The sequence below is a fragment of the Nannobrachium achirus genome (assembly GCF_963921795.1).
Source record: "Nannobrachium achirus genome assembly, chromosome: 24".
NCBI lineage: Eukaryota > Metazoa > Chordata > Actinopteri > Myctophiformes > Myctophidae > Nannobrachium > Nannobrachium achirus.
In genome coordinates this window covers 3,530,359-3,602,447 of record NC_137831.1, presented here as the reverse complement: position 1 = coordinate 3,602,447, position 72,089 = coordinate 3,530,359, and the positions used below count along the sequence as shown (strand labels likewise).

General features: G+C 41.1%; 1 protein-coding gene across 1 annotated transcript; it reads right to left on the bottom strand.

Moving 5' to 3' along the window:
- Window positions 1–30,301: 30,301 nt before the first annotated feature.
- On the bottom strand, window positions 30,302–58,135 carry LOC308309378 (protein NLRC3-like; the record flags this gene model as incomplete). The annotated part of the gene is made up of 7 exons (XM_080754926.1): window positions 30,302–30,381; window positions 30,667–30,828; window positions 45,172–45,224; window positions 45,918–46,091; window positions 46,995–47,168; window positions 48,516–50,271; window positions 58,057–58,135. The coding sequence occupies 7 exons, from the start codon at window positions 58,133–58,135 to the stop codon at window positions 30,302–30,304; spliced, it is 2,478 nt and encodes an 825-aa protein (XP_080611052.1).
- Window positions 58,136–72,089: the final 13,954 nt, after the last annotated feature.

The window sequence follows — 72,089 nt, the reverse complement described above, 5'->3', positions numbered from 1 at the left end:
CCCTCTAAATTCTAACAGTTTTCTGAAAAACTGTTAGGAAACAATCTTTGTATGTCAGTGGTTCTAAAGTCAAGGACCCCCAGAATCATATGTATTTGACCACGGACCCCCATCTGAAAATATTTTGTTTGAAGGAACCCCCTTGAAGCAAAGATTTTAATTAAATATGTTCGCTTCAAAAATATATACAGATTTGCACCCTAACCCTAACCCTTTGGCTCCAGCTCCTCACCTAAATCTATTGGCAGATGAGCGGTGGTCTTTTCAAATAATGGCTCTAATAGAACTGTTCTTACTGACGATGTAGTCATAGTTATTCAAGACAGGCTCTAATACACATGCATAGCATAGCCCACATGATAAAACCTACGCACAGTGAAAGTATACGTCATTTCATAACGTTTTCATAACAGATTCATACCCATTCATTCTGTAGCTTAAACAAAACTATTTATTTTCACACACAATGAAACATTAGTAAAGTCCAATAAAAGTCAATTCATCATCAGACATTCATTTTCATCACATGGTCCTGCTGCTCCATGGTGATTACAGCTAAACGTCTCTCTCTAATCATCCTCTAGTCTCCCTAAGGGTGATGCATACTCCACTTTTAGACACACATTTACCTGTCTTTAAAAATGTCCTCTCCAGACCATGAATGCAGTTTTCACTATGGTGAAAGAAATGCAAATGTCCCTCTTCCCATGCCATACCTGAAGGCAGCATTCGGGAGAATTGCTTTGTCCTAAACTGATATTTAAATAATTGCCATCCCTATGTAGAAATCCATGCCATATGCCACACTGCCAGTTTGACTTGATTATGCTTAGTTTAGAGTGGTATAAAGTACCAAAAATAGCCAACTTCCAAGCTCACAACGTGTCGCAGCACCACACGTTGTGAGCTTGGAAATTTCAGCTCCTGCCTCTCTAACATTCTCTGCACGTCCCTGCATGTTCCAAAACCGTAGACTTTACCACTTCATCACTGTGCTACTTTTGAAAATGCTTTGCAAATAAATAAGCCAACAACTGTGCATATGAATCTGTAGGGGAATTGTTGGTAAGTACAGAAAAATACAAAACCATGTTGTTGTTGTTATAGATGGCTTTAGTCGTGCTCACTGCTCTGCTTTCTTTTGAAACAAAAGAAGCTGTTTTCCCTCAGGCTGTTTTCTTTCTTTCTCTTACCTTTACTTCTATTTATTTTAGTCTTTCCCTGTTCTTGTGTGAAGACAGAAGTGCTACAGCACCAGCTGTCACTCTACTCTATCATCAGCTGCATCAGAGGCAACTCGTTTAAGCATTGAGATGTCAGCTGGCTTCCTGCAACAGAGCCTGTGAAAAGCCTGGTTTCCATTTGCTGTTCAGTGTTCATATCCTGTCTAGAGCCCGCCTACTGCATCTGCTAGTTTCCACACACACATACATGCACTCACACCGACCGTTTCCCTTTCCACTCTAGACCAGAAGTGCAAACTGCAAAGTGAATCTAACTCATCCCAAGAGCAGGGCAGGATAAACCATTTTGGCCTTTTGTAAGGGGTGAGAGGAGCCACAAAGAGCCTCCATTATATTATATATTTATTTTTGATACAAAGTTCAGTCTCTTCATCGATTTTATTCATCTAATCTTAATTCAGTTATGACAATTTGAAGGAGAAAGATCCAACAAGAAACATTTCAATGCAAGCTTTTTGAGGCCCACCCTCATTGGGCCCTGGTAACTCAGTCCACACCTCTGGTCTTCCCCTCTCCTCTCCATTCCTTGGTCTGACACAACATTCTGCTCTTGCTGTTTTTATTTCTCCCAGAACTCTCTCTAAATGTTCACAGGGTCATCAATTGGGGTTCCAGGACACAGCAGTTGTCATCCCCTAGGGTTAACATTTAACCTTAAAATTCATATTTTTATGAATGTTTGTTGTTGTTGTTGTTGTTGTATTATTATTATATCAGATTTTAGATTGACACTTTACAGTATAGAAACTTGGTTTCTTTCTGCAACCATACATTCGTTAATCATTTTAAAACTGTTCTCCCTGTATTGAACATGTCATACAGGTGTAAAAAATATATCGTTTTCTATCATCTGTTTTCTCTATTTTTACAGTCAGGCTGAAGTGGTCAGAGTTTTGCCAGCCTCTGTTTTTATGAAACAACACGTCTTCCTGTTGAGATGTTTCATAACCCTGTGTTGCTACAGACGTCTCTGTACTTCCTGTTCATCCTCTCTGTTCTGCTTTTTATTTTTAATCCTCCTCATCTTCTCCATTCTCTGCTTCTACTCTCCCTGCTGTCTTCCAACTTTCAATTCATAATGGTTACAGTCATTTAGTCTTGTCCATCTGTCCTCCATGGCCTGTTTGACCGTCTATACTGTGACCTGGACCCCCATTCCCCTGAAACCTGTTGATAATGATTACAGTCCTGGTTCAAACTAACTGGTACAGTGTTATGTTAGCATCCTTTAAAACCTGTTGATAATCATTATATTCCTGGTTCAAACTAACTAGTGCAGTGTTATGTTAGCAGCCTTTAAACCTGTTGATAATCATTATAGTCCTGGTTCAAACTAACTAGTGCAGTGTTATGTTAGCATCCTTTAAAACCTGGTGATAATCATTACAGTCCTGGTTCAAACTAACTAGTGCAGTGTTATGTTAGCATCCTTTAAAACCTGTTGATAATCATTATAGTCCTGGTTCAAACTAACTAGTGCAGTGTTATGTTAGCAGCCTTTAAAACCTGGTGATAATCATTATAGTCCTGGTTCAAACTAACTAGTGCAGTGTTATGTTAGCATCCTTTAAAACCTGTTGATAATCATTATAGTCCTGGTTCAAACTAACTAGTGCAGTGTTATGTTAGCATCCTTTAAAACCTGGTGATAATCATTACAGTCCTGGTTCAAACTAACTAGTGCAGTGTTATGTTAGCATCCTTTAAAACCTGTTGATAATCATTATAGTCCTGGTTCAAACTAACTAGTGCAGTGTTATGTTAGCAGCCTTTAAAACCTGGTGATAATCATTATAGTCCTGGTTCAAACTAACTAGTGCAGTGTTATGTTAGCATCCTTTAAAACCTGTTGATAATCATTATAGTCCTGGTTCAAACTAACTAGTGCAGTGTTATGTTAGCAGCCTTTAAAACCTGGTGATAATCATTACAGTCCTGGTTCAAACTAACTAGTGCAGTGTTATGTTAGCATCCTTTAAAACCTGTTGATAATCATTATAGTCCTGGTTCAAACTAACTAGTGCAGTGTTATGTTAGCATCCTTTAAAACCTGGTGATAATCATTACAGTCCTGGTTCAAACTAACTAGTGCAGTGTTATGTTAGCATCCTTTAAAACCTGTTGATAATCATTACAGTCCTGGTTCAAACTAACTAGTGCAGTGTTATGTTAGCATCCTTTAAAACCTGTTGATAATCATTATAGTCCTGGTTCAAACTAACTAGTGCAGTGTTATGTTAGCATCCTTTAAAACCTGTTGATAATCATTATAGTCCTGGTTCAAACTAACTAGTGCAGTGTTATGTTAGCATCCTTTAAAACCTGGTGATAATCATTATAGTCCTGGTTCAAACTAACTAGTGCAGTGTTATGTTAGCATCCTTTAAAACCTGTTGATAATCATTATAGTCCTGGTTCAAACTAACTAGTGCAGTGTTATGTTAGTAGCCTTTAAAACCTGTTGATAATCATTATAGTCCTGGTTCAAACTAACTAGTGCAGTGTTATGTTAGTAGCCTTTAAAACCTGGTGCTAATCATTATAGTCCTGGTTCAAACTAACTAGTGCAGTGTTATGTTAGCATCCTTTAAAACCTGGTGATAATCATTACAGTCCTGGTTCAAACTAACTAGTGCAGTGTTATGTTAGCATCCTTTAAAACCTGTTGATAATCATTATAGTCCTGGTTCAAACTAACTAGTGCAGTGTTATGTTAGCATCCTTTAAAACCTGGTGCTAATCATTGTAGTCCTGGTTCAAACTAACTAGTGCAGTGTTATGTTAGCATCCTTTAAAACCTGTTGATAATCATTACAGTCCTGGTTCAAACTAACTAGTGCAGTGTTATGTTAGCATCCTTTAAAACCTGTTGATAATCATTATATTCCTGGTTCAAACTAACTAGTGCAGTGTTATGTTAGCATCCTTTAAAACCTGTTGATAATCATTACAGTCCTGGTTCTAACTAACTAGTGCAGTGTTATGTTAGCATCCTTTAAAACCTGTTGATAATCATTATAGTCCTGGTTCAAACTAACTAGTGCAGTGTTATGTTAGCATCCTTTAAAACCTGGTGCTAATCATTGTAGTCCTGGTTCAAACTAACTAGTGCAGTGTTATGTTAGCATCCTTTAAAACCTGTTGATAATCATTATAGTCCTGGTTCAAACTAACTAGTGCAGTGTTATGTTAGCAGCCTTTAAAACCTGTTGATAATCATTATAGTCCTGGTTCAAACTAACTAGTGCAGTGTTATGTTAGCATCCTTTAAAACCTGTTGATAATCATTACAGTCCTGGTTCAAACTAACTAGTGCAGTGTTATGTTAGCATCCTTTAAAACCTGTTGATAATCATTATAGTCCTGGTTCAAACTAACTAGTGCAGTGTTATGTTAGCAGCCTTTAAAACCTGTTGATAATCATTATAGTCCTGGTTCAAACTAACTAGTGCAGTGTTATGTTAGCATCCTTTAAAACCTGTTGATAATCATTATAGTCCTGGTTCAAACTAACTAGTGCAGTGTTATGTTAGCATCCTTTAAAACCTGTTGATAATCATTATAGTCCTGGTTCAAACTAACTAGTGCAGTGTTATGTTAGCATCCTTTAAAACCTGTTGATAATCATTACAGTCCTGGTTCAAACTAACTAGTGCAGTGTTATGTTAGCATCCTTTAAAACCTGTTGATAATCATTATAGTCCTGGTTCAAACTAACTAGTGCAGTGTTATGTTAGCATCCTTTAAAACCTGGTGCTAATCATTGTAGTCCTGGTTCAAACTAACTAGTGCAGTGTTATGTTAGCATCCTTTAAAACCTGTTGATAATCATTACAGTCCTGGTTCAAACTAACTAGTGCAGTGTTATGTTAGCATCCTTTAAAACCTGTTGATAATCATTATATTCCTGGTTCAAACTAACTAGTGCAGTGTTATGTTAGCATCCTTTAAAACCTGTTGATAATCATTACAGTCCTGGTTCTAACTAACTAGTGCAGTGTTATGTTAGCATCCTTTAAAACCTGTTGATAATCATTATAGTCCTGGTTCAAACTAACTAGTGCAGTGTTATGTTAGCATCCTTTAAAACCTGGTGCTAATCATTGTAGTCCTGGTTCAAACTAACTAGTGCAGTGTTATGTTAGCATCCTTTAAAACCTGTTGATAATCATTATAGTCCTGGTTCAAACTAACTAGTGCAGTGTTATGTTAGCAGCCTTTAAAACCTGTTGATAATCATTATAGTCCTGGTTCAAACTAACTAGTGCAGTGTTATGTTAGCATCCTTTAAAACCTGTTGATAATCATTACAGTCCTGGTTCAAACTAACTAGTGCAGTGTTATGTTAGCATCCTTTAAAACCTGTTGATAATCATTATAGTCCTGGTTCAAACTAACTAGTGCAGTGTTATGTTAGCAGCCTTTAAAACCTGTTGATAATCATTATAGTCCTGGTTCAAACTAACTAGTGCAGTGTTATGTTAGCATCCTTTAAAACCTGTTGATAATCATTATAGTCCTGGTTCAAACTAACTAGTGCAGTGTTATGTTAGCATCCTTTAAAACCTGTTGATAATCATTATAGTCCTGGTTCAAACTAACTAGTGCAGTGTTATGTTAGCATCCTTTAAAACCTGTTGATAATCATTACAGTCCTGGTTCAAACTAACTAGTGCAGTGTTATGTTAGCATCCTTTAAAACCTGTTGATAATCATTATAGTCCTGGTTCAAACTAACTAGTGCAGTGTTATGTTAGCATCCTTTAAAACTGTTGATAATCATTATAGTCCTGGTTCAAACTAACTAGTGTAGTCTTAAACATCATTGTCTCTTCTGAAAATAAATATAAATAAAGTCAAATCATGCTATTAGAAGGAAAGAGGAAGTGTGATCATGTGAGCTGCGTGCTGCACTGAGCTCTAGAGGTGGGGGCGGGGCTGCTACATGTGGGCAAGAGTGCATGTGGGTGCGTGCGTGCATGCGTGTGTGTTTTAACTTTAGAAATGCAGATATACTGTATACACTCATACTGTATGTTGGTTTGGTCCGTTGAGTAAGAAAACAATCTTGCACATTAAAATAATCATCTGGGGACCCCTAGTTTCTTTGGAAACCATTGCTCTACAGTTTAAACAGTGTTCATCTCATGTAATCCTGGGCGTTTGTGTTGCCTGTATACTGTAGGTGTTGAATGATTACATGGACCACAATGGAAAGCAGACCTTTTTTATGATTCATCCATTTCACATGTTGTATTGTACTGCTGTACTTTTCAACTGTCAATAAAATATTCAATCAATCAATGTAAAAAATAAAATAAAAAATAGTTGAAACAACACAAATGAACCACATAGTCACATCTGACAGAATCTTTTCCCAGGAGTTGCTAAATCAGTAAGACTCCCTAATCGGGAGATAAGCGACCGTCATGTCGCATACACAAACTTTAGAAGGCAATGGTAGCCATTCAGGAGGGAATATGGGAAATGGGACACATCCTTGTTGTTGACATGACTTTAGAGATACTGTGTACTGCTTTGCGTGATTTTAAGGCACAATCTATAGAGCAGTGTCCAAAAATGTGTTTTGCAAATATCGGCCTGATGGTGGCGCTAGATGGGACATATGCATGTTGATGGCATGAGTGTAGAGATACTGTGTACCGCTTTGCGTGATTTTAGGGCAAAATCTGTAGGAGTAGTGTCCAAAAATGTATCTTGCAAGAATCGGCCTCATGGTGGCGCTAGAAGAGGGTCATGTGAGACATGAGGGGTGGAGGTTGTGGTTTGGCAGGCAAGGAGTGTGTGTTGGTGTGTGCAAAGTTTGGCATGGATTGCGGCAACGGTGGCGGGAGACGGACAGACTGACTGACTGACAGCCGGTGGAGGTTTTGATAGTAACTGCGACCTTACGGTCGTAATAAATTGTTGCTCTAATAATGCAGTGTTCATTTCATCCACAAAAACTTGTATCACTGACGAAAACAGCATATAAATAAAACCTATCCATCTATCCGTTTGTCCGTCTGTCTATATGTCTGTGATAGACAGGTGTGCACGTGTGCATGCGTGTGTCTGTGCATGCACCTTTTCAAGATGGGCCTACAGCTTCAGATGTTGTGTTATGTACATAATAACCTTGAATAGATCTTCTCACTTTATCTCCCCAATAAGGACTAATTAATCCTTTATCCTTAAAGTAATTTGTTTTTCAGTCAGGCTGAAGTGGTCAGAGTTTGTCCAGCCTCTATATTTTTATGAAAGGGTGCCTCTTCCTGTTGAGATGTTTCTGAACTCTGTGTTGCTACAGACGTCTCTGTACTTCCTGTTCTTCCTCTCTGTTCTGCTTTTTATTTTTAATCCTCCTCATCTTCTCCATTCTCTGCTTCTACTCTCCCTGCTCTGTCTTCCAGCTTTCACATCATAATGGTTACAGTCATTTAGTCCTGTCCATCTGCCCTCCATGGCCTGTTTGACCTTCTATGTGACTTGGACCCCGTTCCCCTGAAACCTGTTGATAATCATTACAGTCCTGGTTCACACTAACTAGTGCAGTGTTATGTTAGCATCCTTTAAAACCTGTTGATAATCATTATAGTCCTGGTTCAAACTAACTAGTGCAGTGTTATGTTAGCATCCTTTAAAACCTGTTGATAATCATTATAGTCCTGGTTCAAACTAACTAGTGCAGTGTTATGTTAGCAGCCTTTAAAACCTGTAATCATTATAGTCCTGGTTCAAACTAACTAGTGCAGTGTTAAACATCATTGTCTCTTCTGAAAAAAATACAAAATAAAAGTCAAATCATGCTATTAGAAGGAAAGAAGAAGTGTGATCATTTGAGCTGCGTGCTGCACTGAGCACTAAGCGGGGGCGGGGTGCTACATGTGGGCAAGAGTTATCGCACACTCGCACGCACGCACGCACACACACACACGCGCGCGCGCACATGCGCACACAAGGACGTACGTTACACACACGCACATTAGTTTAGGCATTTATCCAGAGTGACTTACAACATAAAACAACAGGCAGACACAGTGAATAGGTATATTAATTTACTAAAAACAAACTAATGTAAAGCATGTATGCATACAGTAAGTGAATGGTGTAGTGTGTTGTAAGTATTAACCAATATGTTGAAAGGAATGCATGTGGATGAGGTGATGAATGTGATCAACTGTTTTTATTGTATTTGTGATACTTGCTTTGGCAATGTAAACGTATGTTTTCTCATGTCAATAAAGCTCCTTTGAATTGAATTGAAAAGAAGTTTTTAAAGAAGTGAAAAGGGACCTGGAGGCCAGGGCTCTAAAGCAGGGTTTCTCAAAGTGGGTGCCGTGGCACCCTAGGGTGCCCAGGGGTCACAGATTCTCTACAGTTTTCCTTGTGACAAACTGTATCTTTGGGGGAATGATTTACATATTTACCTAATATTATTGTGACAAAAGGTGTTAAAAATTAACAATGTAATTAGGGTTGCCAACTCCCAGAGTTTCAAATAAGGGACACCTCCTGCAAAAGGAGTTTTGGGTGGGTCAAAACCCCTGAAACGCATAGAAAACTGCACTTTGGCACAGTTATACCGAACACACAATACAAACACAACATGGCTTACATACACCTGCATCTACTACATCACAACTAGCATGGTTGTAACTTACATACACCTGCATCTACTAACTCACAACTAGCATGGTTGTAACTTACATACACCTGCATCTACTACATCACAACTAGCATGGTTGTAACTTACATACACCTGCATCTACTAAATCACAACTAGCATGGTTGTAACAAGTTCTATTCTATTCAGAGCATAATCACAATGACATGAAATGCAATGCTTCAGTTATACACCAGATGTATTGTGTTCATGTTTTTCACATTTTGCAAACCACTGCCAATGTAAAACTGCAAAAGTAGCCTAACTAAGATAATGCTTTGGACAATTGTATGAAATAATGTAGACTAGTAGGCTAGCCTGTAAATGATTTGAACCTCATAAATGTACCCTTCATCATATTGTTTATGCCATTATGACATCCACAGGTTTTAGCAATTGTTGAAATGAGGCCTTAAATGTGATTTTAAATGTGAGTTCAAAGTATGGGGTAGGTGGGCAATAGGGACATCTGGGCAGCTATGTACAACAGTAGGCCTACATTATTATCAGACTAAAATGTATCCTTCAACTTCTTGTTTTTGCCCCAAAATGACATAAAAGTTTATATCAATTTGTAGAAATATTAGACCTTAATTATTGAATGTTTAAGCATGGTGTAATATTGTATACTTTACTTTACCCTAATGTGTATGTATGTATGTATGTATGTATGTATGTATGTATGTATGTATTGTGGTGACTGAACCCAAACCAGACACAAGAGAGCGTGATCAGTGTTGCCAACTCCGGGCATTTATTAAACAATTCTTAGTTTACAACAGCAGAATTATGCAACGTGGCATGAATGTGCAACAGAAATATGAATAACTCAAATTGTCATCAACAGTTCAACATAGGTTCTTCCCCGGGGGGGGGGGGGGGCTGCCGTCTCTTCTCTTCTTGGGGGGGCCAGTGGCAGGCAATAGTCAGTTAGGGGCTTTCTTCCCACAGGGGATAGGGGGCATTGTTCAGATAAGGTACTTCTTTCCCTTCGGTAATAGGTGAGTGTCCCTCTCCACAAGGGGCAGGTGAAGTGTCTATTTCCCACATGTTATAGGTGAGTCTTCCGGTCTACCGGTGACAGGTAAAGTGTCTTTTTCCCACAGGCAATAGGTGAGCATTTATCTCTACAGTTAACAGATAGGGTGGGGGGGGGGGGGGGGGGGGGGAGGTGCCGCGCTCTCAAATAAATCCAACCGATTCTCTATCTTCTAATCAAAATAAACACGGGGATTAATGGACCTAGGGCCAGAGAATGGTTGGATACCAGTATGTTTTTAAGGGAATGAGTACTACTCAACAAAATGGGACGGGGTGGCTCCCTGGGGGTCCGGTTGGTAAGGCTGCCTCCTCCTTTTCCAGGTCCATTCTCCGCAGGTCGCCTGAGTACTCACTCGCCAGTGGTTCGGTACGCACTCCTCAGTGGTAGGTACACACTCCTAAGTGAAGGTCCGCTCCCGGTCCAGCCTAGAAGTGATGAGTAGAAGGGATATTACTATAATGCGCTTTACACAGAAATTGTTTATCACCATTTTCCAAAGCCACCTGGTTCTGATATTCCCACTCTCATGGTTACCCAGCACGTTTTCTTTTCATATTTGCATACAGTAACAACCATTTAAAACATCAACATGCTTATTTTATGTTATTTGTTCACATACCATGTTTTTTAACCAGTCTGGGACTCTGGGGTTGCTTAATTTGGCAGACAAGACACGGTAGCAGACTACTGCACGTGCAGGGGGGGGGGGGGGGGGGGGGGGGGCGGCTGGCCTTCTGGCATACGGGGCATTTGCCCGGTGGGCCGGTAGGCTAGGGGGCCGGGGGGGGGGGGGGGGGCTGGTGGCCCAAAAAATACATCTATAAAAAATATCGGTCAAAATTAGCCAAAGTTCTGACACATTTTGGCACTAATCATGTTCATACTCCGCTTGGTGGTGAGAACTGTAAGCTAACTTATACAATATATGGATTGTGTAGTTGTGTAGTTATCATTTATGTTGCCTGTAAAAGTTGTGGCATTAAAAGCTTGTGTATTTATATGTGCCGACCCGACGAGTCGGTAGAGTATCTGCTTGCGCGCTGGTTGTGGGGGCTGGTCTGGCCAAGATGCCAGGGCTGAATATTAGTCCCAGTCCGTCCCTGTGCATGTGAGAGACAGTGCTTGCAGGACAGGTCCGTAGCAACTTGTGATTAGAACCTATAGTCTGTGGGTTTGTGGGGCGTAGACTGTGTCTTAGCAACAAATGAAAGCGCTCACTGATTGGTCGTGTCATGAGTTAGTGAGCCAATAGCTGCCCACAAACAGCCAGACTTGCGCAGCACCGCACACAGCAACGATGGGATGCAGATGGGACAGCAGCACTAAGAGCAGAGTTGAAGCTGACGGGCAAAATCTCCGTAATTTCTCTATTAAATCGCCCCGTCTTTCATATTTACCCCCCGACCTTAAAATACAGGATAAAGCGCGTCCTGTAGTCAATACGGGACACATCTTTTAGTTTCCAAAAGCGGGACGATCCCGTATTTTACAGGACGGTTGGCAACCCTAAATAATTCAGGAGTGCCGTGGATGAAAAGGTTTACAGGGGTGAACTGAGCCAAACATGAGAACCACTGCTCTAAAGGGAGTGAGTGGAAAACCAATTAGAAACACAAAGGAGAATTAAGGACAAAGAACCACTGCTCTAAAGGGGGTGAGTGGAAAACCAATTAGAAACACAAAGGAGAATTAAGGACAAAGAACCACTGCTCTAAAGGGGGTGAGTGGAAAACCAATTAGAAACACAATGGAGAAGGACAAAGAACCACTGCTCTAAAGGGAGTGAGTGGAAAACCAATTAGAAACACAAAGGAGAAGGACAAAGAACCACTGCTCTAAAGGGGGTGAGTGGAAAACCAATTAGAAACACAATGGAGAAGGACAAAGAACCACTGCTCTAAAGGGGGTGAGTGGAAAACCAATTAGAAACACAAAGGAGAAGGACAAAACAAACACACAAACATCCATAAGATAAGTGAAAGGTGAACTACAGTACAACCATGAAATAATCTTCCATACAGGAGACCCCACAAACATCACTGTTGAAACAAACCTCCCTGTCTCACTTTCTGTTAGCGTGCACAGTGTGCACACTGCACTTCCTGTTCTCTAGAAGTAAGAGGAAGCAGCTTGTCTGCGGTGGCCAGGTTTGAGGCCTCCTTGGGCGAAGGATGGCGTCACGTTCACAGGAGTGATGGAGGAGATTAAAAAAAGGAAAAGTGAGACAGCTAGCTCAACTAGAGAAGAATGTTCTATGATTGGAATGAGAGGTGCGTTTGTTTAGTCATCCTCATGCAGTAAGTGTGTGTGTGCGTGCGTGCATGCATGCGTGCGTTCGTGCGTACGCATGCTGTCTGTGTAATGAAAAGCAACTTCTGTCCTGCGAGCCATCGTTCCCTTGTTAACGATGTCTTCCTCTCTCCACATGTCTCCTCCTCAGAGTACGAAGAGAGCGGCCTGTTGGAAACAGACGAGGTAGGAGCACTGTGGAGCGTGTGTGTGTTCATTTTAGGGTGGAGGGAACAGTGGGTGGGTGTGTGTGTGTGTGTGTGAACAAACACTATAGTAATGACACAATATAGAGCTATTTAACACTGTTACTGAACAAACACTCTATAGCAATGATTACTGTCACAATATAGAGCTATTTAACACTGTTACTGAACAAACACTCTATAGCAATGATTACTATCACAATATAGAGCTATTTAACACTGTTACTGAACAAACACTCTATAGAAATGATTACTGTCACAATATAGAGCTATTTAACATTGTTACTGAACAAACACTCTATAGCAATGATTACTGTCACAATATAGAGCTATTTAACACTGTTACTGAACACACACTCTATAGCAATGATTACTGTCACAATATAGAGCTATTTAACACTGTTACTGAACAAACACTCTATAGCAATGATTACTGTCACAATATAGAGCTATTTAACACTGTTACTGAACACACACTCTATAGCAATGATTACTGTCACAACATAGAGCTATTTAACACTGTTACTGAACAAACACTCTATAGCAATGATTACTGTCACAATATAGAGCTATTTAACACTGTTACTGAACAAACACTCTATAGCAATGATTACTGTCACAATATAGAGCTATTTAACACTGTTACTGAACAAACACTCTATAGCAATGATTACTGTCACAATATAGAGCTATTTAACACTGTTACTGAACAAACACTCTATAGCAATGATTACTGTCACAATATAGAGCTATTTAACACTGTTACTGAACAAACACTCTATAGCAATGATTACTGTCACAATATAGGGCTATTTAACACTGTTACTGAACAAACACTCTATAGCAATGATTACTGTCACAATATAGAGCTATTTAACACTGTTACTGAACAAACACTCTATAGCAATGATTACTGTCACAATATAGAGCTATTTAACACTGTTACTGAACAAACACTCTATAGCAATGATTACTGTCAGTGCCAGGGCCGGACTTACCATTGGGCCAGGGTGGGCACGAGCCCGGGGGCCTCAGGGGAGGGGGGCCTCATTTATTTATTATTATTATTTTTTTTGGATCCCCAAAAATGTAGTAGGCATGATCGCAATCGCAAAATTCCATGTTTAACCCCCATACCAACCCCATCTTTCAAACATGGCAGCCATGTTTGTTTACATTTCAAGAAAACATAATGGCTGCTAGCTCATGAATGCCTGAACGGATTTCCATTCGGACTTTTTTGTTTGAAAGCTGTGAACAGTGTACACACACGTGGTGCATGATCTAGGAATGGGCGTGCATGATCCGTGCACTATGAATTACATGAAAGTCTATGGAGAGGGAGGCGTTGGGGAACTTGGAAGCCATTTTGAAAAGACCCTGAATGAGTAAATTTAATGATGTCATTTTAAAGTATTGCAATCCAAATAAAGTGATATTTGTGTTTAGTTACAGTACATTTAGTTTTATTATTGAGAGCTTCTGCTCTGCTGGCCGCACTGCATGTAGCTGCTCTGAAAGCTTAGTGCAGTCTAAAGCCCGCCCACTCTATGTATCCGGTACTTTCCACACACATAGGCTACACACTTGCACGCAAACTCCAATTCTGTATCCGCTTCAGACCCTTCCAATGAGCCAATGAGGATACACAGTCAGATTATGCACGGGCCGGTCCGGAGGTGAGGTCACGGTGTGATCAGGTGGACCGGAGGTGGAATTCTTGCGCGCACATGAGGGCCTCTTTATTTCCCCTTGCCCAGGGGCCTCATGTCATATAAATCCGGGCCTGACTGTCACAATATAGAGCTGTTTACTGAACAGACACTAGTCTATAGTAATGATTACTGTCATAATGTAGTGTTATTTAGCACTTATTTTAACCAAATAAAATGACTTGTCCTTCCTTTAAGGCCACCTTGGACACCAGTAAAATGATAGACGCCACCAAAGCCAAAGCGGAGGCGGGCAGTGAAGACGCCATCCTGCAGACCAGAACATACGACCTGTACATCACTTACGACAAATACTACCAGACCCCTCGACTCTGGCTCTTTGGCTATGATGAGGTACTACACGCACGCACGCACGCACTCACACTCACACTCATGCACACCCACACACACATTCTGCAAAAATAGTGCTATATAAGCTTGTAGGTGCAGAGATTTGATCTATAGAGGGGCATGCGCATGCATAAAGTGAATGGAGACTCAAGTACGTGGCAAAGTGAGTTTAACATAGTTTAATGTTGTTTAATGCAATCAGACAGGACTTTTCTGTTTGGATGTTTGGGCTGTCAAGGCCAGAAAGTAGTTCTTTTTGCATTTTGCCACTCAGTAGGCGTTCCCGCATAACTTCCTGAGTTATGAAGGATCAACTAGGATTAAGTGTTTCTAAGTTACTTTGAGGCAACAATGGCTACATTTCTTGGGGACATTGATCCAACTATTCAATTCAATTAGATTCCAGTTCAACGTTTTATAGTGCAGTGGAATCATTTTATATGAAGAGCAGAGAGACAGATACCCCACGTTATCACCCCACCCTGGACAACATCTGTGTGTCATTGTTGTGACCGTGGCATGGGGGGGGGAAAGAAAAAGAAGAACGAGGGAAAACTGTCTTCCTTGACTGTCGGGGAGAAAGATCAACTTGAGAGAAAAGGTTTTTATAATGTCATGTTTACAGTAACCTGCTGGAGATATTCTCCTATGCTGCCTACAGTATGAGACCATTTAGATCAGGGGTCTTCAACAGGGGGTCCTCAGAGTTACTACAGGGGGTCCTCAGAGTTACTACAGGGGGTCCTCAGAGTTACTACAGGGGGTCCTCAGAGTTACTACAGGGGGTCCTCCAAATATTTGTGTGATAGAAGCTTTTTTTTCTCCTCCTTTTCTATATGAACCACTTGAACCCTATCGTCCATATTCTGAGAACTGTAGCCAAAAAATAGCAGATCTACAAGCTCACAACGCCTCGCAGCGCAAGGCGCTGTGAGCTTGTAGATCAGCTATTTTAGAGGTTTAGTGTAGAGGGGGAAAAGAGCAGACTAAGTACAGAGTGAAAGGTCAAGTTTATTAAGTATTGACGGTTCAAGTGGTTAAATATCTGAAAACACAAATGTATATGAATCCAAAATACACTGATGATTGTGCTGTTAAACAATGAAACTATATGGAATCTATGAAAAGGTTGTGGGGGTCCCTGCTTCATCTCTCTTTGAACTAAGGGGTTCTTGGCCTGAAAACATTGAAGACCCCTGGTTTAGATATTGTCTAGTTTGTGTTTACTGTACTTACCTAGGCAGGTCCTTACTCTGTATCTTCATCTAGACTCAAATTAGAATCCCTCTGAATTTATTCCCAGCTTCCACCTTTCTCATCAACCAGCAGCAAACGGCTGAATAGCCGACTGCCAGCTGTGAAATGAGCTTCATGTCAACATGTGTGTAATCTGTGTGTAAAACAATGTCATAGGAGTGTTGCGTGGGAGCCCCCTTCTGTCTCCTTTGTGCAACTGCAGTCTTTCTGGTTTGATTGATTGAAGAGTTCATTTTGCAATAGAAAAAAGTACAGTTTCATGACAGCACAAATCACTGGTACAAGGTCAACTAAAAGGAGATCCTAGTAAGCCTAACGGCTTATTTGCACAGGAACCACGTCATCTCATAACATTGAAAGACAGATGGATAGAACACAGTACTTTACATAGGATAACATCAATTACAAAAGCAGAATTGTGTGGTTACTAACCATGCAACCTCTCCCCTGCCAGGACAGACAACCTCTGAGTGTAGATCAGATGTATGAGGACATCAGCCAGGACCACGTGAAGAAGACCGTCACCATAGAGAACCACCCCCACCTGCCCCCACCCGCCATGTGCTCCGTTCACCCCTGCAGGTCAGACCCCCCCCCCCCCCCCACCCCACCCCACCCTGCAGGTCAGAACCTCCCTAGTCTCGCGTGGCCAGACTGTTGCCTCCGCGATTTGGGCAAATGCTCCCGGCATACAGTCTGGCAAACGGAAGAAGAAACGATGAGTGCGAGATAAAGCGAATGTGACGCAACCGCTCCCTTGGTGCAGTAACAATAACATGTCCTACTGGAAGCGTTATGTCTCCTTTCAACATTTCTGGGGGTGTTATTTCGTACACCCCCACAAAATCACTTTTCTGAATAAGAAAAGAAATCAGTGCTGCTCAAATTCAGGAGTTTGACAGACACTAACGGTTTCCCGACTGCCACCGGGCAAGTAAATAAAAATGTTGGGCAGGTGGAGTTTGCTTTCAGGTTGCCCCACGGGAAAGTGGAAAGTGCATTTGAGTGGGGGGTCTTAATTTTGCTATAAACACAACCAATTTCATGGAGGCCACAAAGGCCATGGCTGCTGTTGCCCTTCTGTTTGGCCCTTGTGCCACTCAAACCAATGGCATGACCTGAGGCCACAGTAGCCTTAATGCCCCAGCTGACTGTACCACTTTCTCCTTTGCCTCTTTCTTGTCAATATGTATACAGTAGACACCAGTGTGTTTTATTGAGATTCTGAAATCAGATTGTAAATACCATCATTTATCCATTTCACTGCAGATTAGGTTATCATCCCTAACCCTTAAATTCAACACATTATTTCAATGGACCAAAATCTTGTTTTATTTGATGGCCTTCCTGCAACGCAAGATTTCGGTGGAATTTAAAATAAGTCATATTGTATAGCTATTGAGATATTTGCTGTGAATTCTGGCGATATGCAATATGGACACATACCTGGGTGGGTGACGTGACGTAACGTTTTCGCTGTCCTCGGTGTCAAACATGTATAAATAAAAAGTATATTTGTCAAAAACCTTCTGAATATTGTGCAGGACATTAAGCTTTATGTGAACTTACTCAAGATTAAAGCATTTCATTCCTCATTTCTTCAGAATGTTCAACCAAACATGGCAAAACTCATATGGTGTGACTGTCCTGACCTTGTTTCTCAAAGTGGGAACTTGAATAAAACTAAGAAAAAGAATTGCTAAAAATCATTTGAAAATGAATTTAGGCTAAAAAAATGTTTATTTGTGAGCCTATATCTTTTCAAAGTCAAAGCATAATGTTTTCAGTCATTTCTGATCAAAAACATTTTGTCCCCCAAACCAAAATCATTTGGTGTGACACTAGTTTGGACAAATTAAACAGGCAATTATTTGGACACCTATTGGCTAGAGAGGTCCTTCTTCTGTAAGGCTATTCAGCACTCCCAGCACAACTGCAAGACAGGTGTCTGAGGTGAGTTATGATTTTAACATTTTCATGAAATGCCATCTTGTTGAAACTTTGACAAACTCACCACTTTGGATGTCTGTTGGTGTGACACCTTTTCATTAAAAAAAGCTTAAGTTATTTGAAGTTTTGGTCATATTTCCATGTAGATCTAGGTTGCTTTGTTATAGCTAGCATGCTGTTAGCATGCTAATGTGTACATAGTAGCCTCAAGGTAAACCTAAATGCAGAAAAACGTAATATGGTGTGACACTTAATCATAATGGTGTGACATCTGCTTGTCACGCCATATGACTTGATTGTCACACCATATGATTTATACTGTATTTAACTACAGATATAACAATAAATAACAAAGTTCCATGTTTCTTTTGTACATTTAAACATTTGTTTTAAACATTTCTACATAAAATGTAATTTAGCTTCATTCAGTGATACTTCAAATTCATCAGACAGAGCAGAAACCCCTTCACAGAAACCTTAACATATTGTTTCAATCTAAACAATATTTTCTCTTTGTCTTAAACTATACATTCCATTTTCTTTTGTCAGCTGGAAAATGACAAGTGCTGAGAGAACGAGAAAGTACAGGGAGAAACTAAACAATGACCCAGCAAGGAGAGAGGAGCCAAAGGGGCGAGACTGCATTTTCTACGAAGAGCAGGAGGTTGTCTGTGGCATAGCAGAACCGCAACAAGGCAGCCGGTTTGCTACCCTCACCAAATACGACTGGCTGATGTACAATACAGTCTAAATGTATAATCTAATCTGATCTAATACTTTTGTACTTTCACTCACTGGACTGGACAGTGGACAGTGTTAAGGTAGGACCCGAGACAAAACTAGCGAAAATAGCTGATCTACAAGCTCTCAACACGTTGTGCTGCGAGAGCTTGTAGATCAGCTATTTTTGGAGTTGCGCAACCCAGCACTCTTTAGCTAGTGGAGATGTGGTGTAATGTCATGATTCCTAATTACATTTGTTCAACACAAAATGCTGTGTTCAAGTTCAGGAGACTTCGGAAAAAAGCAATTTACCTGAATGCTGAGTTCTGTTTCCACTAATTGGTGTTAATAAAATGTTGCCTTGGCTCCAAGTGTGGCTATGCGCCTTATTGTCTCTTTAGGATCCTTCTGCCGTGGGCCGGCAGAAGACTTAGGTGTGCGTAGCATTCCTGTGCACATCCTCATCATCCATCTACTACTACAATTCTTTCTTATCCCATGTTAAAGCCCTACAATAATATCCTGTTCAGAAATATTAAGGCCATGTTATCCTGGGTAATTGTTTAATCAATCAGTAAAGTTCAGTACTCACTAATAGGTAGGTTAAAACACAGTTTGCTTTGACACATGAAGATATGATCATACGGTGTGACACTAAATCATTTGGTGTGACATTCCAAATAGTGAAAAATCATACCTTTATTAATGATTAAACCAAAAAAATGTTTATGGATTACATAGAGAATATTATCAGGAAGAGTCACAAATATTTGTGTAATTTTAGAGAAAGTTTTGACAGAATACATTTAAAATATGTTGTAAGATCATGAACATGGGCCTCACACAGAGTGTCGATTATGAAAAAAATATACAGATATAATTAATTTTCAAAAAACTATAGTGGATCACTGGTTAGTTATGATAAAGGACTTTGATAAAGTGAGTAACTTAAGAAAGATGTACTCCATTTTCATTTTATAAACAATTATTTTCATGTCACACCATATGACGATTTTAGGCACAAGTACAACAAACTGCTGAATAAAGTCTGATTCCAATAAAATATCTAAAAACAAAATGTATTTCCATAAGGTTGAGAGTGAGTAGAACAAAAGTAAATAACTTTTATGCCTGCATTTTAAAGTTTTTTTAAAAACACATTTTTTGGGGCGTCACGTCACTGACCCACCTAAACATTTATAAGTAAAGTAAAACAATATATATATATATATATATATATATATATATATATATATATACATACACACGTGTGTATATATATATATACGTATATATATACACACGTATATATATATATATACGTATATATATATACATATATACATACACACACATACCCTTCTCTTTCAGACACGCTGAGGTGATGAAGAAGATCATTGAGACGGTGGCAGAAGGAGGAGGAGAGCTGGGAGTTCATATGTATCCTTTATTACTTTATGTACAGTATTACATTCATATGTATCCTTTAATACTTTATTACTTTATGTACAGTATTACATTCATATGTATCCTTTATTACTTTATTACTTTATGTACAGTATTACATTCATATGTATCCTTCAATACTTTATCAATACTTTATAGTATTACAGTTTATATGTATCCTTCAATACTTTATCAATACTTTATGAACAGTATTACAAAGAAGGCACAGATTTATACTTAAAGGAGGACTTCACCACTTTTCAACCTATCTTCATACAATTGGTCCTCACTAAAAAATAGCTTTTCTTTTTTCTCAGAGGAGGGCTGTGGGCAGGTCAGAAACCCATCGTCTTGTGGCATCATCGATTGGGAATCCAAGCTAATAGAAACTGCAGGCTTTCTATTCCTGAAAAGTTGCAATGTTAAAGTGTAAGCCATTGTTCTCGTGATAATAAAAATCTAAATATTTTTTTCCTCTACTTCGTAGGACTATAAAATGTCTAGTGTGGAACACAAGAGTAGCAAGAGTAGCGATGTGTTTTGAGCTTGGCTAGTTTTGCTACTATAGTATTGGTGTGCCGTGTGTACCCATAATGCATCATGTTCTCCCTTAACCAGAAGCCTCGATCAGGTATCTTTTGATTTTCCTGAAATTCGTCCAGGCCGTCATTCCTACAATAGAATACGACTACACCAGGCACTTCACCATGTAGCCCACACACACACACACACACACACACACACACACACACACACACACACACACACACACACACACACACACACACACACACACACACACACACACACCCTGTGGTCTGGAAGCTGCAGTGAGCAGCAGACCAGAGAGATGCCTTTCAGGAACGTTGGTGTTAAACTCTGACTTCTTGGGACGGGGAAAGGACAGGACTGACCTCACCTCACCAGTCTTTACCGGGAGAAAGCCTGGTGTTCGTTTACAACGGTCCGTTTGATCCGGTCTGGGCGGAACCACAAGCAGAAGAAGCGGCGTCGCTTTGTTTTGGTTCCCTCCGTTTGTTTCCCCAATCCCTATTAAAATGCTCCAGTAGCCTGTAAGGCCTTTTCACTGCAGAATTACAGTAAAGTACTGGCAACACGTTATCTTTTAATTGCTGTCTTTTTGGCAGTCTCTTCCTGTATTTGGAATTACAGTATATTACTGAAAATAGATGTACAGTTAAATACTGCATTCCTGCTCAAAGTTTTTCCAGTAACTTACTGTATTCCTGTTAAAGGTTTTTCAGTAACTTACAGTATTCCTTCTCAAAGTTTCTCAGTAACTTACTGTATATTATAGTATTTAAACTAAATCTATACTGTCTAATACTAATACAGTATAATACTGTTTGGATTTTGCTATACATTTACAGCAAGGGCTAACAGTGTAGTGTAGTCTTGCCAGTCACTACGAGTTGGACTAAAATATGCATATACCAAACTAATTTTCCAAAGGCAAAACTACGCCGCATCAAGGGGTTTATTAGGTAGGCCCTAAAAGTATGTCCTTGAGCGCAGCGGAATTATTTTGGGTTAAAACTGCTTCCGGTTTGATAGTTCCGGCCGTCTAGAGTGGTTTCCGCTCCCGACCGGATCAAACAGGCTGGGACAGGACAGGACCATCGGACCACCCAGAGGAAGGAGACGTTCAAGTGCACACAAGCTACCCTGTCTTCACTCAGCCATCGCCATCGCTCTCTGTGTTGACTTGTTTAACCCATTTAGGGCCTAGAATTATTGAATGCTTTAACCAGTGAAAAATAGCAGATATACAAGCTCACAGCGCGGCTGTGAGCTTGTAGATCTGCTATTTTTGAAAAATCGTGAAAATTAGAATTTTGTCCCGATTCTATAAGTGTCTTTTGGATCCTTCTAAGGTTTTGTTGAAAAACCTATGGTTCTATGTCAGAAATCTGTCCAGCCATCGTCAAAGAAAAGGTCCTTTTCACTCAACTGGAGCTCAGTTAAGGTTCGTACACACAGAGGGCGAATTGGCGAATAGCGAATTAGCGTATAATTCGCCTTTTTTTAAAAACCTTATAAAGTCAATGGAAGCATCCACACCAAACGCGAATTTCGAAAAAGCGAAAAGGCGTCTGTTTTTTATTCGCCCTTGTGTCGAATTTAGCGAACGTTCAAAGGCGAATTCCTCTCTCTCTCTGTATCAAAGTAAGCTCACTCTACCCTATTTCAAGAGAGAGAGAGAGAGAGAGAATGGTGGAGGGACCTTCACATTACATTGAGGCCGAGGGGAACGGTGTTTTTCTCCTTTTCCGTGTCTCTCTCTGTGTGGCAGCGTGGCTGCTTGTTACAAGCAGCTTGTAAAAACTACTCGAATGTATTACTGATGAAAGCATATGGTATGTTTAGGCTAATTTATAACTGCAAAAAGACTAATGTTTTAAAATAAATCGCTGGGTATTAAATACAAAAGGATCCGAAGTGTAGTGGAGTACAAGGAAAGTAGGCTACTGGAAATTGGACTCATCTACAAGTACAGGCTACTCAAGTAAATGTACTTTTAGTTACTTTCCACCAGCTGCTGCGGGGACCTGCCAGTATGCAGCAGGGACACGGGCGGAGGAGGAACGGTGAACGCTCTGCTCCCCTGGCTTCCCCTCTCTCTCTCTGGCCAAATGCACTCACTGCATGCAGACTGAGATGCGATATAATATGAAGAGCGCACTGTCTCGCAAATAGGGAGCGCGTGTACTGTTTGTTTCTCCGTTCTACTCTCTCCTCTCTTCTCCTTTGTCCTGCATGCGCCAGAGGCAGATAATCACCCCCTCGTTTAGGCGAATTAAGCGAATATTAAACGCATATTCGCGTCGCTTTTTGGTGTGTATGGAAAAAGGCGAATCGCGAATTCTTCGCCTTTTTCGTTCGCTTATTCACGTCGCTTTCGCTAATTCGCCCGTGTGGACAGAGCTTTAGTCTGTTCTTGAGAGACTATATATACTATATCAGTGGTTCTCAAACCTTTTCATGTGAAGGACCCCCAAAATAACATGTATTTGGCCACGGACCCCCATTCAACATATTTAGTTCCAGGGACCACCCAGAAGCAAAATTTGAGTTACAAACGTTCGATTTGAAAATACATATATTCAAAGATTTGCACACATTTTTACGACTTTTTCAAAAATAGCAGATCTACAAGCTCGCAGCGCGGCACTCGGTGCAGCACTGTGAGCTTGTATATCTGCTGTTTTTCACTGGTTAAAGCATTCAATAATTCTAGGCCTAATGTTTTTAGGAAGAATTGCGCTGTCTTCACTCAACTTCACACAAACCTCGTACGCAGCTCTAGAACAGTGCTTCTCAAAGATGACAGTAGAGTGACAAGTTAAGGTCTTTTGATACCTAATACTAAAAGACAATGAAATGGGAACATTACATTGTGAAAATGGCTGATCTACAAGCTCACAACGGCTTGCAACGCAAGGTTTTGTGAGCTTGAACCACTGCACTAGAGCCCCTATTCTGATTTGAACATTAACTAAACTATACTATACTATAAAAACTGGCCAAACGTTGGTCAACTTGTCAAATAATAAAAGAAAGATGCAACAATTGTGAACATGTTGAGAACCGCTGCACTAAGAGCCCCTATTCTGATTTGAACATTAACTAAACTATTACTATACTATAAAAAACTGGCCACACATTGGTCAACTTGTCAAATAATAAAAGAAAGATGCAACAATTGTGAACATGTTGAGAACCGCTGCACTAAGAGCCCCGATTCTGATTTGAACGTCTGGTGAGAACATCTGATCTACAAGCTCACGTTGTGATGTCCTCTAAATCAGTAGTTCTCACACGTTCAAGACTCTTTCAAAGATGTTCAATAAAAGCAGACGTGTACTTTATAGTTTATTTTAACAGCCAACATATCTAAAATGACTAAAGATTCTTTCCTGCTTTTGATGGATTAAGTGATTAAAGCCTACTTCATGCTTGTACGTACAGTATGATGAAAATGATTATCTCTGCTTGGCAGAAAAGCACGGGGGGAGGAGTTACAGTATTACACCAAATTCTGGGCCCCCCATGAATGATGTTCTTCATAGGGGGAGGGGGTTTAACCCATTTAGACTGGGAACGCATTATTACGCGTTATTGTGTGCTTTAACTATTGAAAAATAGCAGTTATATACAAGCTCACAGCTTGTAGATCTGCTATTTTTGAAATATCGTGAAAAGGTCTTTCTGAATATTTCAAATCCTTGTTTCTATGTCCGTGGTGCTCAAACTTTTTTTCATGTTAAGGACCCCCAAAATGATATGTATTTGGCCACAGACCCCCATCTCAAAATATTTACTTCCAGGGACCCCCCAGAAGCAAAATTTGAGTTACAAACGTTCGCTTAAAAAAATACATATATTCAAAGATTTGCACACATTTTCACGACTTTTCAAAAATAGCAGCTCTACAAGCTTGAAGCGCGGCACTCGGTGTAGCGCTGTGAGCTTGTATATTTGCCATTTTTCAATAGTTAAGTATGCAATAATTAAGGCCCCTCCATCTTGGGCCCTAGTAACTCCCACTTTCCCCCCCGCTTCCACGGCTAGTCTTACCAAACCACCACACAGATCAGCTCCAGATGTCTTGTTCCACACCACCAGGAGACCAAGCTACTCCTCACTCTGTTTCACTGCTGGGAAACCCAATCACTACAGGTCCCCTCGTGAGCCCCCCACGTGAGCACCTCGTCTTCTAATGATGACGCTCTGATGATGACGTCGCTTGAAAAAACGGGTTGCGGCGCGGATTGGATATTTGTTAGACCCACCCCCACCCCCCGCGCTCATTGGATCAGCCGAAGATTTTGGCTGATCACTGCCGATTCATGTACTCAGCTCCAGACCAGAGAAACAGTCCACTCTGAGAGTGGGCGGGGTCTATGGTCTGGAAGCAGGCTAGGATAGATTCTATAAGATGTTTAAGTTCTTCCTAACCGTCTTTGGGCTTTGTTTCTCTTCCTGAGTGTTGGCTTTAGAAGTTGTTTCTTTCCTGCTCCACTTCAGCAGACAACTTCTGAAGAGAGTGTGTGTGTGTGTGTGTGTGTGTGTGTGTGTGTGTGTGTGTGTGTGTGTGTGTGTGTGTGTGTGTGTGTGTGTGTGTGTGTGTGTGTGTGTGTGTGTGTGTGTGTGTGTGTGTGAAGTTGTTGTATGCTTTTAGTGCATGCAGGGTTTTGTTGTAAAAAGTTAAGGATTGCAGCTTTAGTCACATCTATATAACGCCACTTTGTCTTAATGCTGCTGTCCTCTGTGTGTGTGTGTGTGTGTGTGTGTGTGTGGTTGTTAAGGCCTGGTGGTTTTGGGGGTGTTTGCGTTCACTTTGAACTGTACCTTCTTTCTGTTGTTTTTTTATTTTTTTCAGTGTTTTTTGCTTTTTGCTTTGTCATGTGTGATGTGGTGTTTAGTCTTCCCTGCTGCAGTGTCTCTAGTGGTGAAATCCATGTTCTCTGCTCAGTGTTGTCCCAACTGATCGTATCGCAAAGGGTTCACAAACTTTACAGGCTGCCCCCCCCCCCTCCCCTCCCCTCCCAAATAATCATATTAGTTTGTTTTCCTTCTTTCTTTCCTTTTTTTTAATAACTACCGTGTTCTCGACTGCAGCATGTCACGTACTGCAGTGGTGCTCAAACCTTTTTTAAAGGACAACTTTGTTTTTTTTTACAACAAGGATTCATATTTTAGATAGTCGTTAGAGGAAAGAAAAGACTATGTTTTAAATGATTTCTTACTTCTTTGGGAGCATGCATGCAAGTGGCTAAATATGTATTTTTTGACACAATAAGCCCATTCCCAAGATGCACCGCAATCCTTCATGGGCAGATGTGACTTATGGGGGCTGGTAAATAGTAACAAAGAAATCACCAGTGTCTAAATAGACATATTTTTAGCCACTTGTACGCATGCCCCCACGCACTGAAATCAAAATACTAAAATCCCTAAAACGATAGAAAGCAGTAAATGAAAACATGTTAACAATCATCTTTTCTTTTCTCTAAAATATGAACCCTTGTTGCAAAAAATCTAAGTTGTCCTTTAACTCCATAACTCTTGAGAGCATTCAAATGGAACCAAATGGACCCGTAAGTGGTCCGTTTGGTTCCATTTGAATACTTTGAGTTACAGACCTGTGTGCTCTGTGTAAGGGTCGGAAAACCCTTCAAGGAACTTTGGGTTCCCTAGACCCCACTCTGAGAGGCACTCTGACTTGTTGTACTTACTGTACCCTACTGTACCTGACGTAATAATATCCTTATTATACAGTACAGTAGGATACTTACTGTACCCTACTGTACCTGACTTAATGATATCCTTATTATACAGTACATCCTACTGTACCTGACTTAATAATATCCTTATTTTACAGTACAGTAGGATACTTACTGTACCCTACTGTACCTGACTTAATAATATCCTTATTGTACAGTACAGTAGGATATAGGGATGGCCAACGGTTAACCGTTACCGGTAAACCGATAAGAAATTGGTTACCGGTAAGCACTAACGGTCAATTTTGACCGATAAAAAAGAAAAGAAAAAGGAAATCAACCCATGCGTCACACCAAAAGCCCCGTACACCAATATCTACGCAACATCAAGTCATCAACCATGCAACTATATATATATATACGCTGTGGTCACACATTTCTGGGACACCAATATCTATGTAACATCCATGCATTCACGCAACTGGGAGTGTGCGACGCTGCTTGATTTTGGAGTCGGTACACGCTGACTTGTTCAACAAATGCTCCGTCGTCGATTGGATTTTACAAAACAGACCCCCGTCAGCGTCACATTGAATCCCGTTAAGAAGAGCTTAAAACACAACTTTCTAATGTTACATGTTGACGACGTGAGGAACGCTAAAGTCGTCTTGGTTACAGAGAGTAGCCTAGGATATGCGAAAATAACACAGCTCAGAGTCGCAAATTCAATGATCGCTGCATCAGCACACACAAAACACGGTCGAGAGAGAAGAAAATGAATGAAATGGACATCACGTTTAGCCGATTCAACCATTCCAAATGTCATACGATTGAAAGTTATTGCTCTACATGCGAGCATCTCGTTGCTGCTGTTTTTAGGCGAGAGCCAGGGAGTGCACAGCATTTTAGGGAGGCATGGGCTGAAGGGCCTTTTGGTGGACAATTCTGTTGATAAAAGTTAAGGGCTCCAGCCCCCTTTGCTGTATGTGCGCACGTGCCTGGCGAAATCGCATCACATTACAGATTGATCATTTCAATCCCACGGTTTCTTTGCAAAAACACATTTCTTTTAGAAAACATTTGTATTCTTGTTTCTCCTAGTTTTATTGTTTGTAATGTGTAAATATGGCACTTTATTATGGGGAAAACGGGTGTATTTTCCTTTTTTTTAAATCGCAAAAATAGCGCATTTTTGAACACATTTCCTTAACGGTTAACGGTTAATTAACTGATAAGGCCTTTCGGTTATCGGTTAAGAAAAAATCTCCATTTGGCCATCCCTAGTAGGATACTTACTGTATCCTACTGTACCTGACTTAATAATATCATTATTATACAGTAATACTATACAGTACTTAAGTAATACTTACTAACTCAATAATCCACTCAACAAGACTGCTGTCTGCTGTTAGATTCCATGACTCCTTGTGTGTGTCTACTGCTCAGTGGCTAACACTATTTAACAGCTCCTTGTGTGTGTCTACTGCTCAGTGGCTAACACTATTTAACAGCTCCTTGTGTGTGTCTACTGCTCAGTGGCTAACACTATTTAACAGTGGAAAGTAAAGAACATTTTATCAAATAAACAACGTCTCCAGCTGTTGCAAACAGACTTGTGGAATTCTTTCTGTTTTGTCTTTGGCAATAAACAAGGTTTGGACATGTTGGTCATGATTCATTGTTATTTTTTTGTGCGGCTTCCTCCCGGGCGCCAGCGTGACGGCAGCATTTCAATCACTTGACTTTTCATTACAACAATAAAACGTTGCAGTGATTCAATCCATTCATCTCAAGTCAACTCATTCAATTCAACAATAAAAGTTAAATTATAATGCAGCGTTTCAATGATTCAAGTGCTTTAAATAGCAAATGTAAACCAATCCATTTAACTGCAACATATTTCAACAACATTGCTTCAACAGTGTCTAAAGTTGCATTCAAATAAACATTTACCTGCCATGCAGCTTTCAAACAAATGGCTCTTCCTGCTCTCACTGTGGCCTTATGGGAAGTTAGTGGGCGTCAACTCCCCAATCAAAAGCCGTGGCTAAATAGCGAAGTGCGCACAGTACTGTCGACACACTGTCATTCACTATGTGGTATTCACCTGGACCGCTAGGCCAACAGGCACCCCAGTCCAAAAAAGCTTTAGCTGGAGAACCTGAAGAGAAATTTGACCTGCGACCCAAACGAGTGAAAATAGCCGATCTACAAGCTCATAACACTTGTATGTAGATCTGCCATTTTCACCACATGATTAAAGGTGAAAACAGAAACATTGTGCATAATAGGTACTTTTACTGTTGGTACTTTAAGTACATTTGATGCCAATACCATTGTACTTTTACCCAAGTAAATGTCTAATTCTGGACTTTTACTTGTAACAGAGTAATCCTACTTTTATGTAAGAAAAACTTTTGAGTACTTTTACCACCACTGTTTGATGATGCCAATGCTTTTGTACTTTTACTTATAACATGTAACAGTATTTCTACATGGTGGCCTTGCTTTACTGTAACATGTAGTAACATGCAGATCTTTATGTATCCAAGAAAACATAGCTTTTTGTGTCTAAAAATGTCCTCAACATTATTAAACTATAGAAGCCAAAGTAGTTGAAAACTAATAATTATATTCACCCTGATTCATCAATCCTGATTGTGTGTGTGTGTGTGTGTGTGTGTGTGTGTGTGTGTGTGTGTGTGTGTGTGTGTGTGTGTGTGTGTGTGTGTGTGTGTGTGTGTGTGTGTGTGTGTTGTGTGTGTGTGTGTGTGTGTGTGTGTGTGTGTGTGTGTGTGTACATACATGTGTAAGAACATATAAAACAACACACACTCAGTGTAGTTCCATGTAAAAGATTTTAATGATCAACGTTTTGGACAAGTTGTCTTCATCAGGGTGTTGATGTACAAATATTTACACTGTTTTTAACCTCATGAACCCTGGTCTCTGTTTAGGAAAGTTATCACACTGTTACTGTACATTCAGAAATAGTGGAAATAGCAGATCTACAAGCTCACAACATGAGCAGTGGTTCTCAATCTTTGTAATTTCAAGGAACCCCAATACAATTTGTACACTCTCAGAGTTACAGACCTGTAAGGATCCATTTGGTTCCATTTGGACACTCTCAGAGTTACAGACCTGTAAGGGTCCATTTGGTTCCATTTGTACACTCTCAGAGTTACAGAGCTGTAAGGGTCCATTTGTACACTCTCAGAGTTACAGAGCTGTAAGGGTCCATTTGGTTCCATTTGTACACTCTCAGAGTTACAGAGCTGTAAGGGTCCATTTGTACACTCTCAGAGTTACAGAGCTGTAAGGGTCCATTTGGTTCCATTTGTACACTCTCAGAGTTACAGACCTGTAAGGGTCCATTTGGGTCCATTTGTACACTCTCAGAGTTACAGACCTGTAAGGGTCCATTTGGTTCCATTTGGACTCTCAGAGTTACAGACATTTAAAGGTCCATTTAGAACCTCCTCAAGGGATCCTGAGGGTCCCTGGACCACACTTTGAGAACCACTGGTGTAGAACATTCGTCCATATATGGGCGTGTGTTTACAAACATTCAAAACTATTCAGAAATAGTGAAAATATCAGAGCTACAAGCTCACCAGGCGTAGAGCATTGGTCCATATGGCAGTGTGTTTAAAAACAAATTAAACTAATTTTAAAGACATTTAAAAATAACAGATCTACAAGCTCACAACGTGTCACAACGTGTCACATCGCGTCGCGTTGTGAGCTTATAGATCTGCTATTTTCAAAAGCCCAAACCATAAAATCATGCATATCTGGTTAATGATCAACAGTAGCATTTTTAATTAATAACATGAAATACATTCTGCATAACGAGTACTTTTACTTTTGCTACTTGAGTATATTTTGACACTAATACTTTTGAACAAGTATCTGTCCGCCCCCCCCTCTCTATCTCTCTCTCTCTCTCTGTCTGTCTTTCCGTCCGTCCGTCCGTCCGTCCGTTCAGCCGTTCGTCCGTCTGTCCCCCCCCTCTCTCTCTCTGTCTGTCTGTCTGCCCCCCTCTCTCTCCCTCCCTCTCGTCCGTCCGTCCCTCCCTCCCCCCCCCTCTCTCTCTCCGTTCATTTGTTTGTTCGTCCGTTTGTCTCTCTCTCTCTCTCTCTCTCTCTCTCTCTCTCTCTCTCTCTACCACATCTTACACAGCTCTGCTGTAGCTTCATAAACATATATCCCTGCATACAGAGGTTGTGTGAAGGTAGTGTGAACTGTATGGAGGAGGGTTATGGTGTCAGTAACACTGTAAAATGACAGAGTCCCTGCACTGTGATCCAGGTACACCCCCACTCTGCCTCTGGAGGGACAACTTCCTGACACTGCAGTCTGAACTTTGTTGTGTATGAACGTGTAGCTTCCACCCCAGCAACATAAACACCATGACTTGCTATTGTCTCCAAACAATGACTCATTACCCTGTCTGGTGATGTCTTTATAACAGACTGCTATACGGACCGTCAGTCCACTCCATTCCACTTCCCAGTAGGACCTCCCACCTTCACACAGACTCTCTTTACTCAACACCTGCCTAGAGGTGAATCTCTCTGGATGAGCAGGGTAACCTTGGTGTTGTCCTGTTAAAGTCACCTTCCTGTCCTCCTCTGACAGGGAGAGCTTGTTGTTCACTGTGTTCACATCCAGTGAGAGTGAACAGGAATCTGTGAGAAAACACATGACAAAACATCACAACTAATTAAAACCTCATCAATATTGTTATTGTTGTTTATAGAGTTTACAGTTTTATCGTCACCGTTGCGGGGGGGAGCCAGCCAGCCGTTTGTTTTGGACAGACAGGGAGGGTACTTAGCAACTTAATTCATTATAGACCCCCAACAACAGATAATTATGGTCTGTAGGTGCTGTTTAGGCTCCAATAACATTTCGTTTTTATTTGTTATATCTTTTTGATGGCATGTGGATTATTTTCTGACTGTCACTCAGTCTGCCCCTGCCTGATAGCTAGCAGGCTACTTGGATGTAGAGAGGATAACAGAGTCATATACAGGTATGTACAGTTGTGCATTAGATTTACACAGAATGCCACAACGCCACTAAACACAGGTATTATTGTGTCTAGAATGCCTGATTTCATTGTATTTGGACATCTTTGATCCAATGACAGCCAAGGCTAAACAATTAGCGTATTAGCATCGCCTGTTTAAAGTCTCATTTATGCATGAATTAGTCATTTCTGACATAGGCAAACCAATCGTTTTGATGGCCAGGTAACCTGTTAATATATGGGGATTATAGAGGATTAGTTTTTAGATCATCTGATATCTGATGTGAATGTGTACAGGGCTGTACAGGGCTGACTGATAGTTAGCTAGATGGAGCTAGCTAGCAGCTCAGTTTGTATATGTTTATTCATTATAACCTGACAGGACAGCTAGGCTATTTAACATGACAATGCTTGTTTATTGTCATGGATGAAGGCGTGAAGTTTACATCCATGTGTGGTGATGGGGCTTGTCTGTATGTCTCAGTGAACATTGTTATGCAAATACTTCAAAACGTTCACTATTAGGCTATTCTATTTTAAACAGCCTATCTTCCAGCTTGTAGATCGGCTATTTTCAACCAGCTGATGTAAAGGTTTTAAAGTGTCTAAAATTCTAAAATGCTGCATTAACAAAACATGGAGTATCATAATATGAGCATAATGTCTAAAGCTACAGTATGACTGGGGGGAGTGGGACTGAGTTACTAGGGCCCAAGGTGGAGGGGCCTTAATTATTTTATACTTTAGCTTGATTGAAAAACAGCAGAAGCTCACAGCGCGGCACCGAATATATGTATTTTTTTAAGCAAACATTTGTAACTAAAAAAATGCTTCTGGGGGGTCCCTGGAACTAAATATTGAGCCAAATACATATCATTTGGGGGTCCTTCACATGAAAAGATTTGAGCACCACTGACATAGAAACATACGTTTTGCACAATGTTCACAATTTTTATGAGATACTTCAATGGTTTCTTGTGTAAATGAAGTGCTTAACTAGGATCTCCTTTTAGTTGACCTTGTACCAGTGAACTGTACCGTCATGTAACTGTACTTTTTTCTTTGCAAACTTCTAATAAAGTCTTCAATCAATCTACAAGGTCGCAGCGAGGCACTCATTGTCGCGCTGTGAGCTTGTATATCTGCTGTTTTTCAATAGTTAAAGCACAAAGTAATGTGTTCCCAGTCTAAATGGGTTAAAACCCCTCCCCCTGCAGTGAATCCATGTACCCAGGGCCCAGAATTTGGTGCGACACCCCTGAGGCTATGCATTGCAGGTATGTTCTAACCAAATTACTGTATCTGAGATATGAATGGCCAGTCTTTAATTACAGGTCAGTCAGTAAACACAGGACTGTGTTGTACAATTTCTGTTGATGTGATGTAGAACCTATTTACTCATGTGGTATGGTGTCAAAAAGCAATAAGGCGTAGTTGGCACTCTGAGTTCATTCTTGGACCGGGGTTCGATTCCTCGGGGCGCCCTGCTGATTTTCACCCATGTCCTGTTTAGAACTATATCCATTGTCACATCACGTCAACAACCATGTGTACCATTATATCTCTATTTTGTCTTTGAGTACTTAGAAAAACAACAAAAGCTGTTATTTGTTTGACTGGGAGCCAGTGAAAGTGACAGAGGACTGGTGTGATACTGGTGCATACCAATGGGACGCGTTGTGAGCTTGTAGATTTAGATTACTACAAGCTTGTAGATCGGCTATTTTCATCCAGGTTTTAAGTGTCTGTCTCAAGAGCTTCTATGCTCTTGTGTAGGCTACATGATAGGAGATATATTTATGTGTAGGCCTATTGTTCTCAATAAATACATTATGTGTGCTAGTGGTTTTCTAACCTTTGTGTGTCAAGGACCCCAAATTAATACTAACTAGGGATGGCCAAATGGAGAATTTTTCTTAACCGATGACCGTAAGGCCCTATAGGTTAATTAACTGTTAACCGTTAAGGACATGTGTTCAAAAATGCGCTGTTTTAGCGATATAAAAAAGGAAAATACACCCGTTTTTCCCCATAATAAAGTGCCATATTTACACATTAAAAACAATAAAACTAGGAGAAACAAGAATACAAATGTTTTCTAAAAGAAATTCGTTTTTTGCAAAGAAACAGTGGGATTGAAATAAAAAGTCTGTAATTTGATTGTGATGCGGTTGTCGCCAGGCAAGTGCACACATTTAGACAAAGGGGGCTTGAGCCCCTGCCCTTTTATCAGTCTATAAAAAGTGCCCTCTTCAGACCATGAATGAATTTTTCTTTTTTACTATGGTATTAAAGAAATGCACATTTCCCCTTTCCATACCATAACTGAAGGCTGCATTCAAGAGAATTGTCCACCAAAAGGCCCTTTTAGAAATGTCAGCAGAAGCAGACGCTCGCACTTACTTCACACTAGCTGTGTATACATGACAGCCTCATTCCAATCTGATCTAAATAAACCCGATTGAAGGTATTGGATCAAGTGTTTACATGGGGTGAGATCAATCCGATCTGGTGTTTACATGTGCCCACTTTTAAATCGTGTTGTGACGCAAATGATTAAATAGATCGCATTTCCCTGTATCCATTAATAATAATAGTAATAATAATGGAGCCTATGCAAATACACAGCCCCACCAAAGTGAAAAAATAAGCTGCAATGCTCTTTTAATTAGATTATTGGGGATGTGCGTTGTTCTGTATGTATTAGGCCTATATTATCATTATAATCATCATCATCATCATCATCATCACGTCACAATCCATATTTGCTCCCGACGGGCGACGGCCCATAGAACATATGGCTTCATGGACAAGTGCATTCACGATAATAAACAAAAAGTCTGTAATACTTTTAAAATTGACTCTCTTAGCTATATCCACTTACCCCAGTCCCCTTTAAATATTATTTATCGGATGAAGAATATAGGATGTTTTGCTGGTGGTTTCTTAGGCTATTTATGATCGCAAGAAGACAATTAGTTAGTGGCCAGATCAATCTGACCTGGGCAAAGACGCACAGGAGTATAGATGAACGAGGACGTAGCGTCCAGTCGCGCTAGAATATCTTTCTCTCACCGAACTACTGGAGTTCTGTTTCGTGTGTGCTGTGTTTAGGCTGACCTAGGATCAGGTCTGTTAGCCGTGAGGCCGCGAGATGAATGAATGGCTGTGTAAGTGAGATGATAATGCTGGTCTAGGATCAGTTTAACGTGATGCGTAGCCTGCTGCCAGGATTTGAGACGCGTTGTGAGCTTGTAGATCGGCTATTTTTTGATGAGAAGGCACCCGCGACCGCGTACAAGTTAAACATGTCAAACAAACCGAAAATGACTTACCTCTGTAGTTAGAAAATAGCCTATAAGTATTCATTTATCCCTGACTTTTGTTTAGATCTTAATATTATAGATTCCTTATTGGCAGCCTTCTTCTGCCTGTCAATCAGTTAACAGCACGCTGCACGGCTGCAGTGAGTTACATAAAAGAGGGTTTTAATAATGATTAAATGGTCGGGTCTATCGGAACCTCGGAAATAAAAGGATTTTGGGACAACATGTCACGGGTTTCGGTCTGTAAAAAAAGAATGAACGTCGGAACGGGACGGAATCGGACGAGACCGTTACGGGGCCACTCAGGTTTGGTTTTGTAATTTGATTATTGTTTCATAACTGGTCGGAATCGGTCAAAATTTGACGGTCCATTTAGTTTTCGGGACCATTTTTTGGACCCGTGAAGATCTCTAGCCTACGGTTCTTCTCAATTGAGACAGGAGAGTTGGGACTCGCGTGAGCGCACGCAAACACGCACACTAACGTAGGCAGGCTACACATTATAGATTGATTAAAAAATGTGTTTATAAACTAATAGATGTGGTGAAACATCACAAAAAGTGCCACAATAAATGGCCAGGAAGCCTGCGCTGAAAGAACATGTCACATTCTAATCGGGTTAGGTGTATACATGGAAGGATTTTCCTTTTGATCGGGTCGTAAAAAAGTCTAGACCACCCCTCTGCATCCGATCAGAATTTAAATCGTGTTGGTTTTGATCGGGTTTATTTAGGTGTATACATGCAGAATTAGATCGGGTTTATCTAAAATCTTGTTTTTAATACGATTAGATGCGTGCATGTAAACGGGGCTACTGACTGGGTCCGCATTGAGCGGACCCCCTTCGCACTTCCCCCTCTCCTCTGTGTTTGTTGTGTAGAGCAATAACTTCCAATCGTATGACTTTTGGAATGGTTGAAACATCAGCTAAACATTTCATTCATATTCAGCGATCCACTTTAGCATTCCACACGTCATGTAACATTAGAAAGTTGTGTTGTAAGCTCTTCTTAAACTGGATTCAATGTGACGGTCTGTTTTGGAAAATCCAATCGGAGCATTTGTGTCCTGATGAACAAGTCAGCGTGCCGTGTACGATTCCAAATCTAGCGTTGCACTCGCAGACTCGCAGTGCATGCATGGATGTTACACAGACATTGGTGTCCAGAAATGTGTGTCCGCAGCGCGTATAGTTGCATGGTTGATGAGTTGATGTTGCATAGACATTGGTGTATGGGGCGTTTGGTGTGACACATGGGTTGCTTTTCTTTTTTTATCGGTCAAAATTAACTGTTAGTGTTTACCGGTAACCAATTTCTTATCGGTTAAACGGTAACGGTTAACCGTTGGCCATCCCTAATACTGACCCTTTTATGTTGACGTGACAGACATCATTTGGCTATCCTTTGTAGGTGTTACGTACTGTTGCTATATGCTGCCCAGCATATATTGAAAAAGAAATGTCCACAATGTGGAATAAGTAAAGAGAGACAGAAACATATTTTGTTTTGTACTAAGAAAATGCTAAAATAAATATGATAACTGAGTTGTGGAATATCATTGCAACATTGTAGGTTTTTTATTCTGAAAAGCAGACAGAAGTGCTAGCTTATTAGTGTGGTTGCCCTAACAGGGCAACACACTATAGTTATGGGGAAACTTTATTTTTTCTAGATACACTTTTTTTCGGCGCGTTTCACCGCCCACAGTTTTTGCGCCACACACTCACACCATCATGTCAAATCGACCGGCTTTTATCAGGAATGGTGTGCTTATAAGTTGTATCGTTTAATCAGGGTCTTACCCAGGAATGAGAGTCAGGGTAGGCGAGATGCCAGCCGAAATGCCAGCGAAGTGCCACCCGAAATGCCAGTACCTTGCCAGGTACTTTGAAGATATCAATTATGACATTATAAAACATATAGGCTACATTAACCAATTTAGCCCTATTTTATACCTTGGCTATTTGAAAATAGAAGATCTACAAGCTCACAATGTGTCATGATGGACACGTTGTGAGCTTGTAGATCTGCTATTTTCAAACCATTGATTCCGGATGGAGACCCATCCGAAATCAATGGGGGTACATTTATTGTTATCAAATTATTGTCTTAGGAATGCGACAAAAACTCAAAATTATTGAACTCAAGTCTACATGGCGCGAGTAATCAATAGAAAAAGTCATTTTGGGGGTGAACTACTCCTTTAAGGGTTATGTACCCTGCTAGAAAAACCAACACAGACCAGCACAATTTTCATGCTGGTCTGTGCTGGTCTATGCTGGTTTATGCTGGTTCACGCTGTTCTGTGCTGGTGCTGGTGCTGGTCTATGCTGGTCTGTGCTGGTCCCATGCTGGTCCACCAGCACAGACCAGCACCAGCACAGACCAGCATGAACCAGCATAAACCAGCATAGACCAGCACAGACCAGTACCAGCACAAACCAGCACCTGTTGTGTTTTACTGCTGGTCTGTGCTGGTGCTGGTGCTGGTCCAGCATAGACCAGCACCAGCACCAGCACAGACCAGCATGAACCAGCATAAACCAGCATAGACCAGCACAGACCAGCACCAGCACAAACCAGCACATGTGTTTTACTGCTGGTCTGTGCTGGTGCTGGTGCTGGTCCAGCATAGACCAGCACCAGCACCAGCACAGACCAGCATGAACCAGCATAAACCAGCATAGACCAGCACAGACCAGCACCAGCACAAACCAGCACATGTTGTGTTTTACTGCTGGTCTGTGCTGGTGCTGGTGCTGGTCCAGCATAGACCAGCACCAGCACCAGCACAGACCAGCATGAACCAGCATAAACCAGCATAGACCAGCACCAGCACAAACCAGCACATGTTGTGTTTTACTGCTGGTCTGTGCTGGTGCTGGTCTGTGCTGGTCTAAGCTGGTCATATACAAATAGGGACAAACACCCATTTTAACTAACAGGTTCCAGTGGCGCCGAGGATAAGTGCAGGACTGAAGTGCCAGAGGTAGTAAGTTCAAATCCCACTCACAATATCAAAAATAATGTCACAATCTAATATGGTCAAATACCCATGGAGCAGAGCATCAGAACAGGATTCAAGCACCAGAGCAAAGAGCAAATTACACCAGCAAAGACCTGGCCCACTTCTCAGGGGGGTCCCCCGGGGGTCCCTGACCACACCAGCACAGACCAGCACAGACCAGCAGTAAAACACAACATGCGCTGGTTCATGCTGGTTTAGATGGTGGGACCAGCACAGACCAGCAGTAAAACACAACATGTGCTGGTGCTGGTCTTACTGCTGGTCTTGTGCTGGTTTTTCTAGCAGGGTAGCCAAGACTAAATCTAAAATGAAAACAGATGCTTTAATGGGTTGAACCTGACATCCCTATTTTGGGCAAATTATCAACATTTGTAAAAAAATATGTATATTTTTTTAATCAAAAATAGTGAACAAAGCAGATCGATGATCTCATAATATGTTGCAATGCGACACATTGATCTACAAGCTCATGTAACAGGAGTCATTTAGCATGTATTTATGTTTGAATGAAGTTCGACAAAATAAAGCCAATTGACACTGTCTAGACACAATGTACTGTTTAGATATTCTACCCCTTGCTATTTTCTCTAATTCATTGAACAACAGCACCCTCTCTGGTCAGTCTGGTGGAGGTTTCACAGTGGTCAAATCTGGTCACGTGACCTTGCTCTGTCTTCCTGGTTCCTCACTGAGCAATGGTAGGCTGCTATTTACAACTCTCCTCCATTTGTACAATATAAAGTATCTTATTCTTGGTATTAACTGTACTATGTACACACTGTTTAACACATGAATGTGTAGGAGTTGATTAAGTGGACTTGTAGCATTGGACACACTGCATTTAGCCTGTAATCAATGAATGTTATTTGTGTTTGTGTACAGGACCTGGAGTATTGTACTAGAGAGTTGTATGCAGAGATTTGACATGCACATGTTGTCTGTCCCCACCAGGTGTGTGTTGGGAGGGTTTTTGTACTCTAATGTATGAAAAACGTTTTCAATGTTAATTTAAATGCTACTGTTTGTTGTTTACAGTGTGCCTGTTCTTTTAAATTATTTGTAACTAGCTCTTACCCGTTCAAATATATGAGCTCCAAAATGATGTGCAGTGTGTGGGTTATGGGATGTGCACTGTGCATACAGTATATGAGGGATGGAAAGTAACTGTAACTGGTGCTTGCATGATTATATGTAGGAGCATCAATGTAAGAAATACCCGTTTCCGTTTAATGGCTATCAATTGCTCCAGCCACTGAGGAGAAACGCTGTGACAGACAGACATACAGAAAGACATTCGCAAAATTATAGTATAGATTGTAATTAGACTATTTGTGTTTAAATAATTGGCTTCCTGGTTCCTCACTGAGCAATGGACCTGGAGTATTGTACTAGAGAGTTGTATGCAGAGATTTGACATACATGTTGTCTGTCCCCACCAGTTACTTCCAATAAATGGGTGAACAGAGACAACACGGGTGTCTTCCTTCAGATCAGCAGACCCAAAAGAGAGGGTTACACTCACAATGCGTCGCATCGTGACACGTTGTGAACTTGTAGATCTGATATTTTTGAAAACATCTGACAGATTAAAAAAATAAAGTTAAATCCAGGCCATTCCTAATGAGTACTTTTACTTTTGGACCGTAAGTATATTTTGATGCAATACACGTGTACTTTAACTCAAGTATAATGTTGAATAAATGCCTTTTCTGTTTATTTGTGTACAAATTGCTGGTCATTTTGGTTACACTAATACATTCTCAGATTTACAAGTGTATAAATTAACACTGAGGATTTTATTGTGTTTTCACAAAAATGTTTAAATAATTTGTGGAAGTAGCATATCTACAAGCTTAAATAATTAATGAAAGTAGCAGATCTACAAGCTCACAATGCTTTGCATCGCAATGTGCTGTAAGCTTGTATATCTGCTATTTTCACTATTGTTTTACAGTATGAGCATATAGGGCTGAAGTTGTCAGTTGTGCTAAGTAACAAAGTACATCTACACAAGTACTGTACTTAAGTTGTTACTTATACTTTACATGTTTCCAGTTGTACTTCTACTCCACTACATCTCAGAAGCAAATATTAGTGGAGGCTCTAAGCCCGAAAAATAAGCTGTTAACTTCAAGTCATGATGCAAAGGTCCCCTTTGGTATGGAAGTACCTTAGGGCCATAGGAAAGAAGTTAGATCACCCTTCATTTTCTATTTATAGACATTTTAAAAATGGCCGCCGACAATAATCCCCAATACACCAGACCCCATATCTTTGCTTCTGTTAGAGCTATAATAAGAATATTGGTGTCAAAGTGTACATTTTTGGGGTCTAGGAACTCAACTAAACATGTGTCAATGCAAAAAAAACAATACTTCACTAATTAACATGACAGCGGGGGGTAAAATATGCAAATTTCATGAAAAATAACACGTTTTAACATGGTAACTTACCCCCCCACCCCTCCCCCTAAACTTTGATTCACTTTTCCTTTGGTATGGAAGTACCTTAGGGCCATAGGAAAGAATTTATCCAAAGAGACAATTTAGATCACCCTTCATTTTCTATCTATAGCCATTTTAAAAATGGCCGCCGACAATAAACCACTATTACACCAGACCCCAACTTTGCTTCTGTTAGAGCTATAATAATAATATTGGTGTCAAAGTGTACATTTTTGGGGTCTTGGAATTCAACTAAACAGGTTTCAATGCAAAAAAAACAATACTTCACTAATTAACATGACAGCGGGGGGTAAAATATGCAAATTTCATGAAAAAGAATACGTTTTAACAGGGTAACTTACCCCCCCACCCCTCCCCCTAAACTTTGATTCAATTTTCCTTTGGTATGGAAGTACCTTGTGGCCATAGGAAACAATTTATCCAAAGAGACAATTTAGATCACCCTTCATTTTCTATCTATAGCCATTTTAAAAATGGCCGCCAACAATAAACCACTATTACACCAGACCCCAACTTTGCTTCTGTTAGAGCTATAATAATAATATTGGTGTCAAAGTGTACATTTTTGGGGTCTAGGAATTCAACTAAACAGGTTTCAATGCAAAAAACCCAATACTTCACTAATTAACATGACAGCGGAGGGTAAAATATGCAAATTTCATGAAAAAGAATACGTTTTAACAGGGTACCTTACCCCCCACCCCTCCCCCTAAACTTTGATTCAATTTTCCTTTGGTATGGAAGTACCTTGTGGCCATAGGAAACAATTTATCCAAAGAGACAATTTAGATCACCCTTCATTTTCTATCTATAGCCATTTTAAAAATGGCCGCCAACAATAAACCACTACACCAGACCCCAACTTTGCTTCTGTTAGAGCTATAATAATATTATTGGTGTTAAAGTGTACATTTTTGGGGTCTAGGAATTCAACTAAACAGGTTTCAATGCAAAAAACCCAATACTTCACTAATTAACATGACAGCGGGGGGTAAAATATGCAAATTTCATGAAAAATAATACGTTTTAACAGGGTAACTTACACAAAACAATATGTTTCAACAGGAGTAAAATATGCTAAGAAAAATGAGTTTTAACAGGGTAATTCCAGGGCAGTTCCTTTTTCTCCCCCTTTGGCAATGAAGTAGGCTACCTTAGGGTAATAGGAAATAAATTATCCAAAGAGATTAGATCACCCTTCATTTCTGAAATATACACGTTTTTTTAAAATGGCAGCCATCATTTACACTTACAGCAATACAACACAGCCTATATCTTTGCTTCTGATAGAGATATCATTTCTGGGGTAAAATAATCAGATTAAATTGGTTTCAAGACAACAAAAAAACAATAGTTTTCTCATTACCTTCAAAATGGAGGTGAAATAATTAATCACATTTCATTAACAGTTAACAAATCATTTACTGATGCAAACTTGGACAGATCATCAGTGTTGTTTCCTGGAGTCACTGGGTGTTTTGGGTCCTGCAAGAGTCAGCCTCCTCAGGCGACCCGACTGAAGCTGATCAGACCTCGTTATGTATCCAAGTGGCATGCTTCTGTCCCCTCTGCTCTCCCCTCTTAATCTGGAGGCTTTTCTGCTGCATCCCCAATGTTGCCTATGGCTCTTCTTTGTTGGCAACTGTTATGCACAGTGGCGTAGCTGTGCTTAGGGAGTGACTGGCAAATTCCAGACTGCTAGATGTCAGGTCTCAATCTGGACAGGGAGATGTGTGGTGGAATTTTCAGCTGCCTCTCCAGGTCAACTGTCATCACTCTCGGGCTGTGGAGAGCAAACCAGCAGAGCAGTTCTTTGGTGTTTTCTCTGACCTTTTCCCTTCCTTGACACAGTGAATGGCCTTAGCTGTGGCTTGGGAGTATTGGATGCCCTTGATGCCCTTGCTGATTGCTTAAAGGACCAGGTCACCTCTGGGACAACCAGATCTTATTTTATTGTTGTGTCGGACACAATCAACACAATCCTGAATTATGTTTTGTGTTCAATCTGTGTTTTTAGATATGTTAGTATTTCAGCATGCTACAACTGGTCATATGATGCATTTTGCATCAGATTACCAGTTGTAGCATGCTGAAATACTAAAATATCTAAAAACACAGATTGAACACAAAAAATAACTCAGTCCCACACAACAATAAAATAAGATCTGGTTGTCCCAGAGGTGACCTGGTCCTTTAAGCGATGGATTTCAGGACCTGGTCGTTCCTCAATAGAAACCGGCCCTCAGGCCTCACCCAGCGCCTTGGAGCAGCTGCTCAGGATATGTTCAGGATATGTACGGTACCTGGGTGCTCAGGATGTGTACTGCAGATATTCCTGTGCCCGTGCCACAAACTCCTCCCTGACTGAGCTGAAACAGAGCCTGAGTTTATTGGTCTTCCTGTACAGCCTGATTTTGCTTAGGCTGCGGCCACAGCCATCTTCATTCAGCCATCATAGATGAGTAGAGGCCAGAGTATTTTTGGGTGCATTTCATGCTAGTAAACACAGGCCTTGAATCTTCCAGGGAGCCCCCTCCAGGTCAGCACTGGTTGCCTTGATGGAATCTCTGTCATTCAGAGTGCGGTTGAAGACATTTCCAAGGCTCATCACCGGCTTTCTAGGTGATGGGATCTGGTGTTCTCCCAGACTGAAGCGAATTTGTCTATGATATTCCCCTTCTTTTGGATAATTTTTCCCTTACCAGGTATATTCCAGCACATGCCATTGCTCACAGTCTTGGACCATCCAAGGCAATGGCACTGCCAGCATTCCATGCTTTAATGGGGAGCAACACAGTCTTTGGCAAGGGCAAGAAGACAGTCCGTGCGGCAGTCCTTGCCTGAACTCACCTTACCTCTTCAGCTGCTCTCTGGCCCTAGCCCCACCACTGAGATGATCTCCACCCACACACCCATTCTCCAGAAATCTCTCCAGAAGCTGTATGGTGTTTCCGGGGGGGAGAGTGTTTTCTGCTGGTGTTTCAGTCCGAGCGTATCAAAGGGTGCGTTCGGAAATGCGCACCGGGTGTGTGTGCTCAGTGTAGTGAGTGCCTAAACCCAACCCTAATCCTAACCCTAACCTCAGTAAAACTATGCCTAAAACTAACCGTAACCCTAACCCTAACCAGACTCAGTGCACATTTCCTAACGCACCCTTTGATACACTCGGACTGAAACACCAGCAGAAAACACTCTCCCGTTTCCGGGGATGACATTAGGACCTAATGCTCGACTCTCCCTCTTCCTTCACAAAGGAAGCTACTTTGATCACATGCCACCAAGCAGTGATGTGCTCCATTGGAAGTGCAAGACAGACTGTATAATTGTAGCTATGGGTTCTGGTGTAATAGTGGTTTATTGTCGTCGGCCATTTTTTAAATGGCTATAAATAGAAAATGAAGGGTGATCTAACTTGTCTCTTTGGATTTGTTTTTTCCTATGGCCCTAAGGTACTTCCATACCACAGGAAAAGTAAATCAAAGTGTAGGGGGAGGGGGGGTGGGGTAAGTTACCCTGTTAAAACATATTATATTGTCATGAAATATGCATATTTTACCCTCCGCTGTCCTGTTAATTAATGAAGTATTGGGGTTTTTGCATTGAAACCTGTTTAGTTGAATTCCTAGACCCCATAAATGTACACTTTGACACCAATAATATTATTATAGCTCTAACAGAAGCAAAGTTGGGGTCTGGTGTAATAGTGGTTTATTGTTGGCGGCCATTTTTAAAATGGCTATAGATAGAAAATGAAGGGTGATCTAAATTGTCTCTTTGGATAAACTGTTTCCTATGGCCACAAGGTACTTCCATACCAAAGGAAAGGTGAATCAAAGTTTAGGGGGAGGGGTGGGGGGTAAGTTACCCTGTTAAAACGTATTCTTTTTCATGAAATTTGCATATTTTACCCCCCGCTGTCATGTTAATTAGTGAAGTATTGTTTTTTTTTGCATTGAAACCTGTTTAGTTGAATTCCTAGACCCCAAAAATGTACACTTTGACACCAATATTATTATTATAGCTCTAACAGAAGCAAAGTTGGGGTCTGGTGTAATAGTGGTTTATTGTTGGCGGCTGGCTATAAAAAGAAAATGAAGGGTGATCTAACTTGTCTCTTTGGATAAATTCTTTCCAATGGCCCTAAGGTACTTCCATACCAAAGGGGAACTTTGCATCATGACTTGAAGTAAAATGTGTCTTAGAGCCTCCACTATATTGCATTTTTTACTCCACTACAATTATTTGAAAACTTTACTTACAGTATACAGCTTTGGATTACCATTAATATCTAAGATTAAAGGCCCTTTCCCACTGAGCGTCATAAAAAAATATGGTTTTCAATTGAAGTGGATGGCAGCGTCCACACCACAACGATAAAGCGTCATAATTGATGTGAACGCAGACATCGTTATTGTTATCTTTATCGTGTCCAGTGGGAATGAGCCTTAAGCCCTATTTTATACTGTTACTGTTATTTGAAAATAGCAGATCTACAAGCTCACAACATGTTGCATTGCGACAAGTTGTGAGCTTGTAGATCTGCATTTTTTTTTTACATTTGACAAATCAGAGGCAAATATTATACTTTTTACACCACTACAAATAACACACTTTAACCACTTAAGTCCTATTTTATATACATATTATTGTAAAATAGGTGATACAGTATACAAGCTCACATTGCATCACATTGCGTTGTAAGATTGTAGATCTGCTATTTTTGAAAATTTGGGGGGGGAGTTAAACTGACGTTTGTGCCTTACTTTTGTCACTTAGACTTTTATAGGTATATTTTGATGCTGTACTTTTTACTCAATAAAATGTTGAATGCAGGGCTTGTGTGGTACTGATACTTTTACTTAACTTACTTAGAGACTCATTTTACACAAGCAGATGCACACACAAATCAGCAAGCTGTTAAATAATTGTAGTGGAGTAAAAAGTACAACATGGACCACGGAAGGCCGAATCAGAACTCCAGAATGGATGTTTGATCTGTTACAACCTTATCTGTTTCTTTGGGATTGAAAACACCTCAACTTAGAGTGATTATCCTGTTCATTCACAGAAGGATGTGAATGAGTGAATGTCACATGCTGCTATGTATACTAACTGTTCATCCACATAGCTGGATGCGTGATACTTTGATTTAATGAATGAAACAGAATTCACACTTACACAACTTCCTCGGACCTGCAGGTTGCAGCAGGCAATCACCACCATGGTCGACACTGTGGGTGGAGGAGACACAGCGTAAGGTCTACAAATTCCATTCAATAATAGAAACAGCATTACCATATGATCTCCTTACTCTAAACCATGAAGAACACAATTACAGTTCTGTCCATACCTCAGTCTCTCCAGTGGTAGAGCAGAGAGGAGCTCCACTCCGTCTCCTGGATGGTTGAAGCTCAAATCCAGTACTTTGAGATGGGAGTTTAATCTCAGAGCTGAGACCAGATAAGAACAGCCTACTTCTGAGACCATGCAGCCTGACAACCTACACAAACACACGCACGCACGCACGCACACACACACACACACACACACACACACACACACACACACACACAATTATTACAGCAGCCAGGTCAAGTGGTTGCTCAGGGACTCATTGACATGCACTGTGAAGAACCGAGGACCTTCTGATGACCAGACAGCCTCTATAGCCACTCAGCTATGGTGAATTTAAGTTTGTATCTACGTATGTGTATATTGTTTATACACTGATTTCAGCTCTTATGTTTAGGTGAATGATAGCTAGGTATTTCAGGATTGCAGCAGTGGGATTAACACTTTCTTTTATTTGAGTCCCAGAGGGTTTTTTGACAATTATTTGTACCCCTTTTTTGTCCGTCCCCGTCCCCCCCCCGTCTGGAAATAAATGCTGCCCACCCTGCTCTAAACGGTTCAGGAATACTGACCTGAGGATCTCCAGTAAACAGTGTGGACTCCCCAGTCCAACAGAGAGTTGCTGGACTCCCAAATCCTGTAGATTGTTGTTACTGAGGTCCAATTCCCTCAAGCTGGAGGAGTTGGCACTGATGACGGATGATAACACCTCACAGCATCTCTCTGATAGGTTACAGCCACTCAGCCTGAAGACACACAAGTTAAAAAATGAATGCATTTACTTTCTTGAAATATAAGCTCATTATTATGTTAAAAGTATCCAGGTATCAGTTCACCTACAGAGTTGTATTTAAGGTTTTGGCCACTGGCAGCAGCCTCAGAGGAGCCTCCTGCAGCCTGCGCATTAAAGTCATACTATGCAGTTTCGGATATCAGTGGCCACTTTGGACACAAGCACAAACATAGCAGCCAACGTCTGTGCCTACATTACCCAAGTTTATCTACGTTCCTGCTTACTAGTGCTAGTCATAGACATAGAAAGGTAGATGCCTCCTTCGGCTCTGGTGCATATGCATCGGGGGACCAATGGAATCCGTGTGCATCGCTTCCACGTTCGTCACACAAAGGGACGTTGGTAGGCCAATCAGAGGCAGGTGGGGGCGGGTCTTTACGCACGCAGCCTATAAGAACAGCTGAGCCGCACAGCCGTGCAATATCAGGAAATGGATGAATTGATAAATCACGGAAAAGACTCGCTGTGATTGGCTAGTAGTCACTTGACTGGCAGCAGTTCCAGAGTGTCTGTGGATCTCATGAAATACTTTGATAGGAGATTTTCTTGGGGGCAGGCCTTTCATCAGGATTTAAACGGTGTTTAGACAATTGTGACGGAATGAGAACGTATGTAGTAAAATAACTACTCCCGCCCCTCTGCCGGCACTTGTGACTGTTATTCCGTGGACGGCAGAAACATCGGCGACTGGCCGCGAATTCCGCGGGTTGCCGAGAATTCCTTGATAATTTCCGCGATCGCGGATTCCTGGGGGGAATCCTCGATCACTTCGTTTTTTTGTTTTAAAACTTTTACACATGCTTATATGCACATGAACCAGAATTGAAATTGGTTGAAACGGTTCAGGAATACTGACCTGAGGATCTCCAGTAAACAGTGTGGACTCCCCAGTCCAACAGAGAGTTGCTGGACTCCCAAATCCTGTAGATTGTTGTTACTGAGGTCCAATTCCCTCAGGCTGGAGGGGTTGGCACTGATGACGGATGATAACACCTCACAGCATCTATCTGATAGGTTACAGCCACTCAGCCTGAAGACACATAAGTTAAAATAATAATGCATTTACTTTCATGAAATATAAGGGGATTATTATGTTAAATGTATCCAGTTCACCTACGGAACTCTCTTTAAGGTTTTGCAACCACAGAATAGCCCCCTGAAGCCTGTGCATTTAAGTCATACTATGTAGTATCAGTGGCACACAAATAACATGGCAATGTGAAGGTTTGTTTCATGGGTAGAGATGGCATTTTTGACGAGGATGGAACAAACTCAGACCAACACCACCTCTTCTCACACGCACGCACGCACGCACGCACACACACTATTATTACAGCAGCCAGGTCAAGTGGTTGCTCAGGGACTCTTTGACATGCACTGTGTGGCGAACCGAGGACCTTCTGATTACCAGACAGCCTCTATAGCCACTCAGCTTTGGCGAATTTAAGTTTGTATCTACGTACCGGTATGTGTATATTATTTATACACTGATTTCAGCTCTAATGTTTAGGTGAATGATAGCTAGGTATTTCAGGATTGCAGCAATGGGATTAACACTTTCTTTTATTTGAGTCCCAGAGGGTTTTTAGACAATTATTTGCACCCCTTTTTTGCCCCAATTTTAGTCATTGTACCAATGGTTTCCTCCCCACACACATTTATGTGTTGTCACTGCTGTTCTATCCTACTGACTCACATTGCCAGTGAGGAGCCCCCACCGGGAGGACGTAGAGCCTTCATCCTACCGTATCAAGAGACGTGTCATAAGACACATCCAGACCAAGAGAAACAGTCCACTCAGAGAGTGGGCGGGTCTATTGGCTGGAGCCAGGCTAGTATCACCCTCCCCGTCCGGCTACCCTCCCCCGAACACGGGTCAATTGTTCGCACTGACGCCCAACATAGCCGGTGGCACCATGGGGATTCGAAACCACAACCTTTCATGGTGGTGGGCAGGAACTTTAACACTATGCCACCCAGGCGTGGATTAATGCATTTTTGAAGAATGTTCTTGTGAGTTGTGACTCTCTGCTCAACATTGCGTGCATGTGGGAGAATCTGTTGAAAATGTTCAGTAATACTGACCTGAGAGTCTCTAGGCTACATTGTGAACTTCCCAGTCCATCAGCGATTAGTTTTACTCCTGAATCGAGCAAATTATTGTTACTCAAGTCCAATTCTTTTAGCCTAGAGGAGCTGGAGCTCAGAACCGTTGATAACATCTTGCAGCATCTCTCTGAGAGGTTACAACCACTCAGCCTGGGAAGAAAACAAACAAACAAACAAACATTCAAAGAAACAAAGAAAAATCTTAAATTCTTACATGTTTTCCATGTAAGATATGGATGAAATAATAAATGCATCTGGTTACACTTACAGAGCTCTTTTAGAGGCTTTGACCACCGGCAGGAGCCTCAGAAGAGCCTCTTCTGAACCAGAGTATTTCTTCAGGTCAAACACGTCCAGCTCCTTTTCTGATGACAGCAACATGAAGACCAGAGCTGACCACTGAGCAGGAGAGAGTTTTTTTGTGGAGAGACTTCCTGAGCTCAGGTTCTCTTGGATCTCTTTCTCTAGAGAATGATCATTCAGCTCGTTCAGACAGTGGAACAGATTGATGCTTTTCTCTGGAGAGGGATTCTCCTTGATCTTCTTCTTGATGTAATTCACTGTTTTCTGATTGGTTTGTGGCTTTTTACCTGTCTTTTTCATCATACCATGTAATAGAGTCTGATTGGTCTCCGATGAGAGGCCCAGGAGGAAACGGAGGAACAAGTCAAGGTGTCCATTTGGACTCTCTAAGGCCTTGTCTACAGCACTCTGGTAAAGGTGATTTATGTTAGACTTGTCTCTAAATGGATTGAACCACTTGGAAGTTGACAGTAAGTTGACGCCTTCATTGACAAATGAGAGGTAGACATAAAGAGCAGCCATAAATTCTTGTACACTCAGATGGACAAAGCAGAACACCACGTCCTTGTACACCCCACGTATCTCTTTAAAGATCTGTGTGAACAATCCTGAGTACACTGATGCATCTTTGATATCGATGCCACACTCCTCCAAGTCTGATTCATCAAAGTTCAGGTTGCCTTTCTCTAACTGTTCAAAAGCCAGTTTTCCAAGAGACATGATGATCTTATTATTCTTTGCATTCCAAATAGACTTTGTCTGAGCTCCGTCATGATACTTGACATTCTTCTGTTTGAATTGAAAGACCATGAAGTGGATGTACATCTCAGTCAGGGCCTTTGGCAGGGCACCAATCACCTCTGTTTTCAACATGTCCAAGAGAACTGTAGCAGTGATCCAACAGAAAACAGGGATGTAGCACATGATGTGGAGGCTTCGTGATGTCTGGATGTGCGAGGTGATCGTTCTGGCCTGGTGCTCATCACTGAATGCCTTCATGAAGTATTCATCTTTTTGTGGGTCAGTAAACCCTTTTAGCTCTGACACCCTGTCAACATAATCTATAGGGATCTGATCAGCGGCCGCAGGTCGTGTGGTTATCCAGATGCGAGCAGAAGGAAGCAGCGTTCTCTTGATGAGACTTGTCAACAAAGCATCCACTGAGGCCGGCTTTGTCACATCAGTCAAGACCTCATTGTTCTGGAAATCAAGAGATCGCCGAAACTCATCTAAACCATCCAAGATGATATCAATGTTGGACTCTTTGATGCTACATATTCCTGCTTCCTTAATGTCAAAGGTGGTATTAACAAGTTCCTCAAAGCTGCAGTCCTTCTTCAATGAATTCAGATCTCGGAAAGTGAATGGGAAGATGAAATTGATATCCTGGTTGCCTTTGTCTTCCACCCAGTTGTGAATGTACTTCTGAGTTAGGTCTGTTTTACCAATTCCAGCCACCCCCTTCGTCATCACTGTTCTGATTGGGTCTTGTCCAGATAAAGGTTTAAAGATGTCTTCAAATTGGATTGGTGTTTCCTGTCCGGTTTGTTTATTGAATGCTGTTTCAATCTGTCTGACCTCATGTTGATTACTGCCCTCTCCACTCTGTCTCTCTGTGATGCAGAGCTCTGGCTTTATGAAGATATGATTTCCTTCCTCCTTCTTCCTCTTCTTCCTCAGATTGGACTTGAGTTGTTGTTGTAGTCGAAGAGCAAGAGTTTCTAAACGACCAAAGATTAGAGGACATCAGTAAGTTCATGTCATGGTGAATGTGGTGTAAACATGTTTAGAGATGCCATTATCATGGAACCATTCAGCCCCATGGAGCAGATAGGGTAGAAACTAAGTGTCTAAGTAACCTTATGTGGCGTTAAGGAGCTGTATGCTAGAAGACAAGACTTTGCTACTCTAATATAACGGATAGGAGATCCCTGAAACATATAATGCCCATTCAGGGTTAGGGTCCCAAACCTTTTTGGCTCAGGGCACCCCTATAAATATTAATTTCCTCTGAGGCACAGCTACATTATATTCATAATCGTCACTCCTAGCACCTTATATTTATGCCATATTCTAATATTATCTTTAGCATAACAGTATGATCTAACTATTTTTTTAATACAAATTGTTAGATTTCTTGTTATTAATAATTTTAAGACAACATCTGAATGAATTTGTGTTTAATTGAGTAAATCAGAATTTGCGTTGTACATTAAAATTAATTCACCTCCATAAAAGGGGAAACATAAGGGCATTTTTTGCAATAATTCTCCCAGAGATTATGTCGCGAGGAAAATGTTTAGATAATAGCCATTTTGGTAACTGAAAATAACTTTATACTTCAAGTTTAAAATTATACAAAATAGGCCTATATATATACTATCAAATTATCTTGCGGCACCCCTGGACTGCCGTCACGGCACCCCAGGGTACCCCGTCACCCACAATGAAAACCCCTGGTGTAGAAACTAGCTATCCTTATGTGGCGTTAAGGAGCTATATGCTAGAAGACAAGACTTTGTCACTCTAATATAAAGGGTATGAGATCCCTGAAACATAATGCCCATTCAGGGTTTTCAAATAACATAGGCTGGAATATAAACTACATTGAGTTCTTGTTTTCTTTTTCTTTTTGTAATCAGGATGGGAAACAAATGGCACATCGGGCAAAAGACACCAAACTTCTGTTGAAAAATAAAGGTTTTCTTACTGCTCTCCAATAGTGTTAAATTTGTGACTTAAGTTGATGAACTTTGTTTAAATTAGAATTATTATTATTAGTAAAACAACTCTGAATATAATTTCATAACTCACCATTGTTAGCTGTTTCTTTTGGTGAAAGAACAGGTCCTGCATAAATAGAGGAGGATAAGGAAGGGAATACTTCATAAACAGTTTGCAAAAAATACAGCGGTGCAGTTATACTATAATGCTAAAAGGATAACTACATGCATAATACATACTGTATACACGCGCGCACGCACGCACGCACGCACGCACGCACGCACAGTCTATGTGGAAGAGAGAAGTGACAGCCTTTATTGCAGTGTTCTCATTTTCATGTTCTTTTTCATTTTCATTTTATTAAGGTTTATTAAGGTAATTAGTGTAATGTTGCAAGCTCAAGCTGCAACAGCTGACCAAATAAGATGTCTATTTTCATAACTGAGACACAATCTAAACCTTTCATTATGCAGTCAACATACCTTGCAGCACAATAGAAGCATCCCATTCCTTTAGTTGTGGATACGTGTCGAGGATCTCTGTTTTTTTGAGAAGTTGAAGGAACTGAGCAGAAGTTGCCTCCCCTTTATCAATCATGGTGTCAATAAGTTGAGTACAGGCCTCTTCTGCAGTCAACTTTGGTGTAGTTGTCAGTTGTCTATAAACTCTTGTATCAAGAACTCCATCAGAATGTGCGTGCTGGATAATGTGGAGATCTGAGCTGAACCACTCGACAAGTTTCACCTTGTTGGTGACCAATATGTTCACAGATGAGCCCTGTAGAAATGAGTAGCAGGAATATTGTTTTGTTTCCATATGCAATAATTGTAACAATTACACCTTATTTTGAGTTGCCAGTGAACCAACCTGTAGAGCATCTATGTGAGTGGAAGCCATGGTCTTCTCTGGATGAGGAACAGCTGACATGTATGAAAAATAGTAAACATTGTGGTGTTTCAGAGTCCTTTTCTTTTATTGCTTTAACTTGGCTCAGTCCCCTTTTCTGATTGGTGATTGAGCCTGATTTGTTGCCATAACGTTTGACATGCTTGCCGTAGCCACTTGCAAGATGGAAGTGACCTCATTGGACCAATTTAGAGTCCTTTTTCTTAATTGTTGTCTTAGATATTTCTTCCTAAAACACCCTGGACAACACTCCACACGTCCAAGACTCTTCTCCCTTCCCGAAAACATGTGTTTTATTATGTTTAAGCATAGTTGTGGCCGCATTCTTTAAATGGCCCGTTTTGAGGGCTTAGCGCCCATTTATTAGCTTGACATACAGCAGATTTGAATTCAGCAACCCTTAATACCCTTAGAAAACATGTATGTCATAAATTAACAAGATTTGCCTTTGGGGTTAAGATTTTGGGAAAAGTGACCCTTTCTATAAGATGTTTTCTACACGATTCACCTTCGCTAAGCAAGCAAATCATAGAAATCACTCTGATCGGGAGGTCTGTATATTTGATTGATTTGATTGATTGATTGATTGATTCGTTTATTTTCGTGTCCTGCACACAGAGTGCCCAACCCTCATGGGTTTATAAGACACCATTTCAAATTTATGTTTTACAATAGTCATACATCCATTTTTTTGTCATACATTTTCAGTTATACAGAGTATCTTGTCTCCTCCCCCAAGCTTGACAAATAAAATCTGACACAATAAATGCTCCTTTGGCAAAACATATCTCAAGTTTTTCATAATCGTCTAAGTCAAGGAAGTCATTACAGATAGAACATCTTATTAACAAATACCTCTCTTATGTCACCATATTTAGGACAATAAAACAAAAGGTGAACCTCATTTTCAATTTCCCCAAGTTTGCAAAACAAACAACATCTCTCTGGGGTGGCATTGAATCTGCCTGTCTCCAGAGCTAATGGTAGTGTTCCAGACCGTATTTGTGCACACAAAGATCGTTGTCTTTTACTTAAATTATACATCACATAAGGTTCTACAGTGTTTAGTATACTATGTCCTTTATGAGACAGTAAGTTCGCAACTTGGGTTTAGACCAAATATCACTACGCCACTTTTCTTTATACCTGTAAAAAATGTTATTTCTAATCTCATGAACATCACAAAGTAACTTGTTTTGGTAAATAAAAAACAACCTGTTAGAATAGAACAAAGATCTTAATTCCTTTGTCCAGGATTGACCAGATCTAAGATCCCAGTTAAAAATCTTTTTTGTAAGTCTCTGGTCAGACATCTTCACTAATCTATTCCATAGCCGAATCATTTGACATTTGTGTCTGATGCTTGGAGGTTCCCATCCCATATCCCGTTAATTGCTAACACTGGCGTTAATTTATGAACTCCCAAAAAGTTTCCTTCAAATTATTTCTTTCAAAAACGTTTCATCAAATGAATTATTGCAACCAGAAAACAAATTAGCAAAATCCTCTTCCCATTTTTTTCAAAAGAACCCCTAACACTGAGCTATACTACCCATTTTCAAGTCTTACCTCCATGGGTATTTGCTTAGATTTTCTTGGTCCCAGTTTATTTATTTCTCTCCAAAACTGTTGGGGATTATGGGTTTGTAAATAATCAATTTGCAAAGAAAGACCTCTATTAAAGTCACGCTTAACAGTAAGTGACGTATCCTCTTGTCAAATTCAGTTTGCTTTTTCTTCAGTCCTTCTCTCAGGTTTTTATTTTGACATCTTAGAAATTCTCTCTCTGCTAATCTTACATTGTCCCATAAAGACTGAAGGTCTCGATTCCAATAGGGTTTGTAAGATTTTCTGAACTCTTTTTTTGATCCTTTCTGCTTGGAATTTTGTAACGCTGTATAAATACAACTCCAAAGTTTATCATACCAAGCATCAAAGTCATTTTGACTAAACATTATACCACTAAGTTGCTCAGTTAGATCCAACAATATAGTGTTGTATTGACTAGAAGCGACTCAGGTGGTCGTCTTGGTAATACATTTGTAGGATGCTGCGGATGTGAATCTTCATTAACAAAATATGGTCTCACTTGAAATGTTAACTTTAGTAAAGAATGCTCAGGTAATTTACACCTATCACCCAATAGAGAGAAACCCTCACCCCCTACTCTCTCCATTAACTCATTTGGGGTGAAAACATGAAATGAAACACAATTATTTAAACCTTCATGAGGAACAATAATATAATCCACTACTGCTTTACCTTTAACTGGGACTGAAGTGAAGTTGTCATTGCCCACAGGCATTCTACCATTGAGTACACAAGCCTTAACATCTCTCAAAAACTCAATTAATATTTCCCCATAACTATTAATGGTGCTGTCTAAACTAAGCCTGTTAGGAATATTATCCACTTCATTAATAAAGTCATCAAGGTTACCAATGCGGCCATTTAAGTCCCCACACAAATAGATAGCATCTACATCAGCCAGTGTAAACATCTGCACCATTAAAGATCCATAGAGAGAATTAGAATCAGTTGATCTAGTTGATCCTTCTGGAGGTAAATAGCAGGAGAAAATAACAAAACAGTAGCCAGAAACTCTATCCTTAAATTGCAGTGAAAGTATTCCTTCCACTGATTTATCCTTTATTTTAATTTCATAATTCTCAAATAATATATTCTTCACAAAAAAACCAACACCACCCGATCCTTTAACACACGGGTGACTAACCGGTCCCTTAGGCCGATTTTGAGATTTCAAAGTGCAATAACTATCCCCGTGAAGGTCTCAGAAATTTCCCCTTCCATGACTTTTCCTAAATACTCAAGATATATGTTCTCGTTTTTTTTCCCCTTCTGAAACGTTTCCTAATTATGAAATAAAATACAATTATACCACTCTGACAGTAATTATCGGCAGAAAAGACCGCTCTCCCCCAGTTCTCCCCCTCCTAAGAGAATTCACACCTTTAGCGCTCCCGGAGTGCGCCTTTGTTCAAGGTAATGGATCATTTGCATTTCACTGTCAGCTTAGCAAAGACATTAGAACCACTACCTGGAAATGTTTTATTTCATAGTATCAATATAATATTAATTATGAGAATCGCTATGGTGTATATAATGTAGGCCTATTATTATTTTAGCCGTGCAGGAGCAATCATTTGCGGGGAGATGAAGCTCTTGCTGACCGGGAGAAGTGTGACGCTGCTGCCACTGCACAGCGTGTTTCTAAAAGCTAAGCATCATTTCAGCTAATAATACATAGAAAGAACAACTGGGTGATCTATAATTTATCGGACGAAATGAATAGCTTGTATAGGCCTACACGGCACACGCTGTGTCTCCCGGTGCAGTCAGCCTGTTCTGTCCGAGTGGAGACGGCTTTTAGACGCGCACGCATGTCACGGTGACATGGGTGCCGATCAAACAGTATAGGCACCCGACACTTGTGTCCTGCACGTTTAATTTCTAATGGATAATCATTTGCTTTTCATTGTTATCTGCCTAAGCAAAAGACACTACGTGAACATTTTACAGAGTGAAGTTTGCACAAATGGAACCTTATTTTATTATATATATTAAACTATCGAGAGCGCTCTCTTTCTTTCTCTTTCCCCTCCCTCCCTGCATGCATGCGTGATGTCGGGACATCACATTACCTACACATGATTCATTGGCTGGTTTTGTGAGTTGTCTAATAATAGCTAATACGAATGAAAATCGGGACATATGAAGGCGTAATTCTTTCACTTTGCTTCGTATGGCGTTGTGAGCTTGTAGAAGATTGGCTATTTGTGTAACAAAATACCCTATATTGTCAATGAACAAAACTAAGCCAAATGGAACCGTACGGGTCCATTTGGTCTCATTTTACGCTCACAGGAGTTACATCTCTCTCACACTGTGGGGACAAATAAAAGCGTAATTCTTTTACATAATGGATATCATATGGATTCAGTTAACATTACCAAACTAATAAGCTCACAAACTGTGTGACTTTGATGAGCTTGTTGTCCCGTCTCTCTCTTTCTCCCACATGAAAGGAACCTGCCTCTCTCTCCACGTCTTTATTTTTATACTTTTTTATGCCACGTCCACGATCGAACCATGCATGCGTTCGTTCCTATATATGAATGAATGAATGAATGGTTTTTATTTCGGTTCAAGGTTAAAATCATTGTAAAAACAATAACAACACAAAATAAAAAAATAAACAATAATTCAACCGAAAAGGACTAGGCAGAAGCCGAAGCTTATAGTGCCTACCCTTTTTGTCCTTTCTATAATTTTAAATTCTTAAATCATAAACAAAGTCATTGTAATGTTATAACAAAACAACACAAAAAACAAAAGAAAAAAAATCTAACAATTTGCGTTTCTCGCATTAATATAATATTTCATCTTTTACAAAACAGTTTTATACATATTTACTACATTATCTTTAAAGTTTTTCTTGAACAGGTAAATAGAACTACACATTTTAAGGTCATTTTGACAATTATTCCATATTTCTCGTGCTCTAAATGATGTACATCTCTTCTTAATGTTTGTTCTAGGAGTCTCCATTTCAAACAAGCTTTTGGCCCTCAGCTCATACTTGGTTTCTTTGATTTGGAACAATTTCTGAATGCAGAATGGCAGTGATTTAAGCTGTGCTTTGAATGCTAATAAGACTGTTTTCTGATCAACTATGTCATAGAATTTCATGATGTTATATTTAATAAATAGTTTATTAGTTGGTTCATAGTAATCAGATCTATTTATTATTCTTATAGCTCTCTTCTGCAGTAGAAAAATAGGGTTGGTATTAGTTTTATAGGTGTTACCCCATATTTCCACACAATACGTGATGTATGGAACTAAGAGTGAACAATAAAGCAAAAACAATGATTTTTGGCAGAGGATATATTTGGTTTTATATAATATTGCTATAATTTTAGATATTTTTAATTTTACATTATTTATATGTGATTTCCAGCATAGTTTATCATCAATCATTACCCCCAAGAACTTATTTTCCTTTACTCTTTCTATCTCCATACCATTTATTTTTATTGTTGCTTGGTGATTTATTTTCCTTGTGCCACAGCGCAATATACAGCGCAAGGCATATTAATGTCGGGACATTATTTTACATAATGGATTAGGTTAACAAACAAATGTTTATAAGCTCACAAACTGCGTGGCTTTGGTGAGCTTGTTGTCCCGTGTCTAATCCAGGGGGTTCTCAAACTTTTGTATAACTATTCAAATAACAGGAATAAAATCCTTAGCGTTTATATAGTGTCATTTTCCCAAGCCTGTTTTTTCTGCTAAACCATGAAGTTAACATTGAAAGCGTCAAGCGAGAGTATTTGAGAGGTCAATTGAAATGCTAATTCACATTCGGAAGACAATAGAACCCCCGCTGGCAGCAGGGGGAGGAGGTGTTGCGCTCCTGGGCCAAAAGGCAGAAAATTTAACGGTCAAAATGAACGATAATTGCAGGCGGAGTGGTAGTTTTTAATTTTCAGTCACCCAAGTGTTAACTTCTTTGGGTGCATGGGTCGTTTTTGACCAAACCAAGAATAACCCTGTAACTCAATAACTTTGTTTAGTTTTAGATGTGTTTCATTCAGTGAAATAATAACAGGGCTATGATCAAATAATATCAATTCCCTAAGTTCACTGTTCCACACCGTCCACCCATTTATATTCCACTGGACTATTATGAGATTCCGTGTTTTAAAAGTGTCAGTGTCACTGTTTGGTGGTTGGGCAGTTACCTCCCAAAGCGTCTATCGTCCGACGCAGTACAGTACTTCACAACGCGTCGGTTGTATGACGCTTTAGGGGTGAGAACCTGTTGGCTTTAGCAGCGTGAATATAAACACGGTTAAACAGCTCGTTGTCCCTCAGGTTCTTGTTACGGCGCAGCACCGCTACCTTGTCCTCCACGGTTCGGAACTCCATCTTGATCACCCCTGGTCCTCGTCCTCACGGCGTCGTTCGCTCAGCGTTGACGATTTCGGGCACCGGATCACACTGTAGCCCCTCGGCTAGTAAATCGCCCGCTCTCTCCCGAGCGATTTCCCCCTCGGTAAACGGGAGGCCCACAATTATTATGGACACGTCCGATTGGAACTTGTTAACAGGGCGCTTTGCTTCTTCCATTTTGGTCTCGAATGAATCCATTCTAGCCGAGACATGGCCAATATCAAGGTCAACGTTTTGCTGCATTATCTTTACTTTTGACTCCATCTCGGCTCTCAGCTCATCGCGGTTTACCTCGATAAGACACGTTTTTCAAGCGAGGAATGGCACTCGTAAATGTGCGCTTTGAGCGAGGCACTCTGAGATTTTAAGAGTGATTTAAACTCCTCCCGGTGCGCCTTGAGTTCTGCCATGACGGAGTTCATGTCATTGTTTGTTTCGGGCTCTCTCCTTTCATCCTCCTTCTCCCTTTGCCGTGTGGCGATACGTTTATCAGCCATTGTTTAGAGCGACCGACTGAGCGTTCAAACTTCACTCAATTAAAGAGATAAAAGGCAAATGCCTTATTCACCGCTGCCGTTCATGCCTTTCCAGGCTTTGTCCATTTTTCCATACAGTTTACACTTTCAGGAGAGCTCAGGAGAAACACGAAACACGTCCTCTCACCTTGGCAGCCGGAAGTCTACTTGTCATATACAGTGCTGATTAGTACATGTTTTTGCGTTTTCTAAATATACTTCCACCCATACAGTTTCAAGAGCTCTGTGATTCAGGTCAGAACGGGTGATAAATTTGACATCCTTATGTACAGTATATACTGTACATGCAAACACCATCTCCACACCTGTTTCTATCATTCCTGATGACTGAATAGTTTTCTATTTCAATCTAAGAGTCTGTTGTTGAGTCATCAAGCTTGGTCTCTGAGAAGCTCAAAAAGTGAATCTTACCGTGTTCTGCTGTGGGACACTCTGGATCGCTACTCTCGACCGCGTTGTGTCACTCGGTCGGAACTCAATGTTTCCTTACATCGCGTCCTGATGTCGCTGGGTTTGACAGGGATTTGCGGATGACTGCGGAAGCCTGCGTTGATCACTTGGAGTTCCGCGGTCACCCCTGAAGATACCGCAGGGGTCCCTGGACTATCATACTCAGCCGCGTTGTGCCCCCTCGGTCGGACACAACAGTTTCTTCACTTGCCCTGGACCCTGGTCCTCAACCGCACTGTGTCCCTCGGTCGGACCCGATGGTTCCTTATGTCGCGTCCCGATATAGCTGGGTTTGACGGGGATTCGCGGACGACTGCGGACGCCTTCGTTGATCACTTGGAGTTCCCCGGTTAGCCGTGAAGGTGTTGCGGGGGTCCCTGGACCCTCGTACTCATCCGGGTTGTGTCCTTCGGTGGGACACAACGGTTTCTTCCCTTGCGTCCTGATGTAGCTGGGTTTGACGGGGATTTGCGGATGAGTCGTTATCTGAGGATCCATTGTTGTTGTTGTCGCGGGATAGCGTTAGCAACATTAGCTTGGGGTGGGATGGGCTGATCCCTGGCCAAACTGGCATCAGCTTGCCTGGTAGTGTTTGGACCAGGGTTTGGGTTTACGTCTCCCGATCGTAGCAGGTAAAGGAAGATCAATGCCCTTCTATCAAACTTGCCAGAAAGGGGTTTATTCTTCCGATCCGGGTTTGATGTTAACGTGGAGTAGATAGTAGCCGTACCGAAACCAAGATGTTTACGTTCGGTCCCGTCATGCAGGTAGAAGGCGTTGTGGGACTCCTTCTGTTCTCGAACATAATTCTCAGACTCTATTTGGTGGAGGTTCCGTGGTGAGTTAAGGTACGAATCCGTACACCACAGAACGAAGAGGAGAAAGTAAGCAAAAATCCTAGCCGATGGTGCTGATTTAGCCCAAGGAGAGCGAGCAGGTATGTTTAAGAAACACACGATAAGATGATGATTTCCTTCGTGTGAGCGTGTGTGTATGCGTGTCATCTTGGTGGTGAATGATGGATGCAAGGGAGAGGGAGGGGGGGAGGGACCACTCATTGGCTGGACTGGAGGAACAGCAGGTAGAACAGAACCTGCACAATAGCATCACTGTTAAGTTAACTCTGAGTGAAGAAAAATAAACAAAAACTACAACATTCAATATAAAAAACTCTCACAAAGGCTTTTCTATCATCTGGATACCAGCCTAGTAGCCCAATCACAGGCTACTGTGGCCCAGGAGTCCCACCTAAACATAACAGCTGATAAAAGCCCACAACCTGATTTATTTTAGGTGGCGATCAGGTGTAGTTCTACAAGGAGTCCAGTAGGTGGTGCAGATTAAAGGACAACTTTGTTTTTTTACAACAAGAGTTCATATTTTAGATTGTAATTAGGGAAAAGAAAAAGTGAGTGTTAAAATGTTTTCATTTGCTTCGTTCTATTGTTTTATCGCATTTACCATGCTAAAATGTGGGGTATGCGTACGCATGGGGGCACGTGTACAAGTGGCTAAATATGTATTTTTAGACACAATAAGCCAGCAGTTTCTTTATTGCTATTTACAGTAACACTTCTAGCCCCCATAAGTCACATTCAACCATGAAAGGTTGCATTGTATCTTGGGAATGGGCTATTTCTTTGTAAAATGACCCATTTATCCACTTGTATGCATGCCCCCAACCACTGAAATAAGAATCTCAATAGAAAGAAGTAAATGAAATAATTTCAACACTCATCTTTTATATTTCTTTAATTACAAACTAAAATATGAACCCTTGTTGTAAAAAACGAAAGTTGTCTTTTAACCACATCAAGACAGAAGACAGAAGTACAAAACAGATTTGTTTTCTTGTTGCGACTGTCAGGTTGCAGTTACAGTCTTTCAGTCTGTCCGTCACGTCACACTTTTGCCCTATTCATATCTCCGCCAACGTTGCCCCTATCCTTGCCAAACTTTGCACACACACACACTTCTTGGCTGCCACACCACAACCTCCACCTCTCACATGGCCCTCTTCTAGCGCCACCATGGGGCCGATTCTAGCAAAACACATTTTTGGCCGACATATTTTGCCCTAAAATCACACAAAGCAGTACACAGAGTCATGTCATCAACATGGATCTGTCCCATTTAGCGCCACCATCAGGCCGATTTTTGCAAAACACATAGGGGCGGCTGTAGCTCAGGAGGTAGAGTGGGTTGGCCAATGCTCCATGGGTCAGCGGTTCAAATCCCAGCTTCTCCTGTCTACATGTCGAAGTGTCCTTGGGCAAGACACTGAACCCCAAGTTGCCTCCGGTGAGCTGGTTGGTGCCTTGCATGGTTTCCACCACCACCGGTGTATGAATGTGTGTGTGAATGGGTGAATGTAAAGCGCTTTGGATAAAAGCGCTATATAAATGCACCATTTACCATTTATTTTGGACTCTGTTCCTATAGATTTTGCCCTACAATCACGCAAAGCGGTACACAGTATGTCTAGAGACATGTCATCAACATGGATCTGTCCCATTTAGCACCACCATCAGGCCCATTTTTTCAAACATATTTTTAGTTAGGTAAAGTTATCCGAAAGTTAAACCAATCTGGGAACTAAATCAAAATCAATATCTTTCTTCACAAATGTGTTCATAAAGGTGTCAACTATCACCTCTGAACTTTCTCAATCACAACTCCCTTGGGGAACTTTATGGGAGCCAATCAAAGTTGGGGGTATCCCGTGGGCCTGGGATTAAGGGGGGGGGGGGGAATAAAAAATGGCCAATATGAGCGTATGAGTTGTGTAATTAGGGTATTTTGGGGCTGCTGAATCCATTCCAACCATTAGTTATCAGTAAAAATGACTCCTTGGCCATAAAATAGGCCACATCAAACTACCTTTTTGTGTCCACAAGCAACAGGTTCTCACCCCTAATGCATCATACAACCGACGCTTTGTCAAGTACTGTAATGGCGTCGGACGATAGACGCATGTTTCACGGGTTGGACACATTGGGGGGTCTAAGAAGAAAGAAAAAAAAAGCAGTTCCCGAAGCGGGATTCGATACTGCTTTGAAGGATTCACTGGTTTACCAACCACCCGTCGCTACTACTCTCGCCACTATAAACGACGGAGCGATGCCGTCTCAGGCGCCAGTGAACGCCGAGAGCCGCCGCCGAGGGAGCGGTAGTGACCGAGTCGCCGCGGTGAACGGTGTGAACGGCGCATGAGCCGACTCAGCCACGTTACCGAATTGTGTGCCGTTATGGACAGAATAGTAAATTTTGACCAGGAGACTGCTTCCGCGTCCGAATACGGCTCAAAGAAGGGACTACGTTATCATCCACGTTGTCAAAGATAAAATCACAAAAAAAGGGAATTTCCCAGTCGTCTGGTTAGCTCAGTCGGTAGAGCATGGTTACTCAAACCCAGGGACCAGGGTTCAATTCCCCGTGCCGGCTGTCATCGTAAAATATTCCAGTAAACAAATGTCGGTGCATGCGTACTAAAAGACTCTCCGTTCTCATCCTAAAACTCTCCGTTCGCGTCCGACCGTAGACGCAGTAGGACTTCCAAAGTGTTGCACGGGTGAAGCAGAAAGCGAGTTGGGAAGGCGTCTGACGGGTGAAGCAGAGGGTGTGCAAATGGGCTGCCACAAGATATAATATTGTCAATAAAAAAAATGGTTGGAGTAGGGTTTGAATTCATGAAAACTATTCAAAATCAGGTGGTTCAAAATCAGGTGGGTAAGTGCACATCATGACACACATGATAACATGATACAATCTGACAAGGAACACTCAAAAGGGTATAAAGCATAGGGACTAACAGGACACAGGTGAACTCGATTGGCTAAGCCTTAGCCAATTAGGCCTATTTTATGGCCAAGGAGTAATTTAAACTGAAAACTAATGGTTGGAATGGATTCAGCAGCCCAAAAATACCCTAATTACCCACCCCATATGCTCATATTGGCATTTATTTATTTTTTATTTTTTTCATTTTATCCCCTTTAACACTTTCAGTGCCAGGGCGTCATATGACGTCCGACACGACCTTGGCAATGATGCCAGAAAATAATATTGGCGTCATATGACGCCAGATGCTTTTTTTTCATATTACAGTAGTACAGTGTTGGATCTATGCGGTAACCAAGATACAGCCCTTTTGGACGATGGGACGGTCGTCATGCATGACAATTCAGTGGCGTCAGTTCAGAACAAGCTAAGGTATGGCAACATGACTGGTGTCTGGTGAAGACACCAGTCATGTTGCCATACCTTAGCAACAGGCACGATGAAAAGTACATTTTTATTATTTCCCCCTGTCAAGGTATGGCAGCTGCATACCCCTGCCATACCCAATTGACGCCCCTGCATGACAGCACATGCTTATGTGACCAAATTCAAGCATGCTGATTGGCCGGTTCCCCCCAGAAACAAGGGTCTCAGAGTTCAGTGACTTTTACACACAGCAATCAGAGGGAGAGAGAGATATATTGAGAGAATGAGCTAGAATTAGTTATAAAATCATTAGATGTAGTATTATTTAGAGAGATAGAGATAGAGAGAGAGATCGGAAGGTAGACGTTTTACCTAGGAGGAGTGGGGGAAGGGAAGGGCTAGTTTCTTTGTAGGTTGGGGGCGTCCATACTCCATTTTGTAAAAAAGTTACCGGACCGTTGCTCCGCTGATCAGAGAGCAAGTCATGGCCGCACATGGAGACCAAGCAGGCAGCCGAACCATGCCCAGCGCCGCCACCGACCATAATCAAAACCCGAAGCACCAGTTGGACTTTCGTTTGTTGCTGCGCGGCTGCGTTTGGGACTTGACTGAGGCGACGCGTGAGGATGAACGGTGATGCCGTTGAACGCTGATGCCGGCGATTTGAAGAGAATTCTGTGTTTTTGCTGCTGTGTCGGGGGAGCCAAGGAACGTCACCAGCCATCCACAGTGGACGGAGGAGCTACGGCGGTGATCCGGACCGGAGGCAGGCTGTTTGGAGCAGTGTATCATCTTACGGCGCCCACCGGCTGCACCGATAGGTATGGCCCCGGAGAGCGGAGTTGCAGCGGGCGCTAATACACCCAAATGAGGCCGTGCGTGGACTTAGCCGAAGAGGACGACCCGGTCGCTGCGGTGCTGTTTCCCCCTGCCCTGAAGGACGCACTGCTGAGGTGTGCTGCGATCAGCGAACCGGGTAAGCATTATAAAGCTATGCTTTTTACGTTTCAATATGTTCTATACGTCTGTCTGTCTTTCAATGTTATATGAGATCAGTGCTGTGTTCTGGGGACTCACCGGGGACTACCCTCCACACCTCGGCCGACTTGGAACACCCTCGCAGGCACGGCGCCGCCAGGCGCCGGCCTCTATACCTCCGTGATGGAGGAACAATAAAATATGAACGGCGTCTGCCCTCGTGAACCTTTCAAAGTAGCGTATTTGATAGGGATTATGTACTATAGCGTCTGCCCTGGCCAAACGAATAGTAGCTGATCGTATGCCCTCAAAAAAAGTCTAGAACACACCACTGTATGATAATGCATAAAGTGTGTTCCTGTGGAAATGAGCCATGAATCTGTAGGTCTACTCTAATGCAAGCTTGTAATACATTCTTCAATCAATCAATAACCGATGTCAATAAGCCTGACCTGCTATTGTTTTTTTTCCATGTAGGGTGCATTTGGTAATATACAATTCAATTCAAAGGAGCGTTATTGGCATGAGAAAACATACGTTTACATTGCCAAAGCAAGTATCACACATACAATAAAACTAGACCAGGTCAACCTGGTTGTGCCAGACCCCCTGTCTGTCATCATCATTTATGACATCATGCCTTTTGTAGGCATGTCATCATCATGTCATCATCATATATACCCTTTATATAGAAAACCAGGACAGACAGACCGACATTTGCTTATGTAGGCCTACCCATTTCATGGGTCTGGCAAAAAACAGTTGAAAATGCTATGTCGCATTGTCATTGCCAGACCCATGAAATGGGTAGGCCTACATAAGCAAATGTCGGTCTGTCCGGTTTTTCTCCATAGATGGTCATGATGATGACATGATGATGACATGAGGGAGGGATAGACCGACAGACAAAGCCTTCATGTCATCACAATGTCACAAATGATGATGACATGAGGGAGGGACAGACAGCCTATAAAGGGACAGACAGCCTATAAATGTACCATTAAATTTATAGGCCCAGAGGGTTGGCAGAACCGGGGTCTGGCACAACCAGGTTGACCTGGTCTAGTTTTATATATATACAGGGTACAAATAGCAGCATTATTTTCCTCATAGTACATAAAGGTATCAGCTCTGTTTCATACTGTATGTGCAGTAGGTCTAGATGTCAATCCATGGTTTGTAGTAGGTGTATGAAGTTCCTCCAACTTCTTCCAGTAAGAATACATTTCTTTATAGTTTAGTTTTTTATTGTGTGTGTATACCTAGATAGATAGTTTAGTAATACAATCAGTGTGTGTGTGTGTGTGTGTGTGTGTGTGTGTGTGTGTGTGTGTGTGTGTGTGTGTGTGTGTGTGTGACATAATAATCTATCAAATCGATCTCAAATCTGTATCAAATTTGTATCAAAGCAGAGCCTATAGAATTCAGTGGCCACGTATATATACATATATACATTTGAAATTATTTAGACTAGTGAAAACAGCCGATCTACAAGCACACAACGCCTCGCTTGTAGATCTGCTGTTTTCACTACTTTTGTGCGACAGCCTTTGCTAAAGAACATACAAATTATACAGAAGCACGTTCATTTAGTATTTTGTATTTATTTCTATCATATACAGGGCCCGTGGAGTCTGACTGGATGGAGGAAGGATGGGAGCCCGATCTGCAACCAGACCAATGACAACGCAGAGGACAGTATGATGGCGGAGATAGCGAGAGCGGAGGAGTCAGGCATAGGTCATACACACTGTAGGTTCGCTGCCTGGACCAATGTCACTCTAGGGGAGCTGAAGAACTTTCTGGGACTTCTCTTCCTCACAGCTATCGTTCACAAGCCGGAGATTGCCATGCAGTGGTCAAAAAAACATTGCCATGCCGTACTTTCCCAGAACAATGGCAAGGAACAGGTACCAGGCCATTTTGAGGCACCTGAGGTACACACACACACACACACACACACACACACACACACACACACACACACACACACACACACACACACACACACACACACACACACACGGTGAACAGTACCATCTTTGACCTTTATTTGTGGTGCCTTTGACTCCTGAATGTTGGCTTGTTGAATGCCTTTTTTTGAGAATACAGTACAGTACAGTACTGACTTTTATATTATTTTATTTATTCTTTACTTGCTGCACATTTATTTTATTTTACTTTTATCCAGTTATATTTTATTTTTGTGAAGTCATATTTGTGATTTCTTTTTTTTTGGAAATATTTGTAAATATTGTTGAACATAAATATGTTCATGCTGGATGTGTGAGGTACTCACCAGGGTTAGGGTTCGATGTTGCCATAAAATAAAAGGTTGACATCGCTTTTCTGACTTTTTGTCTTCCTGACCTTCTAGACCAGGTAAAAACACAGTGAATTCACAGTGCATAGTTCTATCAAAATGTAAGGCAATTTCTACCTTCTGAGTCATTTCATACTTTTTCACTTTGCCCCCTTGAAACTAGACGATGGTACAATATTTTTTTAACTTTTTTTGCACATAATGAAAGTAGGCATGTCATTCTTTCTGTCAAGGGTACTTGTGTTCCGTTACCATTTACCAATTTGTTGCTATGGCTTCCTAAAGTTTTTTTTCTTTGAACTCAAATATCTCAGAATCTAGATTTCTGAGGTTATTGACTGGTTTGCGCAGTGCGCACTCTCGAGCACCTATCTCCAAAACCGCTCACCGAAATCACTCCAAAAGTTTTTTGGTAAAAAAAAAAATCCTCTTTTACCAAACCTCCCATTTTTGTTCCGATGTGAATATCGGATCATTTCCAATTTATTCCCTGGAATTGGGGCAGAAATGAATGGGACCTAATGGTGGCACTGGTAAGGGACGGGGGGCAGGGGGGGCTGGCACTCAAAGTGTTAATCCCAGGCCCAGGTATCCCGATACCCACAACTTTTATTGGTTCCCACAAAGTTCCCCAAGGGAGTTGTGATTGAGAAAGTTCAGAGGTGATAGTTGACACCTTTATGAACACATTTGTGAAGAAAGATATTGATTTTTATTTAGTTCCCAGATTGGTTTAACTTTTGGCTAACTTTACCTAACTATTTTGAACACTGCTCCTACAGATTTTGCCCTAAAATCACGCAAAGCGGTAGTATGTCTAGAACCAACGCCACTTACAGGCCAATTTGACCTGACGGTCGCTTATCTCCCGATTAGGGAGTCTGACTGGTTTTAACTATGGATGTAGTCGAAGTAGTTGAAGTAAACAGAGAGCTCTGAGACTTCATTTATGACTCACCGATGAACGACCTTCAGTAACTTCTGTTGTTTTCTGGTGATTCTATCTGAACATCACTGAAAACAAAGAAAATAAATACATTATTATACAGAGACCAGACATCATTGTTATAAAAGTTATCTCAATGTGATCTCAATGAGTGTACACACATGCACATGCACATCACGCACGTGCATGCCCGCACGCACGCACGCCCGCACGCACACAGGACAGACACACACAGGACAGATGGGGATGGATGGATGTGCGGACAGGGGTGAAAACAGAGTCTGGCTCTTGGCCATCCGGCCTGGCGGAGACTAAAATGTGTGACATAAAACTTTCTGACATCATAGATGTCTGACGTCATAGACCATAGAGATTGACACATACCGGTATGTCCATATACTGCATGGGCATTCCCAGATATGGGCTTAAAGGACCTACACCATGAATTTTCACTGTTTCTATTTTAAAACCTTTTTTTGGGGTCCCACTGGCACCTTCTATCCTCACAAAGTCCTATTTCTGTACATTGTGTTTTCTCTGGTTTTGGGAAGACAGAGATGAAAAGCTTTCCACGGGTTCTCAGAACAGTGCTGTTCTGAGAGTTGACGCATGTGACGTCACACGCGTTTCCCGTTTTTTTTTTCAGAGTCAAAAAATATTTTTTTTTTTCAAAAAATCTTTTTTTTTCTTTTTTTTTTTCAAAAAACTTTTTTTTCCAAAACTTTTTTTTTCAAAAAACTTTTTTTTTTTCTGGAAAAACCCCACTAGATGCGCCCCTGAGCAAACAGAGGCCGTTTTGGTATTGCAGCTGGAGAGCCTCATTATAGTAGAGCTAGAACAAACAAAAAGAATGGTCAGAGTGTTTGTTGAGGGTTAAAACCTGTCTAAAGCTGGTTGCACACTGCTGCGTTTTTCGGGCCGAATATCGGAGTGAATTTCGGAGCACGCAAATAAAAAAATCAACCTCACGTTATGTCAATCACGTTTGCACACTGCCGCCCGTTTCGCGCACCACTCGGTCCCTTGCTCTCTCTATCTCTCTCTCTCTCCTTGCCCTGAAAAACACATTTCGCAACGAAAAACGCAGCAGTGTGCAACCACCTTACGACTCAATTTTGAGCATATATTTATACAAAAAATATAGTTTTAAAAGCATGGTGTAGGCCCTTTAATGTTGATGACATCAGGGATCTCCATATATGGGCATACAAGGGCTAAGGAATTCATTTGCAAGTTTGACTCGCGTTGTGGCAACGACACTGGTAATCATTAGACTGACAGCACAATATGTCCATATATGGGTATTCCTAGATATGGGCTAAATGTTGTCTCATGACGTCAGACATCTATAATGTCAGATGCCCATATATGGACATATTGTGTCAGTCTCATGTGGTCTCAGACATCTATGATGTCTATGATGTTTACATTGATAATACTAGAAGCTCGGCCGCCCTTCGGGCGGCCGAGCGTCTAGTCGGCGACCTGGCCAACTCGGGAACAATGTAAATAGGGAATGAATGCCCCGCCCTTTAATGCAAACCCCATTATACCTGTTGTCATAGGATCCGTTTTGACCATCTGTTTGCGTGTGTCCATTTATGCCCATATATGGAGAGATATGTCTGTCTACGTCCATTTTCTGCCCATATATGGAGATCTCTGTAGGACCTGGTTTGACCATCTGTTTGCCTGTGCCCATTTATGCCCATATATGGAGTTTGCGACCTGGCCAACTCGGGAACGATGTAAATAGGGAATGAATGCCCCACCCTTTAATGCAAATCCCATTATATGGAGATCTCTGTATCTGTCTGTGTCCCTTTTATGCCCATATACTCTATCTGTGTCCATCTTTTATGCCCATATGCCCATATATGGAGATCTCTGTATCTGCCCATATGCCCATATATGGAGATCTCAGTCTGTGTCCCTTTTATGCCCATATATCTGCGTCCATTTTATGCCCATATGCCCATATATGGAGATCTCTGTATCTGCCCATATGCCCATTCTCTGTATCAGTCTGTGTCCCTTTTATGCCCATATACGGAGATATCTGTCATGGAGATCTCAGTCTGTGTCCCTTTTATGCCTATATATCTGTCTGTGTCCCTTTTATGCCCATATACGGATGCAAACCCCATTATATGGAGATCTCTGTATCTGTCTGTGTCCCTTTTATGCCCATATACTCTATCTGTGTCCATCTTTTATGCCCATATGCCCATATATGGAGATCTCTGTATCTGCCCATATGCCCATATATGGAGATCTCAGTCTGTGTCCCTTTTATGCCCATATATCTGCGTCCATTTTATGCCCATATGCCCATATATGGAGATCTCTGTATCTGCCCATATGCCCATTCTCTGTATCAGTCTGTGTCCCTTTTATGCCCATATACAGAGATATCTGTCATGGAGATCTCAGTCTGTGTCCCTTTTATGCCCATATATCTGTCTGTGTCCCTTTTATGCCCATATACGGAGATATATCTGTCTGTGTCCCTTTTATGCCCATATACGGAGATATCTGTCGGGTCGAGGCAAGGCCCCTGTATTGCCCATATATGGAGATCTCTGTATCTGCCCATATGCCCATATATGGAGATCTCAGTCTGTCGGGTCGAGGCTAGGCCCCTGTATCTGCCTGCAGTGATGTCACAATGACTCAGCGCTTGCGCCCGGCACTGCAGTGATGTCACAATGAGTCAGCGCGTGCGCCGATTTTGCACCGATTTCCGCATAAGGAGATTCCGAACGTTTCGCGCCGGTTAGGGAAAACCGCGCGTCGGGTCGGGTCGAGGCCCGGCACTGCACTCCGTGCCGCGGCGGGGAACGCGCGTGCCGAATCTGAAGCCGGTGGGACGAACGGTTCTCGAGATACGCGGATTACAAACACACACGCAGAGACTTCTCGCATTTATAGATAGATTAAGAGTTATTATAAGGTTAAAAATAGGACTGGGACGTTAACTGATTAATTGCGATTAATTAATTACAGAAAATTAATGCGATTAAAAGAAATTAACACATTTTAACCGCACTTAGTTTTTGCACCACATAACCTTCAGTTTTGGGCATACCGGTATGCCCGAAATTATCGCGATGCACGAATCAAGAAGAGACAACAAACACAAAGGGAGAAGTAGACGATCAGAGGATCAGAGGCCCAGTGGATGCGAAATTTAGATTTAAAAAACTCACTCGTTGATTTACTCGTACAACAAAATGTGTTTTACTTGAAAGAAAATGCTTCTCGGGTAAAATATTAACATGCGATTCAAATGTGATTAATTGCGATTAATTAATTACAAAGCCTGTAATTAATTTCATACATTTCTTTTTATCGTATCCCAGCCCTAGTTAAAAAGCATCTTGTAAGGACATATAATAAGTTCATTATTTAGTTATTTATTATGGTCATATACATGTGTTTACAATACTATGTTAATGCTTATATATTCTTAACAAATAGTATACTAGTAATAAGCATGTTATAATTGCCTTTATAGATGTCAATGCTTATTATGATTGGGTCTAAACTTATAACAATAAGTGTATTAGAAATGCCATTATAAACCATGTATTATATAGCCTATATTAACAAATAAGAACTTATACCAGACATTGACACTAAGGCTTGCCCACCTGCCCCCGGCAGGTAAATACAACTTTCAGGCAGGTAAAGTTTGCTTTCAGGTTGCCCGACCGGGCAAGTCCTCATTTGAGAGGGGACTCAACCGTCTATAAACACAACACCAGATATCTGTCTAAACACCTGAACATGGCCAGCGCGTTCTGTCTTCTGGTCTGTGGAATGTCAAATAAGAGCACTGTTTACCAATAATGTTCTGTTTTTATGCTTAAAAATGTAAAATAACAAGTGTGAAACCATATACATATTCAATCATAGCTATGTAGGTGGAAGTATTGAAGTAGGCCTACAGTTGAAAAACAGTTGAAAGCCAAGAAATAAGCGTTAAATTGATCATTTTATAATGGACGATTTACTTTTCGGGCAAGTGGGCATGACCTTTGGGCAAGTAGAACATGACCTGTACTTCCGAGAGGCAAGGCTCTCTATACTGTAAGTATCTTATTAACTGTTAATTAATGGTTGTTATAGGATGTTCGTTTGAAGTGCTACCCCATAATATTTCAAAAACAGAAGATCTACAAGCTCACAACGTGTGCAACACGGCTCAATATGAGCTATGATCAACTTGACATTAGTTTATAATGCAGTTTATCAGTATAGCAACTTTAAAGCTCAAAATGCATTCTGATGTGATGTGTTGTGGGCTTATTAATTGCGACCGTAGGGAGCAAGTTTACTATGAGAACCGTCACGGCTTGACCGTATGTACAGTATGTATGTATGTGTACATGTATATGTGTAACGCCTGACACTGTGATTCCCCTGACACTGTGACATCACAGGTGACATCGCAGTGATGTCAGATACTCAGAGCAGGGATGGGCATAA